General features: G+C 42.2%; 1 protein-coding gene and 1 pseudogene across 5 annotated transcripts; one reads left to right on the forward strand and one right to left on the reverse strand.

The window, feature by feature from the left end:
* Positions 1–335: 335 nt before the first annotated feature.
* On the forward strand, positions 336–53,520 carry LOC127485365 (zinc finger protein 568-like). 5 transcript variants are annotated; one of them, XM_070054839.1, is made up of 6 exons: positions 380–674; positions 25,299–25,513; positions 32,106–32,306; positions 44,366–44,492; positions 44,737–44,829; positions 48,260–53,520. In XM_070054839.1, the coding sequence occupies exons 4-6, from the start codon at positions 44,369–44,371 to the stop codon at positions 50,266–50,268; spliced, it is 2,226 nt and encodes a 741-aa protein (XP_069910940.1). In that variant the 5' UTR covers positions 380–674; positions 25,299–25,513; positions 32,106–32,306; positions 44,366–44,368; the 3' UTR covers positions 50,269–53,520. The 5 variants fall into 5 exon arrangements, with proteins under 5 accessions (XP_069910938.1, XP_069910941.1, XP_069910940.1 ...); XM_070054838.1 differs by having other exon boundaries at positions 380–670; XM_070054837.1 differs by lacking the exons at positions 25,299–25,513; positions 32,106–32,306 and having other exon boundaries at positions 336–670.
* LOC100347549 (vacuolar protein sorting-associated protein VTA1 homolog) lies at positions 18,365–27,658 on the reverse strand (annotated as a pseudogene).
* Positions 53,521–72,089: the final 18,569 nt, after the last annotated feature.

Consider the following 72,089-nt stretch of genomic DNA (forward strand, 5'->3'; position numbering starts at 1 on the left):
ACTTGAGAGAAGCTGTCCAGGAATAAAGCAGCAGGGGATTTTCCTGAGGGAAACAGCGTGTGTGAGGGAACCAGGATTTGGGACTCAGCAGCAGTGGCTGTCACTTCTTAAGATTTTGTTCAAGAAAGGAAGAACAGCAGCTGACCCTCGAGATCTGGGGTGGGAAGGAAGGGAAGGAGGGATGGAAACAAAAGCAAACGCCCTCTGGTTCCCAGCCTGTCTCCACCCACCCCGTACTGAAGTCCTAGGAGAGGGCCAGTAAGTCTATCTAGGAATGCCCTGGCCTGGACTCCATTTCCCAGAGTCACCTGGTGCTCTAACGTTTTCCGTGCTCTGAGCGCCTGTGCGTGTGCATGTGGGAGAACGTACGCATGCGCGTGCCTTTCCCTGTGGCCCGGGGGTTGAGAACAGAGGAAGTTCATTTACTGATCAGAGTGTGCCCTGAGAGGCCGCACTGCTCGTTCTCCCACATTCCCTGGGGAATCTTGCTCTGCAAGTGCAATTGCAGGCGGTTCGGGAGCACACACCCCAGACCTGCCGCCCGCTGCTTCTGTGCCTCTGCATCTGCCACCGTGGGCCCCAAGTTCCAGCGACTTCTCCTGTCCCACACTTTCCGCTTTGCTCTCCAGGTGTCCTGAAGAAAGGGGACGTGCTCCCGAGAGTTTCCACGGCAAGTATGGAGAACAGGAAGGGGCATCTATGCGTGTGTGGGAGAGGGGTGGGTGCGATGGCGGGTAGCGGCTCCCAGACATTGATCACTTGGTTCTCAGTGATCCTGGGAGCGTCTCTGGCAGAGTCAAGGCTGGAACCCAGGTGTTGTGTCTCCCACCGCCGCTTCCCAGTCTCCCGATGCACGGCCAGTCCCACGGGCTGCCTCACTCAAATTCTCCTTACAGTACACTGGACGAGGAATGGCACAAGCAGGGCAGTTGAGAGCATGGCAAAGGAAGGAGTCCCCTTCCCTAGATTTAAATAGCCCAGTTCTCATTTAGGGTGGGTCAGAGAATGCCTTCTGGCTGGGCTTCCAGCAATACCCCATGGTTGTTCCAGCTGGGTGGGGCCCAGTGGCCCCCAGGCTGGACCCTGTGGACACATCTGACAGCCAGGGCGCTATGAGTTTGGCTGTATTTCCCAGCGGCAATGTGAAGCTTGTGCAGTAGCTTAGTAGATTGATCTCTCCTCCGTGTTTAATTAACAGACTCTTTTTCAATCTGGAGCTTGAGGCCATGGAAATGTAGCTGATTTATTTTCCTGCTTTTCGATTTCTGTCTTCAACCCTTTTTTCTTATGTTATTAGGGATGTCAACTATTATTACCTGCTGCTAATCCCTTTGCAAAGTGAGAAGTGAACTGAAATTAGTCTACCGTGTGAGTTAATAATGAGCTACTTTAATATGGATTTTCATAAAATAGAGAGCTATGAAGACATAAATACAGAAAAGTAGCAATTTTTCTCTTCTAGTTCTTTAAAGTGACTCAATGCTCCACCAAGCTGATTATCTTACAGTCCATATGGTTTTAATTAAGAGGGTCAGTTACTTTTTAATGTTTTTATTTATTTATTTGAAAGGCAGAGTTACAAAGAGGCAAAGGCACAGAGAGATAGAGAGGTCTCCCATCTGCTGGTTCACTCCCTAGATGGTCACAATGGCCAGAACTGCATGGAAGTCAGGAGCCAGGAAATTCTTCCAAGTCTCCCACACAGATGCAGGGGACCAAGCATTTGGGCCATCTTCCACTGTTTTCCCAGGCCATAGCAGAGAGTGGAGCAGCCAGGTCTTGAACCAGCACCCTTATGGTTTTACCTGCTCAGCCACAACACCAGCTTCAAATTACTTTTCTTATTCTGAGTTCTGTGTTTAACCCCATGCCATTTTCAACATGGGAGGATATTAATGACAGATTTTCATAATGACTGTGGTCTATGGAAGCCTTTATACAAGGTGTTAATGTGAGGAGGGGTAAGGAAGAAAAGAGAAAATATGCTCCCCTCCCCCCACAGAGATAGTATACTATACTTTTACTATACACAGTATAGTAAAAGATGTGGCTTTGGGCTGGCACTGTGACTCAGTATGTTAATCCTCTGCCTGTGGTGCCAGCATCCCATATGGGCACCCGTTTGAGTCCCAGCTGCTCCTCCTCTGATCCATCTCTCTGCTATGGCCTGGGAAGGCATGTGGGGGGTCTCCATGTGGGAGACCCAGAAGAAGCTCCTGGCTCCTGGCTTTAGATTAATGCAGTTCTTCTGGCCATTTTGGCCAACTGGGGAGTGAACCAGCAGAAGGAAGACCTTTCTGTCTGTCTCAATATTTGTATTTCTACCTCTCAAATAAATAAATAAAACATCTTTAAAAAAAAAGAGACATGTGGCCCTAAAAACTATTGCTATAGACTAACTTTCAGTATAATGAAGTTATCACTTGATTAACTGAGTGGTTCATAGATTCTGTTAGAGTCCTGTTGTCACCAGATTATTAATCTGTGAAACTCATTTAGCATAGTAAGGTTGCCTAGGAAGTAAAAATAGAAAGTGAATCCTGGATAGATGTTGTTAGGGTAACAACATCTTCCTCTGAAACCCAGTGTGTTTTTGAACTTTTCTCCCATGTACTCCCTATCACAGTGCTTGCGAGTGGACAAGCAGTTACGTGTTTCTGCTGAAAAGAGCTGCTTCACACCCAGGAAACAACTGTAAGACACTTTCTCAGCAACTATGTTGTGTGTACATTAATATGAACTTGAAAGGGCCGGCGCCGCAGCTCACCAGGCTAATCTTCCACCTAGCGGCGCCGGCACACCGGGTTCTAGTCCTGGTCGGGGTGCCGGATTCTGTCCCGGTTGCCCCTCTTCCAGGCCAGCCCTCTGCTGTGGCCAGGGAGTGCAGTGGAGGATGGCCCAGGTGCTTGGGCCCTGCACCCCATGGGAGACCAGGAAAAGCACCTGGCTCCTGGCTCCTGCCATCGGATCAGCGCGGTGCGTCGGCCACAGTGCGCCGGCCACAGCAGCCATTGGAGGGTGAACCAATGGCAAAAGGAAGCCCTTTCTCTCTGTCTCTCTCTCTCACTGTCCATTCTGCCTGTCAAAAAAAAAAAAAAAAAATGAACTTGAAAACAGCCAAGAACAGGATTCCTGGACTACTCAGGCTAACTCACTGTCCTTGGCACATCATTCCCTGCTCTGTTATAAGTTTCTGGCAAGTTCTTTAAAATTTTTAGGAGAGATATGTTTCACACAAGAGACATAATCTGGTAATGTAGCAGTGATGTCTTTAAGGAAAGGTGGCATATGAGGAAGCAGTCTGATGGTGTCCATTCATTTTCCCATTTTTTTTTTTTCTGACAGGCAGAGTTAGACAGTGAGAGAGAGAGACAAACAGAAAGGTCTTCCTTCCATTGGTTCACCCCCCCAAATGGTTGCTACGGCTGGCACGCTGCACTGATCCAAAGCCAGGAGCCAGGTGCTTCTCCTGGTCTCCCATGCGGGTGCAGGGCCCAAGCACTTGGGCATCCTCCACTGCCTTCCTGGGCCACAGCAGAAAGCTGGACTGGAAGAGGAGCAACTGGGACAGGACTGGCACCCCAACTGGGACTAGAACCTGGAGTACCGGCACCACAGGCAGAGGATTAGCCTAGTGAGCCATGGCTCCAGCCCATTCATCTCCCCATTAATAACTTTCATTGATGTCTACCACAGTGTGGCAGAAGGCAATCATCCTTCTGAATTGCATCAAGCCAGGAGGATTCATCGACAGTTTATCTGAGCTTTCTTTGTATGAGGAAATAACCAAAATACTACATTGTATACAGGGTATTTTCTTTTAGATCAATTTTATTTACTTGAAAGGCAGATTTACAGAGAGATTGAAAGAGAGGTCTTCCATCTGTTGGTTCACTCCTCAAATGGCCACAATGACTTGGGCTGGGCCAGGTGAACCCAGGAGCTTGGAGCTTCTTCTGGTTCTCACACTTGATTTCAGGGGCCCAAACACTTGGGCCATCATCCTCTGCTTTCCCAGGTGAATTAGTAGGGAGCTATATTGGAAATGGAGCAGCCACGTCTTGAACCAGTGCCCATGTGGGGTGCTGGCACTGCCAGGGTCTGCTTAACTTACTATACCAGTCCCATGTGCATTTTTTCAATGGGGGAGGGGTTAATTTTTTTTTCTAATATGACTCTCAAAATAAAGATTATAATGTGTAGTAGATGATGATTTTGGTTATATTTTGAGTTTCCTTAAATTTCTATATTTTTGAAGTTAATGAGTACTAGTAGTTATTTTTTTAAAAAGATTTATTTATTTTACTTGAAAGTCAGAGTTACAGAGAGGAGAGGCAGAGAGAGAGAAGTCTTCATCTGCTGGTTCACTCCCCAGTTGGCTTCAGTGGTCGGAGCTGTGCCGATCCAAAGCCAGGAGCCAGGAGCTTCTTCTGTGTAGTAGTTATGTTATGTTATCCTTGCTTTGGATAAACAAACTCTCTCCCATCCCTCAGTTAAAATGCTTTTTAAAATAGGTTTATTTTGAGGGCTGGCATTGTGGCATGGCAGGTGAGGCTGCCACCTACAGTGCTGCCATCTCATATGGGTGCTTGTTTGAGATCCAGCTTTCTGCCGTGGCCTGGGAAAGCAGTGAAAGATGGCCCAAGTTCTTGGGTTCTGCACCCACATGGGAGACCTGACAGAAGCTTCTGGCTCCTGGCTTCAAGTAAATCCAGCTCTGGCCATTGCAGCCATTTTCAGAGTGAATCAGTGCATGGAAGACTTTTCTCTGTGCCCTGACTCTCTGTAACTCTGCCTTTTAAATAAATAAATAAATTTTTACATGCTTCACCATGGAGCTGGCCCTAAGACCTAACAGGTTTTCTGGGTGCTTATCCTGGGGTTGGTTCACTTTGAGCACTAAGCACAGTTATTCTGTGTGACTGAATATTTCATGTTCCTTCTTATGGAAAAGTTTTTCTCATGTTCTGAGTGATTGGGCTACATATGCCCGTAGTGGAAACTAAAACTTAATTTGGCATTTGAACACCCAGAGTGCCGAGTCCTGTAATCTTCTGAATTTAATCAGAAAATATGTTTTGAAACATTTGGTTTATGGGTAGGCAGGGCAGTTTTCCTGGATCCCTGTGAGAATTGATGAACTGATGGTGTGTTTCTACCCCATGTTATATTCTGAAATTTGCTTCCTTTTATTTTCTTAAAATAACTGTATTTGAAATTTGCTCCTGCCTTCTGAAATGTTTGTGCTTCTGTCCTCTTTGTAACCATGGACATGAGTAGACCTTTTCCTTCCCTTTATGATGCTACAAGAGCAATGGGACATTGTAGCTCTCTCCCCTGGCAGCACACCTTCCTCAGTACATCTCTTTGAATTGGACCCTGGGTTAACTTGGCTGCACAAAAGGCATATACCTAAACCCAGTGTACCTAATGAATGAAAGTCATCATAAAGTCAATATGCCTTGTAAACCTCTCATCTCTTGTTTTGAAATGTGTTTTGAATGTGTCTTTTATGTCAGTGTCTGTAAGCCAGAGATTTCCCACTTAAGGCAGAAGGCTGCTGAGGGACAGCACAACTGTAGCTTTGCTCTGTTACTTTACTGTGGACACTCTCTCACCCTTTCTCTTTATTTTATTAAGATTTAAAAATTTTATTTTAAAGGCAGAGTTACAGAGAAAGAGGCAGAGACAGAAGGATGGGGATCTTGCATCTGCTGGTTCACTCAAGAGACTGCAATGAATAATGCTGGCCCAGGCTGGAGGTCCAACCCAGTGTCCCATGTTGGTGCAAGGACCCAAGTACTTGTGCCATCTTTTTCTGCTTCCCCAGTTGTGTTAGCAGGGAGCTGGATCAGAAGTGGAACAGCTGTGACTCAAACTGGCACTCATGGGGCTGGCATTGTGGCACAATGGGGAAAGCCACCACCTGCAATGCCAGCTTCCCAGATGAGCAGTAGTTCATGTCTCAGTTGCTCCACTTCTAAACTAGCTCCCTGCTGATGGCCTGAGAAAAGCAGCAGAGGATGACTCAAGCGTTTGGGCCATTGTAACCCATGTGTGAGACCCAGATGAAGTGCCTGGCTCCTGGTTTCTGTGTGGTTCAGCCCTGGCCATTGCAGCCATGTCAGATGGCAGATCTCTCTCTTTTTTAGCATTTATTTATTTGCAAGGCAGAGATAGAGAAAGGGAGAGAATGAGAAAGAGATTTTCCATCTGCTCGTCTACTCCCTAGATGGCTACAATGACCAGAACTGGGCCAGGCCCAAGCCAGGCACCAAGAGCTTCATTCAGGTGTCACACTTGGGTGGCAAGGACCCAGGTATTGGGCCATCTTCTACTTTTCCAGGGCCATTGGAAGAGAGCTGGATCAGAAGTGGAGCAACCAGGACATGAACTGGTGCCTATACCAGATGCAGCAGCTTTACCTGCTAATCCACAATGCCATCCCATCTGACTCTCCCTCCTCTCTATAACTCTGACTTTTTTTAAGATTTATTTTATTTATTTGACAGAGTTACTGATAGAGATAGAGACAGATAGAGAGGTCTTCAGTCTGCTGGATCACTCCCCAAATGGCCGCAGTGGCCAGATCTGAGCTGATCTGAAGCCAGGAGCCAGTAGCTCCTTCCAGATCTCCATGTGGATATATGGCCAAGGACTTGGGCCATACTGTGCCACTTTCCCAAGCACATTAGCAGGCAGCTGGATTGGAAGTGGAGCAGCCAAGACCTGAACCAGGGACCATATGGAATGCAGCCCAGGGCCTCAATCAGCTGTGCCACAGCACTGGTCCCCAAAACTCTGACTTTCAAATAAATCAATCTTTTTTAAAGGGTGGACACACATATTGGATCCCAGCATTTTATTTTGTGGTGGCTTAATCCACTGTGCCACAAAGCCAGCCCCACCCTTTATCCTTCTGATGACTGTGTGTCAAGATCTTGGTGATATCTGCTGAACAACTGTTGGTATTAGGTTAAACTCTTCTGTTTTATTTTGGTTCTCATTTGTTGAGTTTATTTTGGCTGCCACTTTTGGGTAGCAAGCTGTGATGTCATCAGTGGCTAAAGCTGCCATGTGTTAGGCTGGCATGGATTCTACTATTCCATTTCTTCAAATAGAAGTGGAAAATGAAATCCAGTGTCCCTCTCTCCCATCCCTCATTTAAAATGCTTTTTAAAATAGGCTGATTTTGAGGACTGGCATTGTGGCATGGCAGGTGAGGCTGCCACCTACAGTGCTGCCATCAAGCTTCCTTTCTTCTCATGTAACAGACCCAGCTGGTCTCTGTGTTTCTCATTTTAGCCCTAAACTATACCTGATTCCTAGAGCAGAAGGAAGCTTATTTTTCAAGGCAGAATTCATAGATGTGGTTGTCCATTCACCTCTGAGAATTAAAGCCATCACTCTGCTTTTTGACTGGTTTTCAGTCTGTGGTGGTGCCCTCTCTCACAGGAAGACAGATTCCTCACATAAGAATACACCTAGGTGGAGAAAACTTTATGGAGTGGGTTTTCCAAAGTGAAATGGAATTCTGGCCTGGACATCCTTGAGATCATGATCAGCAGAGTGGGGAAATTCTTAGCTATGTCCATTCACATCCTTTCCTTTTTGTTCAATGTATTCCTCCCTTGCATAGTGCTCTGTGCTCTCCTTCTGTTGCACACACATAAGGTGTGTCTGTGAGGCTGTTTGTGTACTGCTGCAGTATCTGGAGTTGCCTTTGTCTCCCTCTCTAATCAGAAACTCAGATGCAGAGTGAGGAGGGGACTGCCAGCCGGCCACACAGGGTTTGGGCCCCTTGCTCCTTTACTTTTCTTCAGTGCAGGAGCAGCCTTGAACAGAGTTGCACTGGGTAGTATTATTTCTTTTAGATTTGAGTGCTTGGACAGCAAAAGAAATAAATGTATTTTGCTTATAGAAAAGATTGAGGAGGCACTACATAAAGTCAGCAGCAACTTTTTTGTCTCCTGTTACATGTCAAGATGAGTCAGAATATTTAGGGCCATTTGTTAAATTAAAAAAAAAATATTTATTTATTTTTTGACAGGCAGAGTGGACAGTGAGAAAGAGAGACAGAGAGAAAGGTCCTTCTTTTTCCATTGGTTCACACCACAATGGCTCCTGTAGCCAGAGCACCGTGCTAATCCAAAGCCAGGAGCCAGGTGCTTCTCCTGGTCTCCCATGCGAGTGCAGGGCCCAAGCACTTGGGTCATCCTCCACTGCACTCCTGGGCCACAGCAGAGAGCTGGACTGGAAGAGGAGCAACCGGGACAGAATCTGGTGCCCCGACCAGGGCTAGAACCTGGGGTGCCAGCACCGCAGGCAGAGGATTAGCCTGTTGAGCCACGGCGCCAGCCAATATTTATTTGAAAGGCAGAGTTACAAAGAGAGAGAGAGATATAAATCATTTATCCACTGTTTCACACCCCTAATGGCCACAGCAGCTGGGGTTGGAACTGGATTAAAGTCAGGAGCCAGCATCTTCTTCTTTTTTTTTTTTTTTTTAACTTTTATTTAATGAATATAAATTTCCAAAGTACAGCTTATGGATTACAATGGCTTCCCCCCCATAACGTCCCTCCCACCCAGGAGCCAGTATCTTCTTCCACATTTCCCATGTGGGAGTAGGAGCACAAGCACCATTCTTTGCAGCTTTCCTAGGCAGATGAAGGAGCTGGATCAGAAGTAGAGCTGCTGTGGCCCGGGAATACAGTGGAGGATGGCCCAAGTCCTTAGGCCCTACACCCACATGGGAGACCAGGAGAAGCACTTGGCTCCTGGCTTCAGATCAGCATGGTGCACTGGCTGCAGTGACTATTAGGGGGTGAACCAACTGAAAAGGAAGACCTTTCTCTCTGTCTCTCTCTCACTGTCTACTCTGCCTGTGAAAATAAATAAATAAATAAAAAGAAGAAGTAGAGCAGGTGGGGACATGAACTCATGCACAATATAGAATACCAGCATCACAGGCAACAGCTTTCCCACTATGCTATACCACCTTTTTTTAAATTTTTATTTATTTTATTTTATTTGAGTTAGAGAGATGCAGAAGCAGAGAGAGAGGAAGAAAGGTCTTCCATCTTCTGGTTTACTCCCCAGATGGCTGCAATGGCTGGAGCTACCCTGAACTGAAGCCAAGAGCTGGGAGCCTCTTCCAGTTATCCCACATGTGTGCACGGGCCCAAGGACTTGGGTCATCTTCTACTGCTTCCCCAGTAGAAGAGAGCTGGATCAGAAATGGAGCAGCCGAGACTCAAAGCAGCACCCATAAGGAATGTCAGCAATGCAGGCAGCAGCTTTTCCTGCTAGGGCACAGTACCAGCCCCTCTATTGTCTGTTTTATGGAAATATATATTTATGGGATATTAGAAGGCCATTCAGGCACTCCCTACAAAACATTTTGAAATAATGATTGACAGCCTGCAAGACTGTTTCCAAAGGGAGAGAGCTGCAGGGACAGAGAGGCAGTGATATTGAAAGGGTATGAGGAACAAAGGAAGATGGGAAGGTCAGAAGAAATCTTGAAAAGTATTCCAAAGGATAAAATAATAGGACACAGGTCATTTGTGCAGATTGCCAAAATTAACCACTTCTATTTTAAGGTTTTCCTTTTTTATTTAAATTAGAGATAATTTCTAACATAGTTTGTGATATACTTGACTAACTTTTCAGTGTTTTTCTTACAGATAAGATGTGCTTATAAGATGTAGAGGGGCTGGTACCTATATGGGCCGCAGTTCTAGCCTCAGCTGCTCCTCTTCTGATCTGGCTCTCAGCTATGGCCTGGGAAAACAGTAGAAGATGGCTCAAGTGCTTAGGCCCTTGTACCCAAGGGGGGACAGAAAAGAAGCTCTTGGCTTCAGATCAGTGCAGCTCCATCTGTTATAGCCATTTGCAGAGTGAACCAGCAGATAGAAGACCTTTATCTCTGTCTCTTCCTCTCACTGTCTATAATTTGACCTCTCAAATAAATAAATAAAATCTTAAAAAATAAAATATAGAGAAGCACTGTAATTAAATGCAATAGTACACTCCTAACTATGCAGTTAACATTAATTTTCTTTTAACATTTATTTAATGAATATAAATTTCCAAAGTACAGCTTCTGGATTGCATGGCTTCTCCCCCATAACTTCCCTCCCAACTGCAACCCTCCCCTCTCCCGCTCCCTCTCCCCTTCCATTCACATCAAGATTCATTTTTGATTCTCTTTATATACAGAAGATCAATTTAGTATATATGAAGTAAAGATTTCAACAGTTTGCACCCACACAGAAACACAAAGTGAAAAATACTGAGTACTAGTTATAGCATTCAATCACAAGGTACAGCACATTAAAGACAGAGATCCTACATGAGGAGTAAGTGCACAGTGACTCCTGTTATTGCCTTAACAAATTGACATTCTTGTTTATGGCATCAGTAATCACCCTAGGATCTATTCATGAGTTGTCAAGGCTATGGAAGCATTTTGAGTTCGCCAACTCTGATCATATTTAGACAAGGTAGTAGTCAAAGTAGAAGTTCTATCCTCCTTTCAGAGAAAGGTAGCTACTTCTTTGATGACCTGTTCTTTCCATTGGGATCTCACTCTCAGAGATCTTTTGTTTAGGTCCTCTTTTTTATTTATTTATTTTTTTTGCCAGAGTGTCTTGGCTTTCCATGCCTGAAATACTCTCATGGGCTTTTTAGCCAGATCCAAATGCCTTAAGGGCTGATTCTGAGGCCAGAGTGCTGTTTAGGACATCTGCCATTCTATGAGTCAGCTGTGTATCCTGCTTCTCATGTTGAATCATTCTTTCCCTTTTTTTTTTTTTTATTCTATCGGTTAGTATTTTCAGACACTAGTCTTGTTTATGTTATCCCTTTGACTCGTAGTCCTATCAGTGTGATCAATTTTGAACAGCAATTGATCACTTGGACTAGTGATATGGCATTGGTATAGGCCACCTTGATGGGATTGAATTGGAATCCCCTGGTATGTTTCTAACTCTACCATTTGGGGCAAGTCCAATTGAGCATGTCCCAAATTGTACATCTCTTCCCTCTCTTATTCCCACTCTTATGTTTAACAGGGGTCACATTTCAGTTAATTTTCAACACTTAAGAATAACTGTGTGATAATTATAGAATTAAACCAGTCATATTAAGTAGAACAGACAAAAATACTAAAAGGGATAAAGTATTAAATTGTACATCAACAGTCAGGGCAAAGGCTGATCAAGTCACCATTTCTCATAGTGTCCATTTCACTTCAACAGGTTTCCTTTTTGGTGCTCGGTTAGTTGTCACCGATCAGGGAGAACCTATGGTATTTGTCCCTTTGGGACTGGCTTATATCACTCAGCATGATGTGTTCCAGATTCCTCCATTTTGTTGCAAATATTCAGATTTCATTGTTTTTGACTGCGGTATAGTATTCTATAGAGCACATATCCCATAATTTCTTTATCCAGTCTACTGTTGATGGGCATTTAGGTTGACTCCAGGTCTTGGCTATTGTGAATTGTGCTGCGATAAATATTAGGGTACAGACCGCTTTTTTGTTTGCCAATTTAATTTCCTTTGGGTAAATTCCCAGGAGTGGGATGGCTGGGTTGAATGGTAGGGTTATATTCAGGTTTCTGAGGAATCTCCAGACTGACTTCCATAGTGGCTTGACCAGTTTGCATTCCCACCAACAGTGGGTTAGTGTCCCTTTTTCCCCACATCCTGGCCAGCATCTGTTGTTGGTAGATTTCTGAATGTGAGCCATTCTAAGTGGGGTGAGGTGAAACCTCATTGTGGTTTTGATTTGCATTTCCCTGATTGCTAGTGATCTTGAACATTTTTTCATGTGCCTGTTGGCCATTTGGATTTCCTCTTTTGAAAAATGTCTATTGGGGTCCTTGGCCCATCTCCTAAGTGTGTTGTTTGCTTTGTTGTTGTGGAGTTTCTTGATTTCTTTGTAGATTCTGGTTATTAACCCTTTATCTGTTGCATAATTTACAAATATCTTTTCCCATTCTGTCGGTTGCCTCTTCACTTTCCTGACTATTAATTTTGGAGTACAGAAACTTCTCAATTTGATGCAATCCCAATTGTTAATTTTGGCTTTGACTGCCTGTGTCTCCAGGGTCTTTTCCAAGAAGTCTTTGCCAGTGGCAATATCTTGCAGGGTTTCTCCAATGTTCTCTAATAATTTGATGGTGTCAGGTCGTAGATTTAAGTCTTTAATCCATGTTGAATGGATTTTTGTGTAAGGTATAAGGTAGGGATCTTGCCTCATGCTTCTGCAGGTGGAAATCCAGTTTTCCCAGCACGATTTATTGAATAGACTGTCCTTGCTCCAGGAATTGGTTTTAGATCCTTGACCAAATATAAGTTGGCTGTAGATGTTTCGGTTGATTTCAGGTGTTTCAATTCTGTTCCATTGGTCTATCCATCTGTTTCTGTACCAGTACCATGCTGTTTTGATTACAACTGCCCTGTAGTATGTCCTGAAATCTGATATTGTGATGCCTATGGCTTTGTTTTTTGTTGTACAAGATTGCTTTAGCTATTCGAGGTCTCCTGTGCCTCCATATGAATTTCAGCATCATTTTTTCTAGATCTGAGAAGAATGTCTTTGGTATTTTGATTGGTATTGCATTGAATCTATAAATTGCTTTTGGGAGAATGGACATTTTGATGATGTTGATTCTTCCAATCCATGAGCATGGAAGATTTTTCCATTTCTTGGTATCGTCTTCTATTTCTTTCTTTAAGATTTTGTAATTCTCATCGCATTAAATTTTTGTTGAGAAAGGGATGAGCTTTGCTTTATGTGTGTCTTGCTTAGAGCAGAATTTTTATGACTGTATTTGAGATAATTAAAAATAAGTTTCATAGTTGAAACATTGACCATTTTTACTGCTGCAGCCTCCCCTTCACTCTGTATCTGCAGATAGTCCACATGAAGGTACACAGAAAGAGAGGCCTGCATATCTGGAGTAATGCAAATATGCCCTTTGCTGAAACCAGTGGATCAATCCACTGGAGTTCTTTGTGATTCAGTTTGCATTTTTCTGTAGAGTGAAATATAGTGATTTGGGTAAAGTATCTTGTCTCATAGTAGATGATTCCAGTTGTCTTTCTTATCCATCTACCTGGATCACAGGTGATTCCCAAGACAGGTGTTGGGCTCTATGGAAAAAAAAAAAAAGTAGCCTCTTCAGAGTTGATGTATTTCTCCTGGAAAATTGGAGAAATGTTTTGTAAGAAGCAGTTCATGGAGGATGTATATTTCCCTAGAAATGAGATTGAAGTAATTCCCTTTACTTGCCCCTCCCTGAGCTAGCTCCTGAGGCTGATTGTTCAGGGCAAGAATGCTAATATTTATAGGCCAATTATGAATGATCCATGTTTGTCTTACACATGAGATGTCTACAGATCTGTTTCTCAAGGCCTTTAAGATAAAATAAGAAAATTTTGCAACAAAAGAGAAGGTTTTCATTGCCTGTTGCCTTGGTCTAGGATCTGTGCATTTATTACCCACTTAGTTCTCTGCCTCCTATTGTGAGCACCTCCTAATGGTACTTTTTTGGCCATTCCTGTGTCCAGATTCCTTAATGGGTGGCAGTGTTTGACCAGACTTCCAGTCTGATAACTCAGCCCAAATTGGAGTTGACTAGTTTGTGTAGCCACTTCAGGATTAAGGTGGTCCAAAACTGCCAGTGCCCAATGACTGGGCTGCCTTTAGGCTCACTCAAGAGATAAGACTCTGGGCACAGGTCCCAAATGGCTTTGCTTGGTCCTCTTCCCTTGATCTCCCTGGTGACCAGGCTGATTCTCAGGTAGGCAGGGAACTTGTTGGCTCACAGAAGTCTCCAGATTTCTGTTTTGCATTCACCTGCAAAATATTTGAAAGTTTTCTCTTGGATCTCTAAAGTCCTGAGTAGAGAGTTTTATTTTGTATTGAGATGTGTCTTTATAAAGACAGGTGTCACTGAAGACTGTGTATCCTCAGAATTAACTGAACTCTCCCAGGCCTGCATGGAGTTCCAGGATCCTGGCTTCAGGCTGAACATTGCCTGCTGTTGTGAGCATTTGGGGATGTACCAGAAAGTGGAAGAAATGTCTCTCGCTCTCCATCTCCCCCTGCCTTTCAAATAAAATGAAAAACAGATAAAAATTGGGAAAAAAATGTGTTTTGCCTTGTGTCCTAAAGAAAAAGTAATTACTGTTGTTATAGGTAGAACTCACTTGTACACTTCACAAATACTCATCAATCTCAGGTTAATGGCTTGGTGATCACTGCTGGCTGTGCTGCCTACTCAGCTCCCATTCTGTAATGCATCCCCTTCTTCATCTGCAGTTCACTTTGGGTGCTCATAAAACACCAAACTGCCTCCTGACTTTGCATCCCTATGTTCTTTATACATAGCTTGGCCATAATCTCATTTTCTTTAGCAGCATGCTAATTTATATGAGTGCTTCACAGGCAAAGAATAATGGGGACATTGATTTTCTCTGAGCTTTTGCCCTAAGCGGTTTATTTTATGCAATTGATTCTGGGTGATGTGTAGAACTTTGCTGGATTAGAAGTTGTGGTGTAGAATTTGATATTAGAGAAATAAGTCTGTCACTGCCACTTGCACTGTGCCCCACCCTGCAACCTATGCCTGCCTTTGGATTCTGTTTTTATAGAGTGTTGGAATGAGGCAGTAGTGATTCAATAAAGGAATAAATTTTCAATTGTTAAACATTTCTATTTTTATTAATACAAAGAGATCAGATTGCATAAGAATGTAATTCCATAAGAACATAACCATACTTCTCTATTTCCTCCTCCTTTCTTCCTTTCTCTTTTTAAGGATTTAATAAGCTGGCTTTTTTTCCCTAACCTAGTCTTTACCCCTTCACCTCCAGCCTTCCTGCCTATTTGTTCCTACTTTACAATCTAGTACTTTAAGCTTTTTCCCCCTTCTTTCATGCATGTTTTTGCCTACTCCTACCCCAATTCCAAAGAAGGAAAAATGAATAAAAATCATGACATATTGATTCGAAGACAGGAATCCTATCCAGAAATACAGAAAAAAAGTTACCTCCTTTTCTTTTTATTAATAATTTATTTACTGATTTACCTTTCTGGAAGAGGCAGCTAGAAGTTCTCTGAGATCTGTCCTCAGAATGTGAGGAGAGCCAGAGACATTGGATAGACTCTTTACAGTCTGTTTGTTTTACTGTGAGAGATATTGTTCCACTTGCCTGTGGCAGAAAAAAATGAAATTTCAATGATTTTTTCTGTATTACTAATTTTTATGATGAGTCTCTTCATTATCAATGGATAGAGACCTGTCAAATTTGCAATGAGCAAAAAATTTCACAGACACAACTGCTTCCAGAGGAGGTGCATGCCCCTCCATTCCCACGTGGCCTTCTCTGAGATCTCCAGGTGGCTTCTCTTGGTCTCCTGAAAGCAAAGAGAAAATTCAACCACAGAAAATGTTCACTACGACTGTGGTGTTGTTTCTTGGAAGTTCCTGTCCAAAAAGTAATCATTTAAGAACACCAGGGGCATTTTATTAGTTTCACAGGACTCTTGTCTTCCTGGATTCAGTGAAGAGGAAAAATAACCAAAGTTGAAGCATGATTCTAGGCAAAGCACAATTATTTATCTGCATAACAAAAATCCTCATATTTTTTCTGCACATGGTTAGTCTTACATGGATTAGAAAGAAAAAGCACTATTTAATGTCTCAGAACTCTCTAATGTTAAAAAGTACAAGAATTAAAAATTGATATTTTGGGCTCTTATAAAGCTCCAAAAGCATTAACATTGTGCATTTCTGGGTGATTTGAAAATTCTAAATTTGAAATCAATTGCATTGACTGGCTTTGCAGAGTAGGAAGAATATAATTGGCTTATTAATTATTTATATAGAGAGACTGTAAAAGAAGCTATTCATTGGTACCAATTGTCTATGATAAGCTTTAATGTTTATGAAACCATGATTCATTTTATTTTATGAGCTATGTCCACTTGAAGTTGTGAAAGAAAACATGCAATAGTGGTTGCAATTCACTTTAAAAGATTTTTTGAAAGACTTTATTTATTGATTTGAGAGGTAGAGTTATAGACAGTGAGAGGTAGGACAGAGAGAAAGGTTTTCCGTCCATTGGTTCACTCCCCAAATGGCTGCAACAGCCAGAGCTGCTCAATCCAAAGCCAGGAGCCAGGTGCTTTTTTCCAGTCTCCCATGGGTGCAGGGGCCCAAGCACTTGGGCCATCTTATACTGCTTTTCCAGGCCATAGCAGAGAGCTGGATTGAAAGAGGTGTGGCTGGGACTGGAACTGGGGCCTATATGGGATGCCGGTGCTGCAGGTGGAGGATTAACCTACTGCACCATGGCACCAGCCCCACAATTCTCTTGAAAACAGAAACATTTATTCCTGAGTCTTTTGATGAGTCAGGCCAATGAAGTCCTGACAGGGCACATATGTCTCTAGCATTAGAGGAGTGCTCACCATTCTCATACTGTGTTCTGTTGCTGTTCAGCCTGTGACAATGAGACACGTAAATAAAAAACCAGAAATTCAGCATGTGTTTACCCCACGAGGAATCTTGTGAAGAAATTTTCTAGCCAGGTGTTTTTAAGTTGCTAAATATTCTCCTAATTTACTTAAAGACTATTAACTTAGTACCACAATTTTTGTTACAATACGGTGATTGCAGATAAGGAATTGTCTTCTAGATAAAACTAGAAGTTTTACTTTGTAACAATCACAGACTAGCAGAAGTCATAAACCATTAACCCTCATTTTTCTAAAATAGGAGGTTGTAATTAATATGAGTATATAAAGAATATATTTTTTAAGATTTTATTTAGTTGAGAGGTAAAATTACAGACAGAGAGAAAGGTCTTCCTTCTGTTGATTAACTCCCCAGATGGCTGCAATGGCCAGAGCTGCACGGATCTAAAGCCAGGAGCCAGCTGCTTCTTCCTGGTCTCCCATGCGGGTGCAGGGGCCCAAGCACTTGGGCCATCTTCCACTGCTTTCCCAGGCCATAGCAGAGAGCTGGACTGGAAGAGGGGCAGCCGGGACTAGAACTGGTACTCATACTGGATGCTGGCACCACAGGCAGAGGATTTACCTGCTGCCCAGCAGCACCAGCCCCACCTACATGAAGAATTTAGAACAGAAAATCTACCAACCTCATGGAGTTTATCTCCCTTTCAAAACTTTTAATAACCTTTGGGATGGAAAATGCTAATTTAAAGTACTGTACTTAAATTCACACAAAGAAAAGATGTTTTAGGATGTTTTTACTTCATTATTAAGTTAGATACTGTTAGGAAATTCTAGATTATTTTGGGGGTAAATTGTAATTTCTTTTCACAAGTGTATTTGATTAGAAACACAAGCTTTTATAATCAATTATTTATGTTTAAAACATTTGCTTATGTATGTTTTGTATTAAAATAACAGCATGTTATGAAGTTTAGAAACATCTTGTTCCATACAAGCCTATACTTTTTTTAAGTTTTATTTAAAAAGAATCTTTGTATTTATTTTTTTAACACAGCAAATTCAGGTGACACCGTAAGTCCATAATTTCCCACAAAATTCATAAATTTAACAGCTGAGTATCTTAAGTCTTATAAATCTTCTGAATCATTCATAGTTATGCACTCGATGGAACATACTCCTCAGCAGCTGAGAAGAATCTTAACTTAAAAGCACCAACTCTTCAGGCATCTCTACAGACCTCTATTTTTCATTCTCTAAGACATGCAGTCAGACTGCTGATGCAGCAAATACCAATTCACCTTAAGCTTGACGGATAAGAGAAAGCATTTGGGAAACCAACATTATTAATATTAAGTCTGAAAGCACTTCTACCTCTTTACTGAATGACTTTTCCTTCTGCCAACTATAAACTCTAATGAATAAAAATTGTGTTTTGAACATAAGTTTTTCAGGTTAATCTAACACTTTAGGACATTTGTATTTGTTTTATAAATCTTAAGGAAAACAAAAAGGTAATCTCTAATCTAGACAATTCTGGAATCTTTTATTAGATTTACAATTTTACTGCAAAGTAATATGGTCTGTTTGTCCAAATATTATGGCTTTTAAAAAATTCTCTTCATGTATTTAAATTAATAAAGCTTATTTCCAATATATATTTTCTGTGTTTTCACTTGCTGAAACAGGGTTCAAAGGGTGTTTTTAGGATCTTGCCAACATCAGCCCTATGTGCCCATAAATTATTGGAGCCATTAAATGGACAATAAAAACTGGTTGAGGCTACTGATGAATGCTTCAAAAGGAATCTGATATTCACAGATTTTATCATCATATTCAATTCAACTGAAGTCTTAAAACTGTCCTCTTGATAGGCTGAAGATAGGGTAATGGAGTTAGTTCTTTATGCCAAAGATTCGTGGATCTGTTGTACAAAGTCTTCATTCTCTGTCAGTCATCAGTAACTTGAGGTCTTTCTGTAGATTCTGAATGGCAGTGCTTACATCTTCATATTGCAAAGCACTGCCAGCATATTTGCAGTATCTCTGAGCTCTCACAAACTCCTCAGGGGTGAGGTGGGTATCGCCTTGGGAAACCGTACTGGAAAGTGCAGGATCAATGGCTGGCATAGTCTATAGAGTAGGTTGGATGGTATTCCTTGTTACACCCATGCTATGAGGCACTTTCGCTGGTGTGTTGGCTGGGGCATGTGCACCCAGAGGAATCTGTATTCAACTATAGCTGTCTGATGGCATGCTGCCTGGGTCAACTGCTGAAGATGATGATGGCTGAGGTGTGTGGAATGGGCAGAGATGCTACTACAGCATCTTCATTTTCTTCACCATCAGTATCTTCCTCAATTGCAATAGGGCCTGCTTGAGGAGTCTCCTCATTCTTTAAGCAATTATGGATATATGTTGCCTTCCACCTTGCATACTTTCTATGTTTCACATTTTCATCAGTGTTATGTCAAACACGGTTATGACATCTATTAAAAGACTTGCAGTATATGTTCCTTGTCTGCATATATAAACATTTTTCAAGAATAAATCCCCAAATGGGCAGAACCAACTGCTCCTTGGGTAATAGCTTCATTATCACTCAACTGTTTCTTTTTGTTGTTGTGAAGAACCTGAGCCTGGATCAATGTGCAGCTATTTTAGACTAGGCCTCTGTGGGGAGCAACTCGGACTATACTGTTACTGGAATTAAGACTTATTCTATACATCTGCTCTCCCACAATATGGCGCTGGGAGAGGAGGAAGCAGCTTCTACCCAGCTGCCTCTCACCAACTTGACAAGCTGCAGGAGCTGCTCCTGATTGGAGGAGAGCAGCGCGCTCAGTGTGTGGGTAGCAGAGCACGGATTGGTGGAGAGGACTATATAGGAGGAGAGAGACGGCATGGTGGTGTGGGTTGGTTGGAGAGTGCGTTGGAGAGTTCGCGGGGAAGTTCGTTGCTTCGTTCTTTCTCATTTCTCTCTACTCATTCTTGCTTTGGGAGTTCGCTGTTTACTTATTCTTACTTTACTATAGAAAGGACTTGTAAAAAAGGGGAACATCAAGCGTCCGGTCCGGTGCGGCTCCTCCACGTGCGGAGGAGCAGCAAATGGTGCCGTGACTCGGATTAGGAAACCTAGGAGGGAAGAAGCGGGAAGAAGCGGGAAAATACCAGAGAGAGAGACTAGCAAAGAACCTAGGGGAAAGCCGGACTAAAAGAGTGCCGGTGAAAAGCTAGTTAGAACCTAGGGAAAAAGCCGCAGGGGAAGAAAAATAGAAGCCAGGAAAGAGGTATTTACTGGGAACGCCTGGGGGACTCAGTCTTCCATTACGCCCACCGCTCCAACATGTCACGGACGGTACAGACAATGGAGTTCTTTGGCTACTCTTTGCCCACTGGCTACGTCTTCTTCCTGCTAGGCACCATCCTCTATTTCTCCCTAAAGATCATCCAATATGGGCTGAATGTGGTTTCTCTCTCTCTCTCTTCCTACTCCCCACCTCCTCGCAGCTTTTCTTCTAAGCGAGGGAAACGAGCGGGGAGGAAAATTCATGCATTCGTAAGAGCAGTCATAGAGACGTCCCCCTGGTTTCTACTCTACAGTAGTGGAGGCAGGTGGGACGGCAATTACGCGAGGCTGGGGAATCGATAGAAGTGCTGAAGCTGTGGCAACTCGTTGATCAGGCGCTCCAGGACCCCACAGAAGGGATCGAGTTGTTGTTTAATGAGGGGAGTGAATTGCAGGAAGAATTATGGCAGGGCAGCCAGGCGAGCAGCTATTGTAACGGACAGGTGAAAAGAAAATCAAAGAAGGATTTAGAGAGCCAGGAAGCTTACGGGGGGGGGAGAAGGAAGCTGAAAAGGGAACCTCGCCCCCGAGAGAGATGCCAAGAATATATCCTGGCCCTACAAGGCTGGCAAATTCAACCATAAAGGATGAATCACCACCCTGGTATCGCCCATTGGTACTACCAAAGTTTCCTCCTGTAAAGAAAAGCCCCTTTTTTTCCACATGAGATTGAAGAAGAGTGGGAGGAGGAAGAAGGAGTGATGGAGGGAGTAGGTATGCAGGAGGAGATAGAAAGGCCAAGAACCGAAAGCAAGCAAAGGGGAGCTGTTTATAGGAAACCTGCTTGGGAGCAGTACCAGGAACCAGGCCAGGTGTTTCCTGTAATTCAGGATCAACAGGGAAACAGGGGTTGGACGCCTCTTGACCATAAATTACTTAAAGAATTGCAACAATCAGTGCAATTGTATGGCCCCCATGCAAGTTTCACTCAGGCAATCCTTGATAACATTGGACAGCAAGGCCTAATACCCGAGGATTGGAGAAATTTAGTAAAGGCGGTGTTGGGCAGGGGTGACTTCCTCTTATGGTTAGCTGCTTATAGAGAATTCGCGCGAGAATATTCAAAGCAGAACTATCGAGCAGGGAATCAAACATGGGATGAGGAAATGTTAAATGGAGAAGGGCGATTTGCCAATCCCGATAAGCAGGCCCGATTATCAACAGCTGTCCTCTTACAAGTGAGAGAGATAGCAAGAAGAGCCTGGAAGGTGGTACCCAGAAAAGGAGAGATAAGACACAGCTTGACTAAGATAGTGCAGGGCTCTACTGAACCTTACACTGACTTCGTGAATAGATTAATGGAAGCAGCGGGAAATATTTTTGAAACTGTGGAAGAAGCAATGCCCTTAGTCAGAAGATTGGCGTATGAACAGGCCAATAAAACATGTCGTGAAGCTCTTAGACCATGGCAGCATAAAGACATCCCTACCTTTTTGAAAATCTGTAGGGATGTCATGGATGATGTAGCTTCTGGATCACATGCTGCAGTAGCAGTGACCCGACAATTTAGACAGAACATGAGGGGACGAAAATGCTTTAGATGTGGTCGAGAAGGGCATCTAATGAGGGAATGTAGGGTGAAATTTCCAGCCCGAGATCAGCAGGGCATAGAGAACTCGAGAAGACCAGGCCTTTGCCCACGCTGTAGAAGAGGGAATCATTGGGTCAGTGAATGTTACTCTAAAATGTATAGCACAGGCAATCCCCTGAGGATGCCAAATGAGCCGGGCCCCATAAAAAGATCAGGTGTATATGGACAACAACAAAAAAATGGAATGTGGGCCCCTGCACCCCGGGGCCAAAACAATCGGTGGGTGCCATGGTCCCAACAATACAAAAACCAAATATTTACTGCGCAGAGTTACGAGCCACCGGGTATTCGTTACTAACACCTCAAATGGGGCCACAAGCCATAGAGGTGAGGGCAGAAACAATTTCAGCTGAGCATAAGGGACTTGGAATAATCATAGGAAAAGAAACAAATGCTTTAAGAGGCCTAATGGTCATTACCGGAGTCATCCAATTACCCTTTGATAAGTTAAAGGTGCTAATACAATCTACAAAGGGTATTATACAAATCAATCCAGAAGAACCTGTGGCTCAAATGCTGATTATGACTGGAGCGCAGGATGTTCATGGACCCCAAGGGGAGAAATTTGCAGCCTTGTCCCTGTCTTTAGCAGATCGACCTCTGTGGACCTTAACCATTAGAGGAAAGTCGATTCAGGGCCAGCTAGATACGGGTGCAGATGTAAGTATAATTTCGGAAAATGATTGGCTGAAGTCATGGCCCCTTCAGCCAGGAGATAATACTTTAGTAGGCCTAGGTGCGGCCATGACACCATCAAGAAGTGCTCAGGTGCTTCATTGGCAGGATCAAGAAGGGAACAAGGGAAATGTGCAACCTTATGTTAGTGCACTCCCCATCACATTATGGGGAAGAGACATTTTAGAACAATTGGGACTGACATTAACCAATGAAGACCAATTGGAGAGTTCTACAGGATGGCGTATTATGTATAAAAAGGGATATCAGGAGAGAGGATTAGGCTCCAGAGAAGGCAGAAGGGACCTAGCCCAGCCCAAAGGCGATTTTAAAAGACAGGACACGGGTTTTTCGTGGGGGCCACTGAGATGCAGCCGCTGCCATTGTCATGGCTGGACAACAAGCCAAAGTGGATACCACAGTGGCCCCTTACCCAGGAAAAGTTGGCTGCGGTAAATGATATAGTGTTACAACAATTAGAGGCAGGCCATTTGCAACCATCAACCTCCCCATGGAATACGCCAATATTCGTGATAAAGAAAAAATCGGGGAAATACAGGTTGTTGCATGATTTACGGGCTGTTAATCAGCAGATGCAACCCATGGGGGCATTACAACCCGGACTCCCGGTTCCTACTGTGATCCCAAAGCATTGGCCATTAATAGTACTCGATCTGAAGGACTGCTTTTTTAGCATACCTCTACATGAACAAGACATTCAGAGGTTTGCTTTCACCGTACCTTCCATTAATCATCAAGGTCCCGACAAAAGATATGAATGGAAAGTGCTTCCCCAAGGAATGACTAACAGTCCTGCCATATGCCAGCTATATGTTGATCAGGCAGTAGAGCCGGTTCGACAACAGTGCCCAAAAGTACAAATTTTACACTACATGGAAGACTTGTTAATAACGGCTGAAAGTGAAAATCACCTTATGGAAGCATATAAGCTGTTGCTATTATATTTGGAAAAAGTTGGGTTACAAGTAGCGCCAGAGAAGATACAAAAAGGGGAAGTAGTACAGTACTTAGGGCTTAAAGTAACTTCTGAAAAGGTGACCCCATTAGAATTTGAAATTGCAATAGATGGGTTGCAGACCCTTAATGACTTCCAAAAATTATGTGGCAATTTAAATTGGTTGAGGCCCTATTGTAAATTAACCACCGAAGATATGATGCCATTATTCAATATTTTAGAAGGAGATGCCCAGCTTGATTCCCCTCGTAGATTGACAAAAGAAGCCCGCTTGGCGTTACAGAAAATCGAAAAACAAATTAAAGCAATGCAGATGGAAAGATGTGATCCACAACAAGCCCTAGAAATATTAATTTTTATGGAACAGCTGTATCCCTTCGCAGTCATTTGGCAAGGAGGACCCTTGTTGTTTGTATACCCACATTCACATGCACCACGTGTACTATACACCCAAGGCATTGCGGTGGCTGATTTGATATTAACAGCAATAAAAAAAGGCGACAGAAATGGCGGGGAAGACTCCAAAGCGATGTGTAGTTCCCTTTGCTCAAGAGGCAGTAGAAGCCTTTACAAGGGAATGCTGGCAATGGGCATACATAGTTCTCATTCTACAAATAGAGATTGACAATCACTACCCTCGCCATCCATTTGTTAACTTCTGCACACAGGTTTCAATAAAACGGGTACAGAAGGTGCGAAGGGATCCAATTCAAGGGGCAGTTACCGTATTTACGGATGGAGCTAAAGGCGGAACAGGAGCAGCTATATTTAACAATCAATGATATTTTGTTTTAACAGCATCCCGTTCTCCACAACATGCAGAATTAGCTATTACCACAACAGTATTACGCAGAGAGAGCGCACCCATGAATATTTTGTCTGATAGTGCATATGTGGTGAATGCAGTTCAGATGCTTGCTACACAGTGCCTTATTCTTAAATCCTCCTCAGTCTATTCTTATTTAAGTGACATTCAGGGGTTATTAAATCAAAGAGAGCATGCTATTTACATAGGCCACATAAGAGCTCATTCTAATTTACCTGGCCCACTTACTCGAGGAAACATGATGGCCGATCATTATTCAAGATTCTTGCTTGCATGCACCGCTTTGGAACAAGCTAAAGAATATCACTCTAAATGGCATGTTAACACCCACACTTTAAGTTTTAAATTTAATATTCCCCGCAAGCAAGCAGAAGGTATTATTAGATCCTGTGAAAAGTGCGTTGTTGCCATAGTTCCAAAGATTCCTACGGGAGCCAATCCCCGTGGCCTTAAACCAGGACATATCTGGCAGATGGACGTTACACATATCCCCTCTTTTGGGCGACAAAGCTGTGTTCATGTCACTGTAGATACATATTCAGGTATAGTTATGGCCACAACCATGAATAAAGAAGGAGTACAACAAGTAATCCAACACTGCTTGCAGGCTTTTGCAGCCTGGGGAGTTCCTCATGTGATCAAAACGGATAACGGCCCAGCGTATACATCAGCTCGTTTTGCTGCATTTTTGAAAGAATTCGGAATCTCCCATATTACCGGTATTCCATACAATCCACAAGGGCAAGCTGTGGTAGAACACACTCACTTATATTTAAAAAATTTAATAATTAAACAAAAAGGGGAAGCTGGCGCCGTGGCTCAATAGGCTAATCCTCCACCTTGCGGCGCCGGCACACCGGGTTCTAGTCCCGGTTGGGGCACCGGATTCTGTCCTGGTTTCCCCTCTTCCAGGCCAGCTCTCTGCTATGGCCAGGGAGTGCAGTGGAGGATGGCCCAGGTGCTTGGGCCCTGCACCCCATGGGAGACCAGGAAAAGCACCTGGATACTGGCTCCTGCCATCGGATCAGCGCGGTGCGCCGGCTGCAGCGGCGGCCATTGGAGGGTGAACCAACGGCAAAGGAAGACCTTTCTCTCTCTGTCTCTCTCTCTCACTGTCCACTCTGCCTGTCAAAAATAAAAAAAAAAAAGGGGGGGGGGAATAGGGGAAATGGCCGCATCCAATAAGGATGCCTTGGCCTTAGCTCTTTATACAATTAATTTTCTGAACAAGAAAAAGAACAGTAAATCACCTGCAGAAATGCATGCTCAATTAGCTGATAAGAAATCAATACAGTGGGTAATGTGGAAGGATTTACAGGACAACCAATGGAAAGGCCCATTCCCCTTACTCAGAAGAGTACGAGGTGCCGTTTGTTTTTTTCCGCAGGGTGTGGCACAACCAATATGGACCCCTGAGAGAAGAATTCGGTTGGTAAACCTACCAGCAGAAGAGCTAGAAGAAAAAAACTCTATTTGAGGAAGAAAACAATGAATAACCAATTCCTGGGATCTTTGGAATATGGGACATTTTTCAACGAACTCTGAAGTAGCACGACAAACAAGACAGTCAATAGCATGAAGATCACGCTGAACTTTACACAGGCGCGTATCAACGCCAAAAAAATAAAAAGAAAGGGGGATCTGTGGGGAGCAACTCGGACTATACTGTTACTGGAATTAAGACTTATTCTATACATCTGCTCTCCCACAATATGGCACTGGGAGAGGAGCAAACAGCTTCTACCCAGCTGCCTCTCACCAACTTGACAAGCTGCAGGAGCTGCTCCTGATTGGAGGAGAGCAGCGCCCTCAGAGTGTGGGTAGCAGAGCACGGATTGGTGGAGAGGACTATATAGGAGGAGAGAGACGGCATGGTGGTGTGGGTTGGTTGGAGAGTGCGTTGGAGAGTTCGCGGGGAAGTTCGTTGCTTCGTTCTTTCTCATTTCTCTCTACTCATTCTTGCTTTGGGAGTTCACTGTTTACTTATTCTTACTTTACTATAGAAAGGACTTGTAAAAAAGGGGAACATCAAGCGTCCGGTCCGGTGCGGCTCCTCCACGTGTGGAGGAGCAGCAGGCCTCCATCTTGTAACTTGGGCATGACCGGGCCCTGAACCCTAAGCCAAAAGCTCTGGAGGAAGAAAAATAAACTCCCCTTGTGATAAACTCTCCTAGCAACAGCCAATCAGCAGATAGCAGGGAAATACCTAAAGTTCCAGGTATCTTTTCAGGCGGTTAGGGTGATTGATAGCATCCCAAAACCCTGCAGTTTGGAACATACACCCTAGCGGCTCATACCCTATACTTTAGCCAATCATTTTAAAAAGCATCAACCCAGAGCCATCCAACCACCTTTACTAGTCTATTCCCACCACTGGATTTACTAAGCAATTTTAAGAGATGTTCTTTAAATTTCCCACAGAATGAGATGATTTGCTGAATGGTGCTATAATGTATAGAATGTCTCTGAAAACCCTATATAAACCCCACAAAAGAAATGGGATGGATTCTCATCAGAAGACTGCTGTGATGATTGGAGGAGTGGACCCTAGCTCGAGCTAGAACAATAAACCTCTTTGCTTTTGTATTATTGAAGTCTCTCATTGGGATAATTGAGTCCCATCCGAGTCCAGTCTAACAGTTGTTGAGATTTATTTATTTACTTGAAAGGCAGAGTCACAGAAAGGCAGAAAGACAGAGAGAGAGTCAGCCTCTGCCATCTGCTAGTTCACTCCTCAAATGGCTGCAATGGCTGGAACTGTGCTGATCTGAAGCCAGGAGCCAGGAGATTCTTCCAGGTCTCCCACATGGGTGCAGGGGCCCAAGGACTTGGGCCATCTTCATTATTATTTTTTTTTTGACAGGCAGAGTAGACAGTGAGAGAGAGAGAGAGAAAGGTCTTCCTTTTCCATTGGTTCACCCCGCAATGGCCACTGTGGCCGGCACACTACAGCCGGCACTCTGCGCTGATCCAAAGCCAGGTGCTTCTCCTGGTCTCCCTTGTGGGTGCAGGGCCCAAGCACTTGGGTTGTCCCCCACTGCACTCCTGGGCCACAGCAGAGAGCTGGACTGGAAGAAGAGCAACCAAGACAGAATCCAGTGCCCCAACTGGGACTAGAACGCTGGGTGCTGGCACTGCAAGCAAAGGATTAGCCTAGTGAGCTGCAGCACCAGCTGGGCCATCTTTCTACTGCTTTTCTAGGGCAGAGCAGAGAGCTGGGCCAGAAGTGGAGCAGCTGGGACTTGAACTGGAGCACATATGAGATGCCAGCACTGCAGGCCAGGGCTTTAATGTGCTGCACCACAGTACCAGCCCCCCAATTGTTTCTTAAGAGCTTCTAACTGACCCATTAATTTTGATAAAAATTTACAACACTCAGTTTTATTATGAATCTTCATTCTAGTTTGCATGGCATATAAAATGACCCCCTTGGTGAGATACATAATGATCGAACAATGGCTGCCAACAACCTCTCAGATCAGTTCTTGAGCAACTATTCAGTAACTGGCCACCACAGAGTCCTGTTTGTCATGCTCCTGAACATCAGGTGGTGCTGAATGTTCTTAATGTGTGGGGAGAGTGGGGGCAGTGGAGCAAGCTCGGCCATCTCCACTCTAGCACTCGAGCATATCACCACTTCCTCAAGCCTATACTTTTTTCAAGTACATATTCTTACATTCACAGAAAAGCAGTTTAAACCAGACTGACTATTGTAAAAATAATTCAATGGTTGTAGATGTCTGCTCATACAACATTTAAAATTGTTCAGTAAAATACTTGGTGATTTTTAAAAAATGATTTATTTATTTATTTGAATTGCAGATTTACAGAGAAAGAGAGAGAGAGATCTCTGCTGGTTCACTCCCCAAATGACTACAATGGCCAAGGCAGGGCTAGATTGAAGCCAGGAGCCAGGAACTTCATCCAGGTCTGCCACATGGGTACAGGGATCCAAGCACATGAGCCACCATCCACTGCTTTCTCAGGCTCATTAGCAGAAAACTGGATCAAAAGTGGAGCAGCCAGGACTCAAACCAGCACTCATATGGGATGCCAGTACTGCAGGCAGTGGCTTAACCCACTAAGCCACAGTGCCTGTCCCAAAACAATTTTTGGTTTCTGTATGATAGCCATACTAACTGGGGTGAGGAGAAATCTCACTGTGGTTTCTATTAGCATTTCCCTGATGGCTAGTGATCCTGAACATTTTTCATGTGTCTGTTGGCCATTTGAATTTCTTCCTTGGAAAAATGCTTGTTAAAACTGCCTGTTAATATAACAGGAAAAGTGCCTGTTGCTCATTTCTTGAATTGGATTCTTTGTTTTGTTGTTGAGCTCATAGAGATTTTGGAGATTTTTACTAATAGTTTGTGAAGATTTTCTTGCATTCTGTCAGTTGCTTCCTTAGTTGCAGTTCAGAAGCTTCTTAGCTTGATATAATCTCCTTTGGCTATTTTTCCTTTTATTGTCTGTGCTTCATGGGGCCTTTTTCCAAAAGTCTTTGATTATGACAATGTCTTGCAGAGTTTCCCTGATATTTTCCCCTAGATTTAGATGATTGATCCAATTACAGTTAATTTTTGTACAAGTTGCAATGTGGGGATCTTGTTTCCTACTACAGTGTGAAGAACAAATTTTCCCAGCACTATTTTTGAAGATCGTCCTTTCTCCAGAGATTGCTTTAAATTTGTTTGTCACAAACTAACTGGTTTTAGATGTGCAGATTAATTTTCAGAGGTTCTATTCTGTTTCATAGGTCTACATGTCTTTTGGCATGCCAATAACAAGCTATTTTTATTATAACTGCCCTGTAGTAGATCTTGAATTCTGGAAGTGTGATGCCTCCCTCTTTGCTTTTATTAAGATTGCCTTGGTATTTCATCCCAATTTTAACATCATTTTTTTCCTAACTCTGAGAAGAATGTTGTTGATATTTTGATTGAGATCACATTGAATCTGTAAATTGCTTTTGGGGGACTGGCACTGTGGAATAGTAAGTTGAGCCTCTGTGGCATTGGCATCTCATGGATGCCAGTTTGGGTCCCAGCTGCTCCTCTGATCCAGCTCTCTGCTCAAGGCAGAGGAAGATGGCCCAAGTGCTTGGGCTCCTGTATCCACATAGAAGATGAGGAGGAAGCTTCTAGCTCCTGGGTTCAGATCAGCCCAGCACCAGCCATTACAGCCATTACAGCCATTTGGAGAATTAACCAGCAGTTAGAAGACATCGCTTTCTGTCTCTCCCTCTCTTTGTCTATAACTGCCACTCAAATAAATAAATGATTGTAAAAATAAAATTAAAAACAATTTATTTTGGTAGTATGGGAATTTTGATATTAGTTCTTCCAATTTATGAACATGTATTTCTTTAACGTTTTGTGATTTTTCTTGTAAAGATCTTTCACACCCTTGACTAAATTTATTACAAGGTAATAAAAAATGTTTATGGTTATTGTGAATGGCACTGATCTGATAAGTTATTTTTCAGCAATGGCATATTTGTGTATGTAATGGTTATTGATTTTTGTGTGTTGATTTTATATCTTACAACTTTACCAAACTCTCTTATGAATTTCAATAATCACTTGGTGGAGTCTTTTGGTTTCCCAATATATAGGATCATGTCATCTGCAAACAGATTACTGGACTTTCTCCTTTCTAATTTTTTTTTTAATTTCTTTTACTTGAATTATTGCCATGACTAAAACTGTTAGTAGTGATGGAGAGCAACTGTGGTTTCAGATCTTAATGGAAATGCTTCCAAGATTTCCCATTCAATATGATGTTGTTGAAGATTTGTCATATATTGCCTTGAATGTGTTAAGGAATGTTCCTTCTATACCCAACTTGCTTAAGGTTTTTATAGTGAAAGCTTGTTTTTTACTAATACTTTCTCTTCATCTATTGAGATCATCATGTGGTTTTTATTCTTTAGTTTTCTAGTGTCACATATCACATTTATTGATTTGCATATGTTGAATGATCCCTGCATACCAGGGGTACATTCCACTTGGTCCAGGTAAATTATCTTTATGATCTGTTGTTGGATTTTTATTAGCTAGTATTTTGTTAAGAATTTTTTGCATCTGTGCTTCAGAGATATTGTTCTTTAATTCTCTTTCTCTATTGTATCATTTTCTGGTTTAGAAAATAAGGTGACACTGGCCAAATAGAAGGAGTTTGGGAATACTCTTCTCTTTCAATTGTTTTGAATAGCTTAAGAAGAATTGGAATTGGTTCTGTTTTGAAAGGCTGGTAGAATTTAGCACTGAAGCTATCTGGTCTTGGGCTTTTCTTTGGAGAGTTTTTGTTACTGATTCAGTATCTGTCTTGGTTTTTGTTTGTTTAGGTTTTCCAGATGTCTTCACGACTCAATTTTGTTATGTAGCATGTGTTTTGATTTCTTCTAGGTTTTCTAATTTGTTGCCCATTGCATGTGATGCCCACATTCTATATTGCAGTGCTAATCTAAGTTTTCAGTGTTCCACTTCCAAACCAGTTTCCTGCTTAATATCTCTGGGAATCATGGGGTAGTGGTTCAAATTCTTCAGTTCCTTTCACCTAAGTGCAAGATCTACTACTTATTAGGGGACTTGAGAGCCTGGTTCAGCCACAGCTTTTGCAGACATTTAGAAAGTGAACTAACATATGGAAGACCTCTCTGCCTCTCTCTCCTCAACCACTTTGTGTGTGTTTCTCTGTCTTTTTTAAAATAATTTTAAGTTATTTAATTCTTTATTTGAAAGTCACACAGAGAGAGAGAGAGAGAGAGAGAGAGAGAGAGAGACATAGAGAGATCTTCCATCATCTTGTTCACTCCCCTGGTGGCTCCAATGGCCAGTGTTAGGCCTTGTTGAAACCAGGAGCTTCTTCTGAGTCACCCATGGGGGTGGCAGGAGCCCAAGTGCTTGGGCCATCTTCCACTCTTTATCAGACCATTAGCATGAAGCTAAATCAGAAGTGGAACAAGTGGGACTTGAACTGGTGACTATATGGGATGCCAGTATAACAGATGGCAGCTTGGCATACTGCAGCACAACACCAGCCCCCTCTCTACCTTTCAAATAAACAGATCTTTAAAAAATAAATGAAAATGTTCTTAAGGAGGCAAAAGTCATCATGATTGAGCACTGAGGAATCTATTGAAATGATTACATTTTAAAAGATTTATTTATATATTTGAAAGGCAGTGTTAGAGTGAGAAAGGGAGAGACTGATCTTCCTTCTGGTTTGTTCTTCTCCAAAATGGCTGCAATGACTGGGGCTAGACCAGGCTGATCTCGTAAGATAGGAGCTTCTTCCAGATATCACATGGGTTCAGGGGCCCAAGCATTTGGGCAAGCCTTTGCTGCTTTCCCAGACACATTAGCAGGGAGCTGGATAAGTTTGGAGCATCAATATCTGTGACATCCTCCTTGCAGTACAAGGATATAGAGCCCATCTGGTGTCGCTCCCCGTCTTCGTGGAGGAACGACACAGGACCCTGCGCTGTTCTTTTGTCTGCTCGGCCCTCCCTGGGTTTGCTGCTGGTTCTTCCCGGGTTGGCTACCGTCCCTTCCACCTCCGTGGAAGGGCGGTTCCCCCTGCCACATTCCCCACTTCTGCGGGGGAGCGGCACACCGCCGGCCGGCTCTCTCGGGGGCTGCACAGGTGTTCCTTCAGATAGATGTTCCTCTTAGATGTTCCTGGTGCATGCCGTCTCTCTCCTCCTTTATAGTCCTCTTCCGCCAATCCCAACTCTGCTACCCACACGCCGAGTACGCTGCTCTCCTCCAATCAGGAGCAGGTCCTGCTGCTTATTGGTTGAACTGGAGGCAGCTGTGTAGAAGCTGCTTCTCCCTTCTCAGCGTCATATTGTGGGAGAGCAGATGCATAGAATAAGTCTTAATTCCAGTAACTCAGTCCAGTCCGGGTTGCTCCCCACAATCTGGGACAATTAACGTCCTATTTATGGGTGGGCCAAGTATAACAGCTTCCAACTCTCAAGGTTTGGACTAGATGGGTTCTGAGGAATTGTGATATAATGGATACTAATTCTTCACTCTTGGTTTAAGCTTTTGTTCGCAGATAATGGCTGTGACTACTTTGGGTCTCTGGATTGTCATCAGTGAAGGCATCCGGATTAACAGTAATGAGATCAACAGTCAGCAAAATGGTGTCCAGCTGAACTTAAATGGTTTTTCTTTTTTATCATTAGAATAGTGACCTCCTGCTGTACCCTGGCATCTGGACATAGACAGCAGACATTGGAAGCCATCCCCTTTGCCAAATGGAGTATGCCAAGTTTGGGTCCATCATCTATTAAGGAGGTCTTAGTAGCCATTCTCATGTTTTACTGTTCTATATCCATGGCCAAAGTCCTACTAGATAACAAGGTTTGGAGAATCACAGGCTCAAGGTATGTAGGTGACTATTTTTCCAATATAGCACAATTAATAGAAATCTAATTTAATTTTACTGGCACATAGCAAGGTTCCAAGAGAGGTTATTCCTTGCATCACAGCCCTTGAGAAGTAATGGATATCACAAATGATCCAGAGAATTTAGAAGGCATATGAGCTCCACAAGTGAAGAAGTCACTGAGAGCACTAAGGATAGTGCCTACAGAATTCAATTTGACTTTTCATTGGAAGGGGGGGGCCATATAAGCTGGGCTGATTTGTAGCATCCATGACAATTAATTTTTTAAATGAGGCATGCATTGCACCAAAACCCAGGAAGGACTAAAAGGTATTAGCATTGTATGTTCTTCACAAGTGTGTCAAATAGTCTCATAAAGGGAAGAAGTCATCAATGTGATATATTCTTGTGCTCCTGATAAAAGCTGGGTACAGTTAAATTCTTTGCAAAAATTATGTTTGATGGCCAAGTCAATGAATGCTCATGTATATCCTAGAAAAAGAGTCTTTTCAAAGTGAAGGCAAACTAGACTGAGGAGCTGTTGGAAAAGCTTTCAGCAAAAACACATTTGCCACTTTTTTTTTTTTTTTGGACAGGCAGAGTGGAGAGTGAGAGAGACAGAGAGAGAGGTCTTTCTTTTGCTGTTGGTTCACCCCCCAATGGCCGCTGCGGGCAGTGCATCGCACTGATCTGAAGCCAGGAGCCAGGTGCTTCTCCTGGTTTCCCATGTGGGTGCAGGGCCCAAGGACCTGGGCCATCCTCCACTGCACTCCCGGGCCACAGCAGGGAGCTGGCCTGGAAAAGGAGCAACTGGGACACCAGCACCCTGACTGGGACTAGAACCCAGGGTGCTGGTGCCGCAGGTGGGGGATTAGCTCTGTGAGCCATGGTGCCAGCCAACTTATAGTATGTTTCTTTCAAATGTATTTGCCAAGCCAGGAATTAATGAGGAATTGGAATATTATGTGAGCACTTCATGTGGTTAGACAAGTTTTATGTATCCTCGCTGTATCCTAAGAGGTTGATTTTCCAGCAAATTTCTTCCTAACGGAGGTGTGCACTGTTTTACAGGGAAAGTAGCTTCATCAGCCCGTGATGTCAACAGGGAAAGATCATGGAAAGTCTCCTTTGTTTTCCTTCTCAGCATATGCCATTGCGACCACTCCCACCATCTTTAGAGAATTTCTGGTCCTGAAGCTGTCCTCATATTGCTCAAGGACTGTGTGATTGGTTTCTATGTCTGTGAATGTTAGTGTGGGGGTAAAAGGAACTTTGGAGAGCAGGGCAGGTTCCTGTCTCTTGATGGCATAGGTGCAGTTGTAGATTGGAGGCATTATAATCTCTTTTAGGTACACCCTATAGACCTTGGCTGGTTCAGGAAGGGATACCAGTGGTAGATCCTTAGTTCCAAAGCCATGGAAGGAATAAATAATGTTGGATTTTCAAGGATTTTTTTTTTTTTGGTCAGAAGATGAGGGGCTAGCGCTGTGGCTCAGTGGGTTAGCGCCCTGGGCTGAAGTGTCAGCATCCCATATGGGTGCTGGTTCTAATCCCGGCTGCTCCTCTTCTGATCCAGCTCTCTGCTGTGGCCTGGGAAAGCAGTAGAAGATAGCCCAAGTCCTTGGACCCCTGCACCCATGTGGGAGACCCAGAAAAAGCTCCTGGCTCCTGGCTCCTGGCTTCAGATTGACACAGCTCAGTTGTGGCCATCTGGGGAGTGAACCAGCATATGGAAGACCTCTCTCTCTGTCTCTACCCCTTTCTGTAACTCTGCCTGTCAAATAAATAAAAATAAATCTTTTTTTTTTTTTTAAAAGAAGATGATGTGTCTGACAGAAGACCAGTGGGTCTCCAGCAATACAGAAAGGGGTTCTAAAATTTCTGTAGACAACTAGTCTCATACAAGATGGCCATGGGATGGAGATGGGTATTCAGACCACTGGAGCCGAATTGTATATGAGCTGAATGTAGGTTGCACCTCTGTCACTGTTTACTCATCTTTAAGATGAGTATAGCAACAATACTAGTGAAATGTCTTTACTGTGAGATGTGTGCATGCTGACTTACACTGTGTTGCAATTGCATTTATGGGATTTCTGGTGTATCTTCTTTAAATGAAGTTTCTCAATTCCTGCACTGTATAGCCTGCCCAGTGCTACTCATTCAAGGTTACAGAACTTATAGAATACATAGTTTCTGGGAACATGGAAGTTTGGGTACTGGGGGACAGTCCCATATCCTTTGGAAGTGAGAAGTTTTTATGGCATTTGAAGAAGGGAGCTCAATAAATAGGAATCTTTTCTAACAGAATACAACTTAATGCTCTCTGAGATAACACCTTCAGGCTCAGAGCAGAGACAAGAGTCATTAAAAAGTAAAGAACCTAGTTGCATGGTCCAAGCAGTTATGGATCATACTGACCAGAGTGAACAAGATATACTTGATATTACCTTACCTCATCCATTAGTTTTCAAAACTTGGTGGTAACAGAAGTTCTGGACCAGCATTCAAAAGAGAGTTGTGAGTGGATTAGAAAGACAGTGGTCTTAAGGGTGCAGCCTGGGGTGGAGGGATGACCTCTCCAATCTGAGAGTCACTATTTGCATTGCTTCCTACCACATGCCCATTACATCATTCCACTATCAGCATCTCTAGAAATGGAGGTCTGTAAAATCTAGTCTGTTATATACTTGGTACCTGGGCTATGCTTCTGCCCCCTGTATTCTTTTTCTCTTTAACTTTTATTTAATAAATATAAATTTCCAAAGTACAGCTTCTGGATTACAATGGCTTTTTCCCTCCCACCTGCAACCCTCCCACCTCCGGCTCCCTCTCCCATTCCATTCACATCAAGATTCATTTTCAATTCTCTTTATATACAGAAGATCAGTTTAGCATATATTAAGTAAAGATTTAAACAGTTTGCACCCACACAGAAACACAAAGTGTAAAGTACTGTTTGAGTACTAGTTATAGCATTAATTCACATTGAACAACATATTAAGTACAGAAATCCTACATGGGGAGTAAGTGCACAGTGACTCCTGTTGTTGATTTAACTATTGACAGTCTTGTTTATGGTGTCAGAAATCACCCTAGGCTCTTGTCATGTGTTGCCAAGGCTGTGGAAGCCTTTTGAGTTCACTGACTCTGATCTTATTTAGACAAGGTCATAGTCAAAGTAGAAGTTCTCTCCTGCCTTCAGAGAAAGGTAGCTCCTTCTTTGAAGGCCTGTTCTATCCATTGAGATATCACTCGCAGGGACCTTTCATTTAGGTTTTTATTTTTTTAATTTTTTTATTTTTTTATCCAGTGTGTCTTAGCTTTCCATGCCTAAAATACTCTCATGGATTCTTCAGCCAGATCCAAATGCCTTAAGGGCTGATTATGAGGCCAGAGTGCTGTTTAGGGCATCTGCCATTCTATGAGTCTGCTGTGTATCCGGCTTCCCATGTTGGATCATTCTCTCCTTTTTAATTCTATCAGTTAATGTTAGCAGATACTAGTCTTGCTTATGTGATCCCTTTGACTCTTAATCCTATCACTATGATCAATTCTGAACTGAAGCTGATTAGTTTGACTAGTGAGATGGCATTGGTACATGCCACCTTGATGGGATTGAATTGGAATCCCCTGGCACATTTCTAACTCTACCATTTGGGGCAAGTCAGCTTGAGCATGTCCCAAATTATACATCTCTTCCCTCTCTTATCCCTGCTCATATTTAACAAGGACCACTTTTCAGTTAAAGTTCAACACTTAAGAATAACTGTGTGTTAATTACAGAATTCAACCAAAGTATTAAGTAGAACAACCAAAAAAAAAAAAAAAAAACTAAAAGGGATAAAGTACTAAGTTGTACATCAATAGTCAGGAAAAGGGGTGATCAAGTCACTGTTTCTCAAAGTGTCCATTTCACTTCAACAGACTTCCTTTTAGGTGCTTGGTTAGTTGTCACCGATCAGGGAGAACCTATGGTATTTGTCCCTTTGGGACTGGCTTATTTCACTCAGCATGATGTGTTTCAGATTCCTCCATTTTGTTGCAAATGACCAGATTTCATTGGTATTGACTGCTGTATAGTATTCTATAGAGTACATGTCCCATAATTTCTTTATCCAGTCTACTGTTGATGGGCATTTGTGTTGGTTCCAGGTCTTAGCTATTGTGAATTGAGCTGCAATAAACATTATGGTGTGGACATCTTTATTATTTGCCAATTTAATTTCCTTTGGGTAAATTCCAAGGAGTGGGATGGCTGGGTTGTATGGTAGGGTTATATTCAGGTTTCTGAGGAATCTCCAGACTGACTTCCATAGTGGCTTTACCCATTTGCATTCCCACCAACAGTGGGTTAGTGTCCCTTTTTCCCCACATCCTGTCCAGCATCTGTTGTTGGTAGATTTCTGAATGTGAGCCATTCTAACCAAGGTGAGGTGAAACCTCATTGTGGTTTTGATGTGCATTTCCCTGATTGCTAGTGATCTTGAACATTTTTTCATGTGCCTGTTGGCCATTTGGATTTCCTCTTTTGAAAAATGTCTATTAGGCCGGCGCCGTGGCTCAATAGGCTAATCCTCCACCTTGCGGCGCCGGCACACCGGGTTCTAGTCCCGGTCAGGGCGCCGGATTCTGTCCCGGTTGCCCCTCTTCCAGGCCAGCTCTCTGCTATGGCCAGGGAGTGCAGTGGAGGATGGCCCAGGTGCTTGGGCTCTGCACCCCATGGGAGACCAGGAAAAGCACCTGGATCCTGGCTCCTGCCATCGGATCAGCGCGGTGCGCCGGCTGCAGCGGCGGCCATTGGAGGGTGAACCAACGGCAAAAGGAAGACCTTTCTCTCTGTGTCTCTCTCTCTCACTGTCCACTCTGCCTGTCAAAAATAAAAAAAAAAAAAAAAGAAAAATGTCTATTGAGGTCCTTGGCCCATCTCTTAAGTGGATATTTGTTTTGTTGTTGTGGAGTTTCTTGATTTCTTTGTAGATTCTGGTTATTAACCCATTATCTGTTGCATAGTTTGCAAATATTTTTTCCCATTCTGTCGGTTGCCTCTTCACTTTCCTGACTGTTTCTTTTGCAGTACAGAAACTTCTTAATTTGATGCAATCCCCATTGTTAATTTTTTTTTTTTATTAAGAAGGGAAGTAATTCCACACGGTTGAGTGGAATTGAAGGCAGTCAATGTCTGAGCTCTGGCCCCTGTGGGTATAATATTCATCTGCTCTGTCCCAAGGACCACACAAAGGATCTGTTCAGTCCTCAGTGTAAGCTCAGATTCCCCTGCAGTCTTCCCCCGGGTTGCCAAGGTTACCAAGTTTTCGGCGTCTCCCAAGAGTACTCACATCTCAGAAACTCCATGAGTTCTCTCACACACCCTCAGTTTTTTTTTTTTTCACAGTCACAGTTCATAAGCACCCACACATTCACTAGGTCCTAACCTCCTTTTATTTCTCCCCACCAGAGTCAGCACAGCTTTTACGTATGTCCAAAATGGTGCCTGCTCTTTGTCTTGCTCACCTTTGTAAGGTGAGTGGAGACAGAGAATCATGTCCATACTGGTCCCTTTTATTTTATTCTATTTTATTTTATTTATTTTATTTCTCTCTTTTAGTTAGCCTGGTAGACTTTCCCCCACAGGGTTTCAAGCCTCATTCCCTCTAGGCTCTTCCTGTGACTTCCCTGCAAATGTCTTGGGCTACTGAGGTTTTGCCTCACCTCCCTTTCCAGTGCTGGTGTGTAGACTTGGCAGCTGGGGTCCCGAGCCATGGGCACCCATGCCCTCCACGTAGGTCCACCATGTCCCACTAGTTCTGGAAGAGTTTCTTCTGCAGTTTTTTCCCCTAACTTCCCTGAAACTATAGTATCTCCACTTTTATTAAACTATTTTTTCCTGGACTATCAGTGTCCCTATTCCACCATCTTGGAGGACTCCTGCCCCCTGTATTCTAATAGTCCTTCCTGGTAGCTCAAGGAAGTTTTGCCAGGATCTCTGTAAAAAAGATGAAACAAATTGTATTTCAGGAGAAAAGTGCTTTGTGTAGTTTCACATGATTTGTAAATACCCAGCACCTTAACTTCTGTCTAATGTTCTCTATCTTGCCACACTTAATTAAAAAACATTTATTTTTCAGATCCATTTCAGAAATTGTCACCAGTTCAAATAGTACTGCTTTAGAAAACTTTCATGAGCATGTCTTCCCTTTTGCTACTAATGCTATGTTTTGAGTGTATGACTTCAAAAAACATATCATGAGGCTGGTGCTGTGGCACAGTGGGTTAATGCCCTGGCCTGAAGTGCCCACATCTGATATTGGCATGGGTTCAAGACTCAGCTGCTCCACTTCTGATCCAGCTCTCTGCTATGGCCTGGGAAAGCAGTAGAAGATGGCTCAAGTCCTTGGGTCCCTGCACCCCTGTGGGAGATCTGGAAGAAGCTCCTGGGTCCTGGCTTTGGTTGGTGCTGCTCCGGCCATTGCAGCCATTTGCAGAGTGAGCCATCAGATGGAAGATATCTCTCTCTCTCTCTCTCTCTCTCTCTCTCTCTCTCTCTCTGCATAAATTTCACTTTCACATAAATAAATACATCTTTAAAAAAAACAAAAAGCATATCATAAAAATTTTCCCATTTCAGTAATTTCTTCTTGAACAATATGCAATATACATGCAGCTACAGAAAATTACTGTGAACCTTTATCCTGCCTTCTAAGATAGTAAAATTATATTAAATTAGATTTCATATGATAATAAGCTTCTTAAAATATAAACCAAAAGAACACAATGAGCATATATAAGCCGAAATGTGAAGAACAACCTTATGGTCTCCAGATAATTTATTTTTATGAATCCCAGGACTCTTTTAGTATCAGCAGCTTTTCTAAGGTCTAATTGATAGGCAAAGACTTTGTTTATAGGAGCTTTTTTCTAAGTTTTTTAAAAAAATTATTTGAAAATATTGTATATAGAGGAGAGACCCAGAGAGATCTTCCTTCTGCTTGTTCACATCACAGATGGCTGCCTTGAGCAGGGCCAGGAAAGAATGAGGCCAGGAACCAAGATCTTCATCTGGGTCTCCCACATTGGTAGCATTTGCCCAAGTATTTGGATCATCTTCCATTGCTTTTCTCAGGCCATCAGCAGGAAGCTGGGTCAAAAGCAGAACAGCCAGAACATGAACCAGTGCTCATATGGGATGCTTGTATTGCAGACGGCAGGTTTACTTGTTTACAATGCTGGCCCTGCTTTATAGGAACTGCTAAATGAAATTTTGAAGTTGTATGCATTGTAGTTTGCATGTAATTCAACTTTCTTCCATACTTACTGATATATATCAGCATTTGATGTAGGACAAATCAGAAAACACAATGGCTTAACAAATAGCCATTTGATTTGCAGTTCTGACTCTGTGTTATGGGCTGTAGTCAGCTGGGCAGTTCCTATGATCAGTCCAGGAGCAGAAATGAGAGTTTAGCCATTTGGGGAACTGATTGAGGCTTCACTTAAGTGTCTGGGGTTTGTGGTGAATCTTGGCTACATATTATCTCTTTTTTTCTTTTTTTGACAGGCAGAGTTAGTGAGAGAGAGAGACAGAGACAAATGTTTTCCTTCCATTGGTTCACCCCCCAAATGGCCACTATGGCCAGCATGTTGTGCTGATCCAAAGCTAGGAGACAGGCACTTCCTCCTGATCTCCCATGTGGGTGCAGGGCCCCAGAACTTGGGCAATCCTCCACTGCCTTCCCAGGCCACAGCCGAGAGATAGACTGGAATAGGAGCAACTGGGTCAGAACCGGCACCCAAACTGGGACTAGCACCTGGAGTACCAGTGCCGTGGGCAGAGGATTAGCCTAGTGAGCCACAGCGCCAGCCTACATACTATCTCTTCAACAGGCAGGCCCCAGGGTTTTTCAGAAGATAACTGTCAGAAAAAGAAATCTGAGATGGGAAATACTTTACAAATTGTCTATTTCTGGGGCTGGTTCTGTGACACCACCTGTTGTGCCAGCATCCCATATGGGTGTCAGTTTGTGACTCGGCTGCTCCACTTCTGATCCAGCTCTTTGCTACAGCCTGGGAAAACAGTAGAAGATGTCCCAAGTCCTTTGGCCCCTGCTCCCTTGTGGGAGACCTGAAAGAAGCTCCTGGTTCATATCTTTGGATCTACACAGCTCCAGCCATTGCAGCCATCTGGAGAGTGAACCTGCAGTTCAAAGACCTCTCTTTCTCCTCCTTCTCTCCCTTCCTCCCTCCCTCCCTCCCTCCCTCCCTCCCTCTCTCCATCCCCCTCTCTCTCTTCTCTGCCTCTCCTTCTCTATGTAACTCTTTCATACAAATAAATATTTTAACAAATTGTCTCTTTCTATCACATTTACTGGTATCTCATTGGGTAAATCAAGTGAAATGGTGAAATTCAGGGTCTTTTTTTTTAAAAGATTTATTTATTTATTTGAAAGAGTTACACACACAGAGAGAGGGAGAGGCAGAGAGAGAGAGAGAGCTCTTCCATCTGCTGGTTCACTCCCCAGTTGGCTGCAATGGCCAGAGCTGTGCCAATCCAAAGCCAGGATCCAGGAGCTTCTTCTGGGTTTCCCACATGGGTACAGGGGCCCGAGGACTTAGGCCATCTTCTACTGCTTTCCCAGGCCATAGCAGACAGTTGGATCAGAGTGGAGCAGCTGGGAATCAAACCAGTGCCTATATGGGATGCCAGTCTGCAGGTGGCAGTTTTACCCGCTAGGCCACAGTGCCAGCCCCAATCCAGGGTTTTGTGAAGGGATGAATACAGGGAAAGGTGCTACTTGGAATCATTACTGGTAAAGTGCACTGCATTAAATATACATTATGTGCATTTGTTAACTTTCTTTAGTATAAACTTTAATAACAACATAATGTTTACCTCTGATAGCATCATTCATTTGAACACTCAACATTTCTTTTTACTTTTACATTATTATTTTACAAAATTTGTAGATAATGCTTTCGTTAAACCAATGATAACTTCTGTTTAATCTCTGCCACTTAATATAGGTGGGTGCATTTTCCTATGTATTTCTATTTTTACAGGTTTATTCCTCCACAGTGAAGCTGATATTTTCTTGGTTAATGTATTTATTATTCTTTATTCATTCTATTGTATCCTTTTTCTCGCACTGTTCAGTGCAGAAGGAAACCAGAGGGTGTTTTTTTTTTTTTTTTTAAGATTTCATTTATTTATTGAAAGAGTTGCAGAGAGAGAAAGTCTTCTATCTGCTGGCTCACCCTCCAAATTATTGCAAAGGCTGGAGCTGAGCCGATCCAAAGCCAAGACCCAAGAGCTTCAGGGTCTCCCATGCAGGTGCAGTGGCCCAAGGACTTGGACCATGTTTCACTGCTTTCTCAGGACATAGCAGAAAGCTAGATTGTAAGTTGAGCAGGCAGGACTCGAACCAGAACCCATATGGAATGTTGGCACTGCAGGCAGCAGCTTTACCCATTATGCCACAGCGTTGGCCTCCAGAGTTTTCTTTGAACTCCTGCCATTCACCTTCTCTCCCAGGTATGATTCTGGGTCCTCCACATGTTTCTAAGAGGAAAGAAAATTAATATATCATCTGTAAGTGTTTTTTTTTTTTTTTTTAATTATTCCCCAGCTTGTCAGTACTCATTTTAGGTGTTTAATGCTAGTTTATTTATTTATTTTTTTAGATTTTTTTTATTTATTTGAAAGAGTTTCAGAGAGGCAGAGGGAGAGAGAGAGTCTTCCATCTGCTGGTTCACTCCCCAGTTGGCCACAATGGCCGGAGTTACACTAATCCAAAGCTAGAAGTGAAGAGCTTCTTCTGGGTCTCCCACATGGGTTCAGGGGCCCAAGGACTTAGGCCATCTTCTACTGAATTCCCAGGCCATAGCAGAGAGCTGGATTGGAAGTGAAGCCACTGGGACTTGAACTGGCACCAATATGGCATGCCAGCACTGAAGGCAGTGGCTTTACCTGCTATGCCACAGTGCCAGTCCCAGTATACTAGTTAATTAAAATGGAAAATATGGGGTCAGCTCTGTGGCTCAGTGGGTTAATGCCCTGGTCTAAAGCATTGACATTCCATATGGGCACCAGTTTGAGACCCAGCTGCTCCACTTCTGCTCCAGCTCTCTACTATGGCCTGGGAAAGCAGTGGAAGATGGCCCAGGTCCTTGGGCCCCTGAACCCATGTGGGAGACCCAGAAGAAGCTCCTGGTTCCTGGCTTCAGATTGGTGCAGTTCCAGCCATTGCAGCCAATTGGGGACTGAACCAGCAGATGGAAGACCTCTCTCTCTCTGCCTCTCCTCTCTCTGTGTAACTCTGACTTTCAAATAAATAAATAAATCTTTATTTATTTGAAAGGTGGACTTGCAGAGATTGGGAGAGACAGGGAGACAAAAGGAGATATCTTCTATCTACTGTTTCATTCCCCAAATGCCCACAATGGCTGGGTCTGGGCCAGGCCAAAGCCAGGAGCCTGGGACTCCATGGGTCTCCCACACTGGTGGAAGGATCCAAATACTCAAGCCATTTTCACTGCTCTTTCAATCAGATTAGCAGGGAACTAGATTGGAAGTGGAGCAGCAAGGACTCAAGTCCTCTGTTTACATGGGATGCCAGCATTGATGGTGGAGGCTTAGCCTGCTGGATCACAATTCTGGTGACTATTGCAGGTTCTGAAATAAATCTCTAAGCATTTTTCTCAGTGAGTCACAAATGCAGATTGTACTACAGACATTCCCAGGTTCTCTTTTTGGGCAAATAATTCTATTGCTTTCACTTTAATTATGTATAATGTTATTTCAAATGTTTATCATTTGAATATTTTGGACAAGTATTTCCATTGCTTTCACTTTAATTAGATATAATGTTCTTTCTTTCTTTCTTTCTTTCTTTCTTTCTTTCTTTCTTTCTTTCTTTCTTTCTTTTTTTTTACAGGCAGAGTGGACAGTGAGAGAGACAGAGAGAAAGGTTTTCCTTTTTTTTTTTTTTCTTGCCATTGGTTCACCCTCCAATGGCCGCCATGGCTGGCGCGCTGCGACTGGTGCACCGTGCTGATCTGAAGCCAGGAGCCAGGTGCTTCTCTTGGTCTCCCAGGGGGTGCAGGGCCCAAGCACTTGGGCCATCCTCCACTGCACTCCCGGGCCATAGCAGAGAGCTGGACTGGAAGAGGGGCAACCAGGACAGAATCTGGTGCCCCAACCAGGACTAGAACCCGGTGTGCCGCACCACTAGGTGGAGGGTTAGCCTATTGAGCTGTGGCGCCGGCCGGTATAATGTTATTTCAATTGTTTATCAGTAGAATAATCATAGACAAGGGCAAAAGCTAATTTGTATTCTTTGTCTTACCTGTATTTTCTTAAAATTATTTATTAGCTTGATAGAGAAAAAAGTTGATGGACTGAGAGAGAGCTTTGACACATTAATTCACTTCCTAGATAACCATACCAAATAGGTGGGGTAGGACTGAAGCTAGGATTGAGGAATGGAATCTAGGCCTCCTTCATTGGTGGCATCACCATTGCTTCCCCAGGTTTGCATTATCTGGGAGCTAGAAACTAGAGCTGGCATTGGAAATCATAGACACTCTGAGGTGGCATCATAAACAACACTAAGCTAAATGTCTGCCCTGTCTTTTAATATATTTTTTCTCTGACATATTGGAAATGATATGCATGGTGTTTTCCTGGAAATTGTTTTCTGTTCATTCCCATCGTAATTTCACTGATGGTTTCTTGCCTTTTTTTCTCGATGCTTCTACATACTTCTCCTTAACATTGCCCATTCAAGAGTCAGTATTGCCCCTCTTCTAGCCTGCTGTGCAATTCCCCTTGACAGATGTGGCCTTTGTGATTTGAACCTCCTGTTTCCCTCTAGCTTGGGCATTTCTCACAGCCAGTAGATAATGGGTTTGACTCTGTTGAATGCTCTGTGTGGCTTTCTAAACACTCAATAAGTCTAATGTGACACCATATCCTTCCTTTTTTCCTTCATAACCATACACAACTGTCAGTGTTTATTTTGTGATGGAGTTAATATGTTGACTGGAAGTGTAATATTATAGGTGATGACAGCATTTGAAGACCTGGCTGTGTACTTTACGTGGGAGGAATGGCAGAAAATGAACAATGCTCAGAAAATTCTGTACAGAGATGTGATGCTGGAGACCTACAGCAGCCTGTTCTCCTTGGGTGAGTGACACCCTTCACATGCCCAGTGATAACATTTTCTTGCTATTTGATAAATAAGGGAACAGTTTATAATGTTTAATATTGGGCAGGATTAGAATTTGAGTCCATGAATAATCTGAACATCTACCATCTAACAAAAGATTCAAATTGGAACATTTGTTGCATAGCTCCTGAACCAAACTGTAGTCCTTTAAATAACCCAAGATAGTGATTTCACAAAGTCTTACTTTGTTTCCATTAATAGGGCACTGCATTACCAAACCTGACTTAATCTTCAAGTTGGAGCAAGGAGCAGAGCCATGGATGGTGGACGAATGCTTGAATGAGAGCCTTCCAGGTCAGTCTGCACATAAGATACAGGGAGGCCAAGGCAGAAAGTGTGCAGGTGTTGACTGGTGTTCTTTCCATGAATTTTTCTCAAGCCTTACTCCTGATGACAGCTGGTTTTGTGCATCAGACACAGGCATTTAGAGATACCAATATCTTTCTAACTTTTGTTCTTAGTGAAGATGTTCTTTGATTAAAAAAAAAAATCCAGTCATTTTCTGATGTTACTAAGGCTTTTATTTAGGTTTGATACATTCCCCAAATTCTACCTTGTCCTTCTCTATACTTTCATACCTTTTCCTTCATGCACTTATTAGTTCCTTCTATGCTTGTTAATTAGGCAACATAAAGAAACTTATTTTTTTAAGAGTAATTTTTCTGGTTTTTTTTTTTTTTTTTTGACAGGCAGAGTGGACAGTGAGAGAGAGAGACAGAGAGAAAGGTCTTCCTTTTGCCATTGGTTCACCCTCCAATGGCCACCAGGGCCAGTGTGCTGTGGCTGGCACACCGCGCTGATCCAAAGCCAGGAGCCAGGTGCTTCTCCTGGTCTACCATGCAGGTGCAGGGCCCAAGGACCTGAGCCATCCTCCACTGCACTCCCTGGCCACAGCAGAGAGCTGGCCTGGAAGAGGGGCAACCTGGACAAAATCCGGCACCACGACCAGGACTAGAACCTGGTGTGCTGGTGCCACAGACAGAGGATTAGCCTATTGAGCTGCCACGCTGGCCTGTTTCTGTTTTTTTTTGTTTTTTTTTTTTTTAAGATTTATTTATTTGAAAGTCAGAGCACGAGAAGGAGGAGAGGCAGAGAGAGAAAGAGAGAGAGGTCTTCCCATCTTCCATCCACTGGTTCACTTCCCAATTGGCTGCCATGGCTGGAGCTGTACTGATCTGAAGCTAGGAGCCAGGAGCTTCTTCCAGGTCTCCCACATGGATACAGGGGTCCAAGGACTTGGGCCATCTTCTACTGCTTTCTCAGGCCATAGCAGAGTGCTGGATCAGAAGTGGAGCAGCTAGGACTTAAACTGGTGCCCATAAGTGGTGTTGGCACTGCAGGTGGTGGCTTTACCTGCTATACCACAATGCCAGCCCCTGGAAACTTATTTCTAATTCATTGCTCAGATTGAGTTCCCACTCATGATTTTGCCCAGGCATAGAACTTGCTCAGGACTGCATCAATAAATGTGAGCTCTCTCTTAGTCTTTTTCTTTTTTTTCCTCTGTGCCTCTGAAATAAATAAGAAAATTATAGTCTGTTGGAAACATTTGAGAAGTGAGCCTACAGTTGGCAAACCTCTGTTTCAGTCTGTCTTTATCTCTCATTCTGTCTCTCTGACTCTCAAGTAAGTAAATAAGTAAATGCTAAAAGATGATCATGTTTCTGGTGCTGTGGCATAGTGAATTAACACCCTAGCCTGAAGCACCAGCATCCCATATGGGCACCAGTTGTTCCACTTCTGATCCAGCTCTCAGCTATGGCCTGGGAAAGCAGTAGAAGATGTTCCAAGTCCTTGGACCCCTGCACCCGAGGGAGACCCAGAAGAAGTTCTTGGCTCCTGGCTTCAGATCAGCACAGTTCTGGCTGTTGTGGCCAATTGGGGAGTGAACCATTGGATCAAGACCTTACTCTCTCTTTGCCTCTCCTCTCTGTGTAACTCTGAATTTCAAATAAATCTTTAAAAATAAAAGATGGTCATGAGTAAGCCTCTGTGCTGTGACATCAGAAATTATGAAGCTAGGAATGATACTATGATGCAGTGTGTTAAAGCTCCAGCCTGCAACACTAGCATTGCATATGGGTGCCAGTTCAAGTCCCAGCTAGTCCTCTTCTAATCCAGCTCTCTGCTAATGCACCTGAGAAAAGAGCAGAGGTTGGCCCAAGTCTTTGGCCCCCTGTACCCATGTGGGAGACAAGAAAGACACTCCTGGCTCCTAACTTCATCTTGGCCCAGCACTGGTTGTGCCCATATGGGGAGTGAACCAGCAGATGGAAGACTTCTCTCTGTTTCTATCTCTCTATATAATTTTAGCTTTCAAATAAATAAAATAATTCTTTGAAAAAAAGAAATCCTAAACTAAGCATGAACTTATAAAAAACATGAAAAGAAGTGATCCTAGACTCACCAAGAAAGTAATGAGATTTTGAGACCCAAGGTCAAGTAGCCTTGTGGGTTTATGTTGGGTGGCTCAGATTTCTTTAAGGGTGGAGTTTGAAGTATGATTTCTCTCTTATTTTTCAGTATCATTGAAAAATAAGCAAATAAAAAGATAAGAAAAGCATAGGAAATGGAGCTTTCAGTGAAAATAGGAGGCAACTGATCAAAAGCCTCCAGAAATTCAAATTATCACACAGGAATGCTTCTAGAAAGAATTGAGAGGAGGTAACCAGCACTGATGATTTCAGAATGAGCTAGAAAACACTTTTCAAAGAAGATGAGCACATCCCAGTTTGCAGAAACAAATTCTTCAAACTGATTGGGAGTGTTTAGCTAAAGTGGTATATTGGGAATTTTCTGTACCTGTTGTACTTCTGAGAAGCTGAAGGTGTTGGGTGTCCTTAGGAATTTAGGGAAGCTGTCATAGAGTAGAGACAAAGTAGTTTTTCATTTGAAAAATCCCACAAATGATGTTTACCTAGGAAGACTGAGCATGAGACACTCATAGATTCAAATCCTACTCCTTAAATGTTGTCCTGCTTAAAGTACAGGCACATTTCACTCTTCTCCACCTGCAAGTAAATGATCAGTAAAACTTTTTCATGTTTATGGTGGAGATATCAGAGAAGCAAAAAGCACACAATTTTTATAAAAATAAACTGGAGAAAAAGGACAGGGAAAAAAATGGTTGCTAGGCAGTGGGTGAATATTTTTATTAAATACTTTTCCATTCTTTAAAATATTTTATAGATATTTCATCTTTGTGAAAGGCAGAGTGATAGTGAGAGAAGAGAGAGAAAGAGGTCCTCTATTAGCTCACTTCCCAGATGCCTGCAACACTTAGGTCTAACAAGTCTGAAGCCAAAACTCTAGAATCCCTCTAGTCTTCCCTGGTTTCTCACAGGTTCCCAGGCACATGAACCATTATCTGCTTCCTTCCAGTTTACATAGGCAGAGAGCTGTACTGAAAGCAGAGTAGCCAGGGCTCAAACTGACACTGTTTTGAGATGCAGGCATCCCACACATCATAGCACAAATGTCATTCTACCATCCTTGACAAATTCCCATAGTAAAAAGGATCATGTTTGAACATTGGGAAACCTCATGGTATATTAATGTATTAAGGAGAAACACCATATAATGGTCACAGATAAGTACTTCATACTGATTTTGTGAAAATCTTATGCCACTTGGATAACAAGTAACTTCATTGCCTTTACATGAGTATGCCAGGAGAAACAGTTACATGTGATTCAGTGACATGATTGCTTTTTTCTCATTTCAGTGGGCATGAAAAGGGATGACCTGATTAGGATCAACCAGGAAAGTCAGGACAACAATCTGAATCAGGATTTTATGAAAAATAAGAAGACATCAGCTCTCAAGAGAGTTGAATTAAGAAAAACACTTAGTTTAAATTCAAGCCATATTCCAACACTGATTATTCAAAAGGGAAGCTATTCAGGATTGAAGCCTGAGGAATGCAATAAATGTCACACTGTGTATCCCCCCAGTGGGCCTGATCAACTACAGGCTGGAGAGAAATTTGATAACACTAAGATACCTGGAAAACCTCTCCAGTTCTGTGAGCCTCTTGGTCAGCATGACAAGATTCACATCATGAAGCAGCCATTTGGACCCACTGGACAAGCAAAAGTCTTCACAAGAAAGATGTTCTGTAAATCTGAGAGGGTTCATATGGCAGAAAACTGTAATAAATCAACTGTCACTTTTGGAAAAGCAACTCAAATAGAAAAGGCTATCTATGGAAATTCTAGCCTCAATATGCATCAACAAACTCACACAAGAAAGAAATTTTATAAGTACATCATGTATGTTGAACCTGTCATTCACCAGTCACATCTTACAATAAACCAGAGACTAAATACAAGGGAAAAACTTTACACATGTAAACCTTGTGGAAAATCACTCAGTTTTAATTCACCTTCTGAATGTAATGACTGTGAAAAAGCCTTTGGACAAAAGTCAGTCCTCAGGAAACGCCAACAAATTCACACAGGGGAGAAACCTCATGAATGTAGTGATTGTGGAAAAGCCTTTGGACGAAAGTCAAGCCTCATAAACCATCAGCGAATTCACACAGGAGAGAAACTTTATAAATGCCTTCATTGTGGAAAAGGCTTTCTATGGAAGTCAGACCTCATCAAACACCAGAGAATGCACACAGGGGAGAAACCTCATGAATGTAATGACTGTGGAAAAGCCTTTGGACGAAAGTCACACCTCATTGTGCACCAACAGATTCACACAGGGGAGAAACCTCATAAATGTAATGACTGTGGAAAAGCCTTTGGGCGAAAGTCATGCCTCAAAATACACCAGCGAATTCACACAGGGGAGAAACCTCATGAATGTAATGACTGTGGAAAAGCCTTTGGACGAAAGGCAGACCTCATCATACACCAGCGAATTCACACAGGGGAGAAACCTTATAAATGTAATGACTGTGGAAAAGCCTTTGGACAAAAGTCAGTCCTCATCCTACACCAGCGAATTCACACAGGGGAGAAACCTTATAAATGTAATGACTGTGGAAAAGCCTTTGGACAAAAGTCAGACCTCATCGTGCACCAGCAAAATCACACAGGGGAGAAACCTCATAAATGTAATGACTGTGGAAAAGCCTTTGGACGAAAGTTATGCCTCAAAATACACCAGCGAATTCACACAGGGCAGAAACCTCATGAATGTAATGACTGTGGAAAAGCCTTTGGACAAAAGTCACACCTCATTGTGCACCAACGGATTCACACAGGGGAGAAACCTCATAAATGTAATGACTGTGGAAAAGCCTTTGGACAAAAGTCAGAGCTCAAAATACACCAGCGAATTCACACAGGGGAGAAACCTCATGAATGTAATGACTGTGGAAAAGCCTTTGGACAAAAGTCAAGCCTCATAGTGCACCAGAGAATTCACACAGGGGAGAAACCTCATAAATGTAATGACTGTGGAAAAGCCTTTGGACGAAAGTCAGACCTCAGGAAACATCAGCAAATTCACACAGGGCAGAAACCTCATAAATGTAATGACTGTGGAAAAGCCTTTGGACGAAAGTCAGACCTCAGGAAACATCAGCAAATTCACACAGGGCAGAAACCTCATAAATGTAATGACTGTGGAAAAGCCTTTGGACGAAAGTCAAACCTCATCGTACACCAGCGAATTCACACAGGGGAGAAACCTCATGAATGTAATAACTGGAAAAGCCTTTGGACGAAAGTCACAGCTCATCGTACACCAGAGAATTCACACAGGGGAGAAACCTCATAAATGTAATGATTGTGGAAAAGCCTTTGGCCATAAGGTAGGCCTCATGATACATCAGCGAAATCACATAGGGCAGAAACCTCATGAATGTAATGACTGCGGAAAAGCCTTTGTATGGAAATCACACCTCATATCACACTGGAGAATTCACACAGGGGAGAAACCCCATGAATGTAATGACCAAGGGAAAGCCTCTGGATAAAAGTCAATCCTTTGGAAACATCAGAGAATTCCCACAGGGAAGAAGCCTCATGAATGCAATGATTTTGGAAAAGCCTTTGGACAAAAGACAAACCTCATATCACAGCAGAGAATTCACACAGGGTAGAAAACTCATGATCGTAATAACTGTGAAAAGCATTTAGCCATAAGTCAACCTTCATCATGCATCAGAGAATTCACACAGGGCAGAAACCTTATGAATGTAATGACTGGAAAAGCCTTTGGACAAAAGTCAAACCTCATAATGCACCAGAGAATACACACAGTGTTGAAACTTCATGAGTGTAATGACTGCGGAAAAACTTGATTTTAAGTTCCAACTCCAAATGCATCAGAGGATTCACACAGGGAAATAACCTTATAAATGTAATGACTGTGGAAAAGCCTTTTTCTATAAGTTATACCTCATATCAAAACAATTCACATAGGGCAGAAACCTTATGAATCTAATGAGTGTGGAAAAGCCTTTATAAATCATATGTTATATGGGAATCATATGTTATACAGGAAAGTATACAGTCAAACCAAACACAAGACCAGGAGATTAGAAATCTAAAAAAGACTGTTGGGAATCTACAGGATACTATAAAAAAAAAAAAATAAGACCAACATTCTGGTTCTAGGAGTTCCTGCAGGCATGGTGAGAGAGAAAGGATTAGAAGGCATTTTTAGTGAAATACTAGCAGAAAACTTCCTGGGTTTGGAAAAAGAAAGAGACATCCAAGTACAGGAAGCACACAGAACTTTGAATAGACATGGTCAGAAAACATCCTTGCCATGACACATTGTAATCAAACTGCCACAGTGAAACAAAAAGACAAGATTCTAAAACGCGTAAGAGAGAAACATCAGATTACTCTCAGAGGATCTCCAATTAGACTCACAGCAGACTTCTCATCAGAAACCCTGCAGACTAAGAGAAAATGGCAAAATCTAGTCCAAGTCTGAAGAGAATAAAGCTGTCATCCCAGATTATTATACGCTGCAAAGCTCTCATTTGTGAATGAAGGTGAAATAAAGACCTTTCATAACAAACAGAAATTGAAAGAATTTGCCACCACTTGTCCAGACCAGCAAGATTTCTTCTTTTTTATTTTTTTTCCACTGTGGCAGATTTTATCTTTGTACTATGACTGTAGATAAGTGGACTTTCTGCTTTCTCTGAATCTCTGGAGGCTAGTAGTGGATGTGGCCAGAGAGCTCTGTTCAGTCTCCAGGGTTAAGGGTGTGCCTCAGGTGACACACCCAATTTTGGCATGTCTTATTTCTCTTTTTTTTTGATCAGAAGGGAAGCATCTTCTGCTCAGTTGGGCTCTTCTCCTCAATGGAGACCAGTGCCTGAGTACTAGCCCCAGTGGGTATAATATTTGTCTGCTCTGTCCAAAGAACCACACAAAGGATCTGTGTAGTCCTCAGTATAAGTTCAGATTCTCCAGAAATGTCTCTCATCCCCTTGGGCTAGATGGTGAAAGTGACATCTTAAGTTTTAACATATATATATATATATATGATTAAGGTTAAAAGTGACTGTATTTGATTGCATTAAGTTTTAAGTTGGTCATATAGAAGGCACCAATTGTTAAAGTGATCATATCGATAGAATTAACAGAATTAAAGAGAAGTAAATGCTTCAACATGGGAAGCAGTCCATACAGCAGACTCATAGAATGGCAATTGCTCTAAGTAACACTCAATGACCTCAGAGTCCTCCCTAAAGGCATTCTGGTCTGGCTAAAAACCCACAAGAGCATTTCAGGCATGGAAAGTTAGGACACTTATGCAAAAAGGTGTGCCTACATGGAGAGTCTCCCTGGGTGAGAGTCCTGTGGAAAGAAGTGGTCATCAAAGAAGGATGTACTCTCTTCAAAGGGAGAACTTTCACTTTGCTTACAGCCTTCTCTAAATATTGATGGAGCTTGTGGATTCAGAAGGCTTCCATAGCCTAGACAGCTCATGTCAAGAGCCTTGGGTGATCACTGATAGCACACAAAAAAGTGTGAATTCTTAAATTAACCATCAGAGTTACTTTGCACTAACTTCCCATGCAGGACCTTAAGACTATGCTTAAAAAGCAGAGGGGAGAGTACGGTACCCCCACTATGAATAGTGTATTAACTTTGCTCCTTTCACTGTAAAATTCTTACAGGTCTCACCCCATGGAGAGCCACCAGCAGTGAGACACTGGAGGCCTCTCACAGGTGCAACCCAATTGCCTCTGGTTTGACGGAGGGACCCAACCACCCAACAATGGAAGGGGTCTGATCCCCTCATAATGATGGGCAAAGGTTTTTCTTGTGTTTTCCAGGCAGTTAGACAGTGAGAGAGACAGAAAGGACTTCCTTCCATTGGTTCATCCCCCAAATGACCATTACAGCCAGTGCACTGCTCCGATCCAAAGCAAGGAGCCAGGTGCTTCCTCCTGGTCTCCCATGCGGGTGCAGGGCCCAAGAACTTGGGCCATCCTCCACTGCCTTCCCAGGCCACAGCAGAGAGCTGGACTGGAAGAGGAGCAACCGGGACAGAACTGGCACCCCAACTGGGACTAGAACCCAGTGTGCTGGTGCCACAGGCAGAGGATCAGCCCAGTGAGCCATGGCGCCAGCTTGAGTAGTAGTTTTACCATTAATTCACATAGTACAACACATTGAGGACAGAGATCCTACATGGAAAGCAGGTGCACAGTGATTCCCATTGTTGATTTAACAATTGACAGTCTTATTTATGATGTCAGTAATCACCCAAGGCTCTTATCTCAAGCTGCCGAGGCTATGGAAGCCTCTTGAGTTCACAAATTCCAACTTTATTTGGATAAGGCCATAATCAAAGTGGAAGTTCTCTCCTCCCTTCAGAGAAAGGTATCTCCTTTGACGGCCCGTTCTTTCCGCTTGGATCTCACTCACAGAGATCTTTCATTTAGCAACCTGGTTAATTTTAAAGTAACAAGCTGATATAAGTGCATATGAAAATGCAAAGAATCTAGGATAGCCAAAATAACTCTGAAAAAATAATAAAAATCAAAGGGATGATTTTTAAGTGTTATAAATTTATACTAATCTAAAGTGTGCTGTTGTCACACAGAAAGCCAGACAGATGAATGGAACACAAAAGAGGTTCCATAGAAGATCCAAACACAAACGGTGAGCAGGTTTTCTACAGAGGCACTATCGCAGTGCAGGGGAGAAAGTGTAGCCTTTTCAACACATGGTATTAGCACAATGAGATACTAATTTCCAATAAAATAGCTTCTATTTACAAAATTGAAAAGAAAATATGCCACAGATCTAACTGTAGTACTGAAAACTACAATACTTCCAGAAAAAAAAATCATAGAAGAATTTTTTTTTTACTTTAAGTTAGGCAAAGATTTCCTAGATACAAGAAAAAATTAAAATCTATAATTGAGTACAGGGATAATTTACACTTAATCAAAGTCTAAAACTTCTTTCCTTCAAGACTTATTTATTTATTTGAAAGGCAGAATTACAGAGTGGCAGATGCAGAGAGAGAGAGAGATTGTCCATCTGCTGGTTCACTCCCCAGATGGCCACAATGACCAGAGTTGGGCTGATCTGAAGTCAGGAGCCAACAGATTCTTCTGGATTTCCCATGTGGGTGCAGGAACCCAAGCACTTGGGCCATCTTCTACTGCTTTCCCTGGCTATAACAGTGAGCTTGATCAGAAGTGGAGCAGCCAGGACTCAAAGTCATACCCATATGGAATGCCGGCACTGCAGGCAACAGCTTTACCCACTATGCCATAGCATGGCCCCAAAAACTTCTTTTCAAAATGCTGTTTAAAGAATGAAAGTCAAAGCAAAAAAAAAAAAATCCTTGAAAAATATACTATGAGACCAGCTCTGTGGCATAGTGGGTAAAGCTACTGCTTAGAGTACCAGCATCCCATATGTGCACCCGTTTGAGTACCAGTTACTCAACTTCTGATTCAGCTCTCTGCTATAGCCTGGGAAAACAGTAATAGATGGCCCAAACCCTTGGGCCCCTGCACCCTCATGGGAGATCCGGAGGAAATGCTTGGCTCCTGGCTTTGGATAGGCACAGTTCTGGCCATTGCAGCCAACTGGGGAGTGAATTAGCAGTTGGAAGACCTATCTTTCTCTGCCTCTCCTCGCTCTGTGTAACTCTGACTTTCAAGTAAATAAATAAATCTTTTTTAAAAAAAGAAAAAGGGGCCGGCGCCGCGGCTCACTAGGCTAATCCTCCGCCTAGCGGTGCCGGCACACCAGGTTCTAGTCCCGGTCGGGGCGCCGGATTCTGTCCCGGTTGCCCCTCTTCCAGGCCAGCCCTCTGCTGTGGCCAGGGAGTGCAGTGGAGGATGGCCCAGGTGCTTGGGCCCTGCACCCCATGGGAGACCAGGAAAAGCACCTGGCTCCTGGCTCCTGGCTCCTGCCATTGGATCAGCGTGGTGTGCCGGCCGCAGTGTGCCGGCCGCGGCGGCCATTGGAAGGTGAACCAACGGCAAAGGAAGACCTTTCTCTCTGTCTCTCTCTCTCACTGTCCACTCTGCCTGTCAAAAACAAAAACAAAACAAAAAAAAAGGAAAAATATACCTGATAAATTAAATTTTATAATGCAATACATAAGATGCCACCAAAACAACCCTTAACTCTAAAATAGTGAGCATGTTAGAAATAGTTCACCACAGAAGACAGGAGAGGGAGCTGTTGTTTAATAATGGGTTGAGCCATCTCCTATAATACTGGGATTCTATATGAGTGCTGATTTGAATTCTGGCTGCTCTACTTCCAAACCAGTTATGTTAATGCTCCTGGGAAAGCAGCAGTGGATTCCACACATATTCTAACCCCTGGCACTTTTGTAGGAGACCGATATGCAGTGATCCTCACCAGGTAATCAGCGAGCCCTGAGTACATGTAACTTCCCACAGTGACTGCCCAAAGTCCCAGCCATACCCTGAGCCCTCCATGCAGCATCAGTGTTCTCACAGTCCCAGCACACAAGCCTCCCACAGTGATGAGCACCCAGCCCCCCATTAGTTCTTCCCACCAAATTCAAGTTTCTCTGCTCTGCTGTTTGCTGGGTGTACAGACACTGGTGCGTCTATTACATATGTCCAAAATGATGCCTGCTCTCTATCAGCTTGTTACAAAATGCCAGTTTCAGGGTGGTCAGGGAGAGAGAAACACAGCAGGTACACTGTCCTACCTAGGGCTCCTAGCTGGATTCCCACCAGGATCTTTCTGCAACTTTATCACCAGTGGCTTGGGTTGCTCCAGTCTGGTCTCACTTCCTGAGCTGCTGCTGAGGTTCTTGGCTGCTGGGTTTCTGAGTTGTGCATGTCCACATTCTGCACATGGTCCACAGTGTCCCTCATTCGTGTGGAGTTTCCTCTGCCATTTTTTCCTTAACTCTTCCTTGAGACTGTACTCTCTCCACTTTTTTCATACTATCTTCTACAACAGTAAGCTCCCTCTATTCCTCCATCTTAATCTAATCCTTGGTTTATTCTTTCTCAAGAAATTCATCAATAGGCTTTTACTCATCTGTCCAATTGTTTATTATTGGGTTCAATAAATACTTATTGAACAACCAATGCATGTCCATAATAGTCACAGTGGACAGAAACATGGCTTTTAAATTTTAAAATTTTATAATAAAAATGATCATCTGTAATAGATTGCCAATATTTTATTTTCTAAAGTACATATACCAAGTCTTCTCATTTTCCCTAGAGTATAAACAACTATTATACAGCACCCTGAAAAATCATAGCCATTTATGATAACAGGGTTAATGACACTGTCATACATATAATGCTAAGGAATGGCTAAATTTCATCTTTCAAATTGCTTTTATTGGATGCATGCTTGTGAGAACACTATTAGAAAGGCTTCACCCTTAGTTCATTTTTTTGACCACACCTCCCTCCCTACAAACAGCCCTCTCTAACTTGGATTCTGTATCATCTTCACTTTCTGAAAAAGAATGCACCTGCCAACTAATGTGAAGAGCAAATCACTTCATCTCCTGTTTAGATGCTGCTTTTTGGACACTTGTGTGCTTCTACCTCCAAAAACAGCCACTCTGTCATTCAAAGGTTACTGTTACCTCCTTCAACAAACAGGCACTAAAAAAAAAAAAAAAAAAAAAAAAAAAAAGACAAGAGCAATCCCACACTTCATGGGTTTTGTGTCTTCCCAGAGCCTGTAGATTAAAATTCTCATGGTCACCAAGGAGTTAAATCAAGACAGACAGCATAGAGTTCCCTATTTAAAAAAAAAAAAAAAAAAAAAAAAAAAAAGGTCTTCCTCTAACACATTTGTGTTAGCCAATTAAAATTTATTAGATTATTAGATCAGCTACTTATTACATTAGGACAAAGAGATAACATAGCATCATGGAACGAATAAGAAAATGAACCTAGGGTGCTGCTATTTTTTCCTTTTTTCATGGAGGCAGCTGGCAGTTTGAGGAAGAAAAGAGTTTGGACAAGAGTGCAAGCTCTGAACCAGCAAAAGCCAATCCTACCTGAAGAGTGATGGTCCACACCAAAAGTTCTTGCTTTCCAAATTTCAGAAACAAGCTTCCCAGAAACTGAGATGCCCAGGAAGAAAAGACAGCTAGAGAATCCAATTAGGCTGACTCCAATGAGACAAGAAGAGAAACATATTTTTCAGCATGATGCTTGAAGTATGTTCTGCACCTCATGAAGCATCTGTCCAGGGTCTGGTGCCCTCTTGGTAATGTCAGCCATCAAACAGATGCCATACTTCCCCCTTAGCTGAACTGTAGCCATCATCATTCATCAGCTGGCCTCTACCCTGTTCAGCAGCATTGAAGCCTATCCCCAAGCCCTACTTCAACATCCCCAGCTTCAGTAGCTGGATGGACTAGAGAGACTGGTAAGCCAAACTCGAGTGAAGACAAGGCACAATAAAAAGAAATATGGAGAAGTGTGTAATTCAGGTTTGAGTAGTAGAGACAACATGTGCTTAACTAACCAGTCCTGGTTCCAATACAGGTCCTGCAACATGTTAGTCTGTAACAAGACTTTGAGCCAATTATCTTGCTCCTCAGCATCTGTCTCCTCATCTGCAGAGATAAAACACCGACTTTGAGAACTACTATGAAATTTAAATACATATGAAGTTGGCCTTCAGAAAACAGTAATTAAAATTCTTATTTCTTTACTAAAAGACAATCCCAAATGCACATGAGGCAAGAATTAGATTTTACTTGACACAAATCCTACAGTATAACTAAGAATATAAAAAAATCAAATCTGAATAACATATAGCAGCTACTTTGATGCAGCAAAATATACATGCACACATAACAGTTGTACAAACTCCCAGTTTGTGAGATCAGAATTATCTAAACAAAACAGATGTTAATAACCAAAGTGTATGATGAGTTCTGCTCATTTCTTCACCACAAGTAAAGACCTTCCAGGATGAAATCAATGTCATCATTTGCTTTCTCTAAGTTTGGGGGTGGTTAGGATCACTTCATTGGCCTCCTGGGGTTTCCAAGGCAACTGTTAGGGTAATTCTCAAAAGGATGAGAACACCAAGTCTGTGGCAACTGTTCTGAAGACACTCATACAGTAATAGACATTATTACTGGAAATGCACTGCTCTCAACAGCAGCTATTTCCTTTGAATAATTTACTAATTCAAAGCTCTAAGTAGGTAAATGTACACTTCTGCATAAAAAGTAATGATTATTACTACAAGAAACCATCAGAACTCTAAATGGAAAATAAAATTAATTTCATGAAAGTGAATTACAAAACCTAAAGTCCAAATTTGCAGCATAACCCAGTATTGTCTTTTCAAAAAAATAAAATAAAAAAAGTTAATTCTCATCTGTCTACTCCTAAGAGATTCCCACAGCTGCCTCATGTCATCCTTCTCCAGGAGTCCTAGGGAGGGAAAGAACTGGCTAAATTATATTCAGCATGTCCTTAGTGTTTCTGTTTATTATCACATAAATTTATGATAGGTCAACTTTCAGTTCAGCATTTCAGTGTTCAGTTATAGAATATTTCATTTGTGGAGCAGGTATGTAACCTAGCAATTAAGATGCCTGCATCCCATGCTAGAGTACCTGGGTTTCATTTCTGGCTCTAGAACCTGACTCAAGCTTCCTGATAATCCAGACCCTGGGAGACAGATAACTGCTCTTGCTACCCACCTAGGCGACCTTGATTGAGTGCCTTTTCTGCTGACCTAACCCCAAGTGTATAGGCACTCATGGAGTGGACATGAAGAGTTTAACTCTTTCATTACATTCCTATCTCTTTCTCTCTATGCCTTCCAAATTAAAAAAAAAAGTAATTCTATTTCTGAGCCATTTAATAAAGAATCACATATAACCATGAACTATAAAGCAATTGAAGTTCTAAATAGAATTCTTTTTTAACTTTTTATTTACATAAGGTCAACAAATTCCATGCATTTCATATGTACTGATTTAGGAGCATAGTAATACTTCCCACCAACCCTCTCTCTCGCTCTTGCTCCCTTCTTCCCTCTTCCTTCTTTTCTTAATCTTTCTTTCAATTTTTACTATGACATGCTTTTAAAACTCCACTAAATAAAGAATTCAATAGGTATCAAGTAAGAAAACCACTATTCTTCAAGAGTATAGACAAGGGCAGTAAACCATATTCACATTTTTTTAACTTTTATTTAATAAATATAAATTTCCAAAGTACAGAACATGGATTACAATGGCTTCCCCCCAATAATGTCCCTCCACCCTGCAACCCTCCCCTTATCCACTCCCTCTCCCCTTCCATTCACATCAAGATTCATTTTTTATTCTCTTTATATACAGAAGATCAGTTTAGCATACATTAAGTAAATATTTCAACAGTTTGCTCCCACACAGAAACATAAAGTGAAAAGTACTGTTTGAGTACTAGTTATAGCATTAAATCTCAATGTACAGCACACTAAGGACAAAGATCCTACATGAGGAGAAAGTGCACAGTGACTCCTGTTGTAGACTTTACAAATTGACACTCTTGTTTATGGCATCAGTAATCACCCTAGGCTCTTGTCATGAGCTGCCAAGGCTATGGAAGCCCCCTGAGTTCACTGACTCTGATCATATTTAGACAAGGCCATGGTCAAAGTGGAAGTTCTCTCCTCCCTTCAGAGAAAGGTACCTCCTTCTTTGAAGACCTGTTCTTTCCACTGGGATCTCACTTGCGGAGATCTTTCATTTAGGTTTTTTTTTTTTTTTTTTCCAGTGTGTCTTGGCTTTCCATGCCTGAAATACTCTCATGGGCATTTCAGCCGGATCTGCATGCCTTAAGGGCTGATTATGAGGCCAGAGTGCTGTTAGGACATTTGCCGTTCTATGGGTCTGCTGTGTATCTCACTTCCCATGTTGGATCATTCTCTCCCTTTTTGATTCTATCAGCTAGTATTTGCAGACACTATTCTTGTTTATGTGATCCCTTTGGTTCTTAGTCCTATCGTTATGATCAATTGTGAACAGAAATTGATCACTGGGACTAGTGAGATGGCATTGGTACATGCCACCTCGATGGGATTGAATTCAAATCCCCTGGTATGTTTCTAACTCCACGGTTTGAGGCAAGTCAGCTTGAGCATGTCCCGAATTGCACATCTCTTCCCTCTCTTATTCCCACTCTTATATTTAACAGCGATCACTTTTCAGTTAAGTTTCAGCACTTAAGAAGAATTGTGTATTGATTACAGTATTCAACCAAAAGTATTAAGTAGAACAAACAAAAAAATACTAAGAGGGATAACATATTAAGCTGCTCATCAACAGTCAGGGTGCGGGCTGACCAAGTCACCGTTTCTCATAGTGTTCATTTCACTTTAACAGGTTTCCTTTTTGGTGCTCAGTTAGTTGTCACCTATCAAGGAGAACAAGTGGTATTTGTCCCTTTGGGATTGGCTTATTTCACTCAACATGATGTTTTCCAAATTCCTAACAGGGATCACTTTTCAGTTAAAATTTAAACACCTAAGAACAATTGTGTGTTAATTACAGAGTTCAACCAATGGTACTAGAACAAAAAAAAAATACTAAAATGGATAAAGTATTACATTGTACATCAACCGTCAGGACAAGAGCTGATCAAGTCACTGTTTCTCACAGTGTCCATTTCACTTCAAAAAGTTTCCCCTTTGGTGCTCAGTTAGTTGTCACCAATCAGGGAGAACATGTGATATTTGTCCCTTTGGGACTGGCTTATTTCACTCAGCATGATGTTTTCCAAATTCCTCCATCTTGTTGCAAATGACTGGGTTTCATTGTTTTGACTGCTGTATAGTATTCAATAGAGTACATGTCCCATAATTTCTTTATCCAGTCTACTGTTGATGGGCATTTGAGTTGGTTCCAGGTCTTAGCTATTGTGAATTGAGCTGCAATAAACATTAATGTGAAGACTGCTTTTTTGTTTGCCAATTTAATTTCCTTTGGGTAAATTCCAAGGAGTGGGATGGCTGGGTTGAATGGTAGGGTTATCTTCAGGTTTCTGAGGAATCTCCAGACTGACTTCCATAGTGGCTTGACCAGTTTGCATTCCCACCAACAGTGGGTTAGTGTCCCTTTTTCCCCACATCCTCTCCAGCATCTATTGTTGGTAGATTTCTGAATGTGAGCCATTCTAACTGGGGTGAGGTGGAACCTCATTGTAGTTTTGATGTGCATTTCCCTGATTGCTAGTGATCTTGAACATTTTTTCATGTGCCTGTTGGCCATTTGGATTTCCTCTTTTGAAAAATGTCTATTGAGGTCCTTGGCCCATCTCTTAAGTGGGTTGTTTGTATTGATCTTGTGGAGTTTCTTGATTTCTTTGTAGATTCTGGTTATCAACCCATATCTGTTGCATAGTTTGCAAATATATTTTCCCATTCTGTCAGTTGTCTCTTCACTTTCCTGACTGTTTCTTTTGCAGTACAGAAACTTCTCAATTTGATGCAATCCCAATAGTTAATTTTGGCTTTGACTGCCTATGCTTCTGGGGTGTTTTGCACATTGCCAGTACCTATATCTTGCAGGGTTTTTCCAATGCTCTCTAATAATTTGATGGTGTTGGGTATAGATTTAAGTCTTTAATCCATGTTGAGTGGATTTTTGTGTAAGGAGAAAGGTAGGGGTCTTGCTTCATGATTCTGCACGTGGAAATCCAGTTTTCTTAGCACCATTTATTGAATAGACTGTCCTTACTCCCGGGATTGGTTTTGGATCCTTGATCAAATATGAGTTGGCTGTAGATGTTTGGGTTGATTTCTGGTGTTTCAATTCTGTTCCATTGGTCTATCCATCTGTTTCTGTACCAGTACCATGCTGTTTTGATTACAACTGCCCTGTAGTATGTCCTGAAATCTCATATTGTGATGCCTCCAGCTTTGTTTTTGTTGTACAAGATTGCTTTAGCGATTCGAGGTCTCCTGTGTCTCCATATAAATTTCAGCACCATTTTTTTCCAGATCTGAGAAGAAGGTCTTCTTTATCTTGATTGGTATTGCATTGAATGTATAAATTGCTTTTGGGAGAATGGACATTTTGATGGTATTGATTCTTCCAATCCATGAGCTCGGAAGATTTTTCCATCTCTTGGTATCCTCTTCTATTTATTTCTTTAATGTTTTGTAATTTTCATTGTAGAGATCTTTAACGTCTTGGTTAAGTTTATTCCAAGGTATTTGATTGTTTTTGTAGCTATTGTGAATGGGATTTATCTTAGAAGTTCTTCCTCAGCCATGGCATTGTCTGTGTATACATAGGCTGTCGATTTTTGTGCATTGATTTTATACCCTGCTACTTTGCCAAACTCTTCTATGAGTTCCAATAGTCTCTTAGTAGAGTTCTTTGGGTCCCCTAAATAAAGAATCATATCATCTGCAAAGAGGGATAGTTTGAGTTCTTCCTTCCCAATTTGTATCCCTTTAATTTCTTTTTCTTGCCTAATAGCTCTGGCTAGAAATTCCAGAACTATATTGAATAGCAGTGGTGAGAGTGGGCATCCCTGTCTGGTACCAGATCTCAGTGGAAATGATTCCAACTTTTCCCCATTCAGTAGGATGTTGGCTGTGGGTTTTTCATAGATTGCTTTGATTGTATTGAGGAATGTTCCTTCTATGCCAAATTTGCTTAGAGTTTTCATCATGAAAGGGTGTTGTATTTTATCAAATGCTTTCTCTGCATCTATTGAGATAATAATATTGTTTTTCTTCTGCAGTCTGTTAATGTGGTGTATCACATTGATTGTTTTGTGCACATTAAACCATCCCTGCATACCAGGGATAAATCACACTTGGTCTGGGTGGATGTTCTTTCTGATGTGTTGTTGCATTCTATTGGCGAGAATTTTTTTTTATCTTTTATTTAATGAATATAAATTTCCAAAGTACGACTCATGTGTTACAATGGCTTCCCCCCCATACCGTCCCTCCCACCCACAACCCTCCCCTTTCCCACTCCCTCTCCCCTTCCATTCACATCAAGATTCATTTTCGATTATCTTAATATACAGAAGATCAGCTTAGTATACCTTAAGTAAGTATTTCAACAGTTTGCTCCCACACAGAAACATAAAGTGAAAAATAATAGATGATTTTTTTTAAATGATGATGAAATCAGATCTGACCTATTGTCATGTTTAATCCCAGTGAGAGTCAAGTTGGAATTGATAATTTCTTTCTTTCTTTCTTTTTTTTTTTTTTTTACAGAAGATCAGTTTAGTGTACATTAAGTAAAGATTTCAGTCGTTTGCACCCCCATAGAAACACAAAGTGAAATATACTGTTTGAGTACTCGTTATAGCATTAAGCCTCAGTGTACAGCACGTTAAGGACAGAGATCCTACATGAGGAGTAAGTGCACAGTGACTCCTGTTGTTGACTTTACCAATTGACACTCCTGTTTATGGCATCAGTAATCTCCCTATGCACCAGTTATGAGTTTCCAAGGCTATGGAAGCCCCTTGAGTTCTCCGACTCTTATCTTGTTTAGACACGGTCATAGTCAAAGTGGAGGTTCTCTCCTCCCTTCAGAGAAAGGCACCTCCCTCTTTGAAGACCTGTTCTTTCCACTGGGATCTCACTCACAGAGATCTTTTTGCCAGAGTGTCTTGGCTTTCCATGCCTGAAATACTCTCATGGGATTTTCAGCCAGATCCGAGTGCCTTTAGGGCTGATTCTGAGGCCAGAGTGCTATTTAGGACATCCGCCATTCTATGAGTCTGCTGAGTATCTCACTTCCCATGTTGGATCACTCTCCCCTTTATTTATTCTATCGGTTGGTGTTAGCAGATACTAGACTTGTTTATGTGCTCCCTTTGACTCTTAGTCCTTTCATTATGATCAATTGTGAACTGAAATTGATCACTGGGACTAGTGAGATGGCATTGGCACATGCCACCTTGATGGGATTGAATTGGAATCCCCTGGTATGTTTCCAACTCTACCTCTATTGGCGAGAATTTTATTGAGGATTTTTGCGTCTATGTTCATCAGGGATATTGGTCTGTAATTCTCTTTCAATGCTGCATCTTTTTCCGGCTTAGGAATTAAGGTGATGCTGGCTTCATAGAAAGAATTTGGGAGGACTCCCTCTGTTTCGATTGTTCTGAATAGTTTGAGAAGAATTGGAGTCAGTTCTTCTTTAAATGTCTGGTAGAATTCAGCAGTGAATCCATCCGGTCCTGGGCTTTTCTTTGTTGGGAGGGCCTTTATTACTGTTTCAATTTTTGTCTCAGTTATGGGTCTGTTTAAGTTTTCAATGTCTTCCTGGTTCAATTTAGGTAGGTTGCATGTGTCCAGGAATCTATCCATTTCTGATAGGTTTCCCTGTTTGCTGGCATACAAGTCCTTGTAGTAATTTCTGATGATTCTTTTTATTTCTTTTTTTTTTTTGACAGGCAGAGTGGACAGTGAGAGAGAGAGACAGAGAGAAATGTCTTCCTTTGCTGTTGGTTCACCCTCCAATGGCCGCCGCGGCCGGCGTGCTGCGGCCGGCGCACCACGCTGATCCGATGGCAGGAGCAGGAGCCAGGTGCTTTTCCTGGTCTCCCATGGGGTGCACGGCCCAATCGCCTGGGCCATCCTCCACTGCACTCCCTGGCCACAGCAGAGAGCTGACCTGGAAAAGGGGCAACCAGGACAGAATCCAGTGCCCCAACCAGGACTAGAACCCGGTGTGCTGGTGCCGCTAGGCGGAGGATTAGCCTAGTGAGCCACGGCGCCGGCTGATTCTTTTTATTTCTCTGGTGTCTGTTGTTACGTTTCCTTTTTCATCTCTGATTTTATTGATTTGGGTCTTTTCTCTTCTTTTTTTAGTTAGTTGGGCCAATGGGGTGTCAATTTTGTTTATTTTTTCAAAAAACCAGCTCCTCATTTGGCTGATTTTTTGTAATTGTTTTTGGATTCAATCCTGTTGATTTCTTCTCTGATTTTAATTATTTCTCTTCTCCTACTAGATTTGGGCCTGGTTTGCTGTAGGTTTTCTAGATCCTTGAGGTGAATTGAAAGCTCATCTATTTGGTGCCTTTCTAATTTCTTGATGTAGGCACCTATTGATATAAACTTTCCTCTTAACACTGCTTTTGCTGCATCCCATAAGTTTTGCTATGTTGTGCTGTTATCCTCATTTACTTCCAGAAAATTTTTGATTTCTCATTTAATTTCTTCTATGACCCATTGTTCATTCAGGAGCATGTTGTTCAATCTCCATGTGTTTGCGTATGCTCTAGGGATTCCTGAGTTGCTAATTTCCAGCTTCATTCCACTGTGGTCTGAGAAGCTGCATGGTATGATTCTAATTCTTTTGAATTTGCTGAGACTTGCTTTATGGCCTAGTATGTGGTCAATCCTAGAGAAGGTTCATTGTACTGTTGAGAAGAATGTAAAATCTTTAGCTGTAGGATTGAAAGTTCTGTAGATATCTGTTAGATCCATTTGGGCTATAGTGTCATTTAAATCTACTGTATCCTTGTTGATCTTCTGTCCTGTTGATCTGTCTATTTCTGAGAGTGGAGTATTGAAGTCCCCCAGTACTACTGTATTGGGGTCTAAGTCTCCCTTTAAGTCCCTTAACAAATCTTTTAGATAAACCGGTGCCCTGTAGTTAGGTGCATATACATTGATGATTGTTATATCTTCTTGTTGTATTGATCCCTTAATCATTATATAGTGTCCCTCTTTGTCTCTCTTAACAGTTTTTGTGGTAAAGTTTATGTTGTCTGATATTAAGATGGCTACGCCTGCTCTTTTTTCATTTCTGTTGGCATGGTATATCTTTTTCCAGCCTTTCACTTTCAGTCTGTATGGATCTTTGTCGGAAAGATGTGTTTCTTGTAAGCAGCAAATAGATGGGTTTTGTTTCTTAACCCAATCAGCCAATCTGTGTCTTTTATCTGGACAGTTCAGGCCATTTACGTTCAATGTGACTAATGATAAGTGGTAACTTTGCCCTGCCATTTTCCAAAGATAAGTTCTAATATATGCTTTGAATTCCCTGTGATCTTTTGCTGTGAGGTTTCCTTCCTTTACCTTCTTTCATATTGATGACCGTGTTTCTGTGTTTCTGTGTGTAACACATCTTTAAGCATCTTTTGCAGGGCTGGACGAGTGGCAACATATTCTTTCATTTTCTGTTTGCTATGAAAAGTCTTTATTTCACCTTCATTCACAAACGATAGCTTTGCAGGATATAATATTCTGGACTGGTAGTTTTTTTGTGTTAGTTCCTGGGCTATATCTCACCATTCCCTCCAAGCTTGTAGGGTTTCTGATGAGAAGTCAGCTGTGAGTCTGATTGGAGATCCTCTGAGAGTAATCTGACGTTTCTCTCTTGCACATTTTAGCATCTTTTCTTTATGTTTCACTGTGGAGAGTTTAATTACAACATGTCGTGGTGAGGATCTCTTTTGGTCGTGTTTATTAGGGGTTCTGTGAGCTTCCTGTACTAGGATTTCTCTGTCCTTCTCCAAACCTGGGAAATTTTCTGCTAATATCTCACTAAAAAGGCCTTCTAATCCTTTCTCCCTCTCCATGCCTTCAGGAACTCCTAGAACCCGAATGTTGGGTTTTTTAATAGTATCCTGAAGATTCCTGACAATATGTTTTAGATTTCTAATTTCCTCTTCTTTTCTTTGGTCTGACTGTTTCCTTTCCTGTTCTCTGTCTTCTAAGTCTGATATTCTCTCTTCTGCTTCACCCATTCTGTTTGTAAGGCTCTCTATTGTGTTTTTCATTTGATCTATTGAATTCTTCACTTCATTATGATTTCTCATCACTATCCCAGTTTCCTGTTGTACTAGTTGTTTCGTTTCATTTTGATTCCTCCTTAATATTTCATTTTCAAGAGAGAGATTTTCTATCTTGTCCATTAAGGATTTCTGTAGTTCAAGAATTTGTTTTTGAGAACTTCTTAATGTTCTTATCAATTTTTGAGATCTGCTTCTTGCATTTCTTCTATGTCATCATCCTCATAATCTTGAATTGGGGTGTCTTTTTCATTTGGGGGCATCATGGTGACTTCCTTGTTTTTATTACCTCGGTTTTTGCATTTGTTATTTGTCATATTGGAGATATTTGGTTTCTTCACTGTGGTGCTTTTTCTTGTTATACTATGACTCTAGATTAAGTGGACTGTCTGTTTTTGATGGAGCCTTAGAGGCTTGAGATGGGCGTGGCCTGAGAGCTCTGTTTGGTGTGCCAAAGGTGACACTCCCAGTTTAGGCATGGTAGATCTCTCTCTCTCTCTCTTTCTTTCTTTTTTTTTGATTCAAAAGGGAAGTAATTCTGCACAGCTGAAGGAAGTTGGAAGTAGTTAGCAGGCAAATGATATACCCACAGGAGCCAGAGATCGGAAGCTCTTTCCCAAGGACCACACAGGGAATCTGTTCTGCCCTCAGAGTGGGCTCAAATTCTCCTTCAGTCTCGCACTGGGTTGCCAAAGTGACGGAATTGTAGCGTCTCTGGAGAGTACTCACATGAATTCTGTGAGTTCTCTCCCCCACCGTCTCTTTTTTCACAGTCTCAGTTCAGTAGCACCAGAAATTTACTAGGTCCTAATCTCCTGTTAATTCGCCCCACCCAGAGTCAGGTTTTTCTGCTAGGCTCAGGGCCAGTGCAGATCTGAGGTCACTCTGCTTATGACGTATGTCCAAGATGGCACCTGCTCTTTGTCTTGCTCACCTTTGACAGGTGAGCAGAGAGAGAGAAACCCGTGTCCGTACCAGTCACCTTTTTTTTCTCTCTCTCTCTTCTAGTTAGCCTGGTGAACTTTTCCCCCTGGGGGGTCATTCCCTCTAGTCTCCTCTTTCTGCTTGCCTGCCGGTGTCTCAGGCTATTGAGGTTCGGCTCACCTCACATTCCAGCACTGGTGTGTTGAGTCTGCCGCTGGTGTCCCGAACTGTGGGCTCCCATGCTCTCCACACAGGTCCACTGTGAATCATGCGTTCCGGAAAAGTTTCTTCTGCTGTTTCTTCCCCTACTCTTCCTTGAACCTGCAGTATCTCCACTTTTATTAAATTGTCTCTCCCCGGACTATCAGTGTGCTCCCTTCCTATTCCGCCATCTTGCCACCTCCCACCATATTCACATTTTAAAGTATCAATTTTGCTAACATACGTATATTTTGTCACAGTAAATTTATAAAATGTGTTTCAAGATTTGTACTGCCTACACATGCAAACAAAGGTATATAGAATAAACACAGCCTTCTCTACCAGATCACTTAAAGCACTGTAAAAACATATTGTAATTGATGAATTTTTAAAAGAAAACTTCTTAGAATTCCACATTCCTCAATTATCACCAACTTTTCTATTGCTTTTCTTAGTAAAAATGGTTTAAGTTCTCTGAACTTATCCATATCACTCAAAATTCTATAGCAACCATCTATTGAAATGGTTCCTTAACAAATTCAATTATCAGCCACCTGTAAATCATTCAAGGTCATTGATATAGTGAAATATTTTCTTGCTATGACCCAGGGAAGATACAATCCTGTTTTTATTTCCAGAAAAAGTTATCACTGCTAACATTTTTGCAAAAGAAAGAAAATGAAGGATTTAGTTTACTTTTTTTATCCTGATCACATAAACAATTTTCATCATTCATTTGTAGCAGACTCCTGCATTAAAATCAATTAACTGAGTATTTCATTTAAAAACAATGGAGAAAAGCAATTAGCCTACTAATATAGACTGCATCTGTTGGTGAACTAAAGGTAGATATTTTGCGCCTCTGGACACATTTTTGAGGTACGCTTGATAGGATTTGTTTACAGACAAGAGAGGAGTTGTGAAAGAGATTAATCAAGAATTGCACTGTGGGCCAGTGCTGTGGCTCACTAGGCTAATCCTCCACCTGCAGCACTGGCACCCCAGATTCTAGTCCCAGTTGGGGCGCTGGATTCTGTCCTGGTTGCTCCTCTTCCAGTCCAGCTCTCTGCTATGTCCAGGGAGTGCAGTGGAGGATGGCCCAAGTGCTTGGGCCCTGCATCTGCATGGGAGACCAGGAGGAAGCACCTGGCTCCTGGCTTCAGATCAGTGCAGCGCACCAGCCATAGGCCATTTGGGGGGTGAACTAATGGAAGGAAGACCTTTATCTTTGTCTCTCTCTCTCACTGTCTATAACTCTCTCTCTCTCTCACTGTCTACTCTGCCTGGCAAAAAAATAAATAAGTAAATAATTGCACTGTGGATCTCAGCACAGCAACTGCAGAAGCTGCCATTAACTCAAGTAGGGAAGACTACCTAAATGACAGGTATGAGAAAGAATAACATTAGTAATATTTTGGACCTTTTGGGATTTAAATACACAATGGATAATCAAAGAGAAATCTCAAGTAGGCAGTGTGATATACCAATCTGAAATTAAGGAGGGGTTCCTGGGCTGGAGATACAAATTTGGAAACCATTAGTGCAAACAAGGATGTAAAAGTCATTAGAAAGAATATCAAATATTGAGCTCTACAGCACTTCTGTTTAAAAAGGAGGAGATGAGAAAAAATCAAAAGAAGCAGGCTATTATGGATACACTAGAAAAGCAATAGGAAAACTAGGTGAGTGATAGTTTTAATGCTTATTTCAGAATATTTATGAGTGATATGACCAGCATTTTCCATTTTTGATTTTTGAATGATAGCATTCTAGCTGGGGTAAGGTGACACCACACTGTAATTTGTATTTGCAGTTCCCTGATGGCAGTCATCCTGGAGTTTTTTCATCTGTCTGTTGGCCTTTTTTTTTAAGATTTATTTATTTATTTCAAAGTCAGAGTTACACACAGAGGGGGGGGCTTCTACCCAATGGTTCACTCCCCAAATGGCTGCAATGGCCAGAGCTGAGCCAGTCCGGATCCAGGAGCCAGGAGCCAAGAGCTTCTGGGTCTCCCAGGTGGGTGCAGGGGCGCAAGGACTTGGGCCATCTTCTACTGCTTTCCTGGGCCATAGCAGAGAGCCAGATCAGAAGTGGAGCAGCTGGGACTTGAACCAGCACCCATATGGAATACTGGCATTGCAGGCGGTGGCTTTACCTGCTATGCCACAGTGCTGGCCCCATGTTGGCCCTTTTTATTTCATCCTTTGAAAAATGCTTGTTCCTGCCCTTGCACATTTTTAACTGGATTATTTTGTTGTTATTGAGTTTCTGGAACTCCTTATATATTCTTGATATTAATCCTTTATTGGATGCATAGTTTTCAAATATTTTCTCTCATTGTTTTCATTACCTCTTCACTTTGTTAATTATTTTCTTTTTTGTGAAACAATTTCTTAGATTGATGTAATCACATTAGTCTATTGGTATTTGTTTTATTACTCGTGCTTCTGCTATCTTATTCAAGAATTCATTGCTTAGGCCAATAGCCTTTCCCCTATGTTGTTCATCAGTAATGTGATGGTTTCAGGTATTAGGTTTAGATCCTTGATCCATTGTGAGTTGATTCTTGTATAGGGAGTAAGATATAGGCTTGATTTTGAACTACAGCAGTGGAAATCCAACTTTCCAAACATCATTCATGGAAGAGACAGAATTCATTTCTAAAATATTTATTTATTTATTTATTTATTTACAAGACAGAGATACTGGTGGGGGGGGAGAGGAAGAGAGACAGAGAAAGAGTTTTACAGCCTGCTGGTTCTCTCTCCAAATTGCTGCAGTGATCAGGGCTGGGCCAGTTCAAATTCAAGAGCACAGAACTCCTTCTGGGTCTCTCACATGGTTGCAGAGACCCAAGGTGCATTAGAACAAAGGTGGATTGGAAATGGAGCAGCTGAGGCTTGAACCAGCACCCATATGTGATGCAGAAACTGCAGGTGGAAGCTTGACATTCTATGCCCCAGTGCCAGCCCAGAAGCAACTGAATTTTACCAAACTTTGAAGGAAGAACTGATCCCCATTCTTAAATTATTCAAAACAATTGAAAGGGATAAAATCAATCCAAATCTATTGTTTGAGACAAGAATTAGATCAATTACAAAAGCACAGAGATGCAATAAATAAGAACTATATACCAATATCCGTAATGGACATAGATTCAAAATCCTCAACAAAATGGTGAAATAAATCAATAAAATCATTAATAATACATCAATAAGACCCCAAGTAGAATTTATTCAAGGGATGCAGGGGTAGTTCAACATATGCAAATAAATAAATATGTTATTTAAAATCAATAAAATGAAAGATAAAGTCATTTGATTTTCTCAATAGATGCAGAGAACCATTTGATAAAATGACATCCTTTCATGATAAAAACCCTTAAAATTCGGCCGGCGCCGCGGCTCACTAGGCTAATCCTCCACCTAGTGGCGCCGGCACACCGGGTTCTAGTCCCAGTCGGGGCGCCGGATTCTGTCCCGGTTACCCCTCTTCCAGGCCAGCCCTCTGCTGTGGCCAGGGAGTGCAGTGGAGGATGGCCCAAGTGCTTGGGCCCTGCACCCCATGGGAGACCAGGAAAAGCACCTGGCTCCTGGCTCCTGCCATCGGATCAGCGCGGTGCGCCGGCCACAGCGCGCCGGCCGCGGCGGCCATTGGAGGGTGAACCAACGGCAAAGGAAGACCTTTCTCTCTGTCTCTCTCTCTCTCACTGTCCACTCTGCCTGTCAAAAAAAACAAAAAACCCTTAAAATTCAGGATAGAAGAAGCATACATTGACACAATCAAAGCAATATATGAGTAAACCACAGGCAGCATCCTATTGAATGAGGAAAATATGGGAGGAATTTCACTAAGTCTGGAACCAAAGATGACCATTTTCATTATTATTTTTCAGTATAATTCTGGAAGTTTTAGTCAGACATTAGGCAAAAAAAAAAAAGTGATACAAGTTGGAAAGGAGGAATTCCAATTATCCCTGTTTGCAGATAATATAATCCTTTATATACAGGAACCAAAAGACTCCACTAAGAGACTATTAAAGCTCATAATAGAATTAAGAAAATTTTCAGGATGTAAGATCAACACACAAGAAAACCAGTGTCATTCTTATATATGAACAATTCTCTGCCTGAGAAAGAACTGTAGGATTAGGCCCATTCACAATAGAAAAAAAAAAAAAAAAAAAAAAAAACAAACCTTGGGATAAATTTAATCAAGAATGTGAAACATCTCTACA

The sequence above is a fragment of the Oryctolagus cuniculus genome, chromosome 12 (genome assembly GCF_964237555.1).
Source record: "Oryctolagus cuniculus chromosome 12, mOryCun1.1, whole genome shotgun sequence".
NCBI classification, from domain to species: domain Eukaryota; kingdom Metazoa; phylum Chordata; class Mammalia; order Lagomorpha; family Leporidae; genus Oryctolagus; species Oryctolagus cuniculus.

Excerpts from the sequence above, each read along its gene's own strand:
- LOC127485365 (XM_051828238.2), top strand. The coding sequence starts at position 37,787 with ATGTCCAAAATGGTGCCTGCTCTTTGTCTTGCTCACCTTTGTAAG. Across the intron at positions 44,493-44,736 it reads CAGCAGCCTGTTCTCCTTGG|GGCACTGCATTACCAAACCT; the intron begins GTGAGTGACACC and ends TTCCATTAATAG. Across the intron at positions 44,830-48,259 it reads CTTGAATGAGAGCCTTCCAG|TGGGCATGAAAAGGGATGAC; the intron begins GTCAGTCTGCAC and ends TTCTCATTTCAG.